At 37.2% G+C, this 72089-nt stretch overlaps 1 protein-coding gene across 1 annotated transcript; it reads right to left on the reverse strand.

Annotated features, from left to right (window-relative positions):
• Nucleotides 1–2744: 2744 nt before the first annotated feature.
• LOC141387532 (uncharacterized) lies at nucleotides 2745–43424 on the reverse strand. Its single transcript, XM_073957392.1, has 3 exons — nucleotides 41167–43424; nucleotides 40886–41098; nucleotides 2745–3602 (listed from the first exon to the last, which is right to left on the reverse strand). Exons 1-3 carry the CDS (start codon nucleotides 43325–43327, stop codon nucleotides 3328–3330), a joined length of 2649 nt encoding a protein of 882 aa, XP_073813493.1. The 5' UTR covers nucleotides 43328–43424; the 3' UTR covers nucleotides 2745–3327.
• Between the last annotated feature and the right edge of the window lie 28665 nt (nucleotides 43425–72089).

The following is a 72089-nucleotide window of genomic DNA, read 5'->3' on the forward strand; positions in this document are numbered from 1 at the left end:
GGAGGAAACCACTGATACAACGGTTTCGATCTCTAACGAGGAAAAGTTTAACTAGACCGCCTGAGAGCCATCTCTATAAAGATAACAGATATCGGTTGTCAAATAAAACGAAAAAATAGTAGGTCTGGTTACTCAAAAGTTTGCAACAATTTGTACACATTTGTTTCAGAAAGTTGTCTGTTAACTCAATTTGTCTCTGTTAACTCTCTGTTCTTCATTGAGAACTTGCAAGGAGAAATTTCTTCCAGCAAGAACTTGCAAGTAATCAGACATACATACATACATATTATTGACCAACGTACGCTTCAGAGAGGGCAGTATATAAATTTTCTTCGAAAGATTTTACGGGCTATATCGACGACATAGTCATAGTTAAACCCATGGTAGAACAATTACTGGCATGGGGGAATAAGAGGGTGTTACACCAAATCATACCAAACGTCAAATTTGGTCACAATAATGTATTATTGTGAATTGCTTGTTTATATTTTGTATGTGTTTCTATTCACAATAATGCATTTTGACAACTGGTATGAAGATCAGCTGTTTTTGCCGCTGTACCTGTATTATTGTGCCATGATTACTGGCCACAGCTTACAGCTGATTAAATTTTTTTTTCTTATTATGGCCTATTCTGTCAAAAACAGGGTTGACATCTTTTTATTGTTGATGACATTATGCAAAAATAAAGATAGATGTATCGGCGGATTGTTCCAACAAAAAGCTTCTGCTGCAACGCTATATATTCAAATTAAAAGCAAGTTAAAACAATTTTTATTCGCGTGGCAAAATTGAATAAACAAATAAAAAGTGAAGTTCTAAATTCCATATGTTTATGCAAAACAGGCTAAATATGCAGTTACATCTACTTTTATTATTGTACCATGTCATTTGACGTTTTAAGCCATGGCTGCATTTGTATTTTTCAGCGATTTTCATACCTGGCCTACCTCTACTTTATTGTACCATGGTTAAACCTATCGTGTTACTACTATTGCGTTGGTTAGACCCTGCAATGAGGCTGAACGTTGGATAGTCCCGGTTCACATGAAATTATTCGTCCCTAGATCGATTTCCATAGTCCCGGTCCACACTATAGTGAATTTCATTAAAAAATTTAATGAAATTAGGCGTTCTTAGTTCGTATTCCACACTACGCCAATTTCATGATTTTACTCTAGTATGGAACTGGATTTAATAAATTCAGTACAAATGATTATTTAAATGGCAGTCAGCTGATTTTTGTTCATACCAGAATTACCAAGGTAGATGCATCAGCCCATCTGATCGAATTTGAAACGTCAAAAGAAGTTGTTGTAAATTGAATTCGTTAAAAAAAACATAGGACAAATTACAAATTTATTGTTTAATATTGAAAATGCTAGGACAATATGCTACTAATGAGCAAATAATTGATCTGTTCCAGTACTGCAAGAATCTACTACTTTTTACTATTTCTTTCGATAACATAAAGGAAAAAATTTTATCGTAGTAAAAAAATAGTAGCTTCTGGAACAGAGCAAATTAATTATTTTATCGTTTAGACATCGTAAATAATAGTCTTGGTTGATTAAAATCAACATTGTACATCAAAGCAAATTTAAGCTCTGTTCCAGAAATAAAAAGTTTTTACAATTTTTACGACTTTTACACATTTTGCGTTCCCGTACACAAAATTTATATGAAAATCGTTTACGACTTTTACCACTTTATAAAGTACGGGAACAGGCCATTAATTTGTTCGCCTTGTTTAGAAATTTCGACATTTTAAATTATTTTTGTTGTAGCACTTCACCGATGCATCTACCTTGTTTCTTGTGCCAGCATGTAACTTTTTGTATTTTTTAGCAACATGTTGCAAAGAACAGAGTTGTATACGAGGATTTATGTCGGATTTAAAACAAATCCACTCAATACGAGGATTTATTTTTGTATGGAAAATCTGGTAGACTATCGCAGGATTTAGCAAATAAATCCTGATAATGCGCTAAATCCGGCTAATGAGGTCATATCTTAATGCCCTATAATATACCTGAATATATTTATAGCTATGTTAGAGAAATTAACATTACTGAGCTTCATGCAGAAGGATGTATGACCGACGGAGTCCAAAGCCTTAAGCCGAAACACGTTTAAAGTGTTAGAAAAGTTGGGTGTCAATTCTGATAAAATAATAAAAGAACAAGGGCAACATAAACAGAATTTTTCTTTATTCTTTTATCAGAAATGACGTCCAACTTTGCTGAAACGTTGGACGTATTTATCATTGATTTTGCTTCTTATTGATTCCGCAAGTTCCAAACAACACATTAATTCAACGCACGGAAGACAGAATGACTATCGGAAATAATAAGAAATATTAAATATTCCAATTGTTTCTATAATTCAAAATGAAAAAAGTGTGGTACATTTTTAGGACAAATGTTGCATACTTTCCGGCGGTTTAATATTTAACAACATAAATGTGTGAAATATTTATAGAATTTACTTGCACTTTTCAAAATGATTGCCTATCTTGACTTAGCAGCGGTATTAACAGTCCATTAACATTTCTTTTTGTAACTGATGTTTATTAGGTGGGGTAGAGATTTGAGCGTAAGTTGGCATAATTTAAACTTAAAACGATTGCTTTCTAAAATGCTAGGTATATGCTTACAAAAACAAAAATTCATTGGCGTTCAAACATTACACTTATTGTTGTTGTAGCTGTTACTACTATTTCTTTCAGTTAACTTAGTTTCCTATTTTCCTCAGGCTGGTCACATTCTCTTGTTTCAACATGCCACTTGTTAGGACCAATAATTAGCCATTTTGCATGGTATGGAATAGAGATAGTACACGTTTCTGTGATGTTCTTGTAGTCATTTGAAATAGATTGTTATTGTATTTCATCTTCTATGTATGTATATTACGTTGGTGGTGGTGGTATGGCAGCTTTAGGGCTCATGTCAATGTTGTTGCTGTGTTAATTTTTCTCAACATAACTTTGCCTTTTGAGGAATATCATAAAGGCAAGATGGCAGGCATCAACCTGGTTAACGTCGTTGTTGTTGTTGCTACTGCTACTATTACTGTTCACCATGGATTGCCTTTCACCACTGTCATTGTGATCACCATTATCGTCGTAGTAATTTGAGTTTGGTTTTTGTGCAATGTCAACATTTATATCCATTAAACAAATTAATTTCATTATATCATCTCTCTTTTGTTGCTGTTATTCTTGTTTGTCATTAAGAATTACTGTTGTTGTCACTGGTGGTGGTGGTGTTGCTTTAAGGCGCTGGCATTGATGATGGTCGGTCACGATGTCCACAATTGTTTCATTTGTTATGGAATTTGTTGCAAATGAGGCATATGGTGTTGTTGTTGGTGTTGAGGAGGTGGTGGCAGCATTAACGCTGGACCGGCGATCTGCTCCTGTATCAAAGGCTGGGCATAGGCCTCATCATGGTGTACGGCTGCTTCGCCAGCTGCCCCCGCCACCGCGGAGACCAATGATGAGGTAGTTGCCGCCAGCAATGAAGAAGCAGCCTCTGTATAATTCTTACCAAAACGAGCCCGTTCCATGCTTTCCTTCATTAAACGTTCATTTTCTTGACGAACTGTGTACAAGGAAGCATCGATTAATAACCATAAAGGAAGACATTGAGGAGCATGTAGAAAAGAAAGAGAATACAAAAAGAGAAAGAAGAAAACATTCAATTAGTATTGTTTGTTTGTTAATGAATGCAATTAAAAAAAGTTTTTTTAAGCATTGGCATAAAATTATTGAAAAATATTAAAGAAAAAAAAGAATTTGACAAAATTATTAGAAAAATTAAAAATTGTCACAAAAATGGAACATTTTATATTTGTTATTTTTTCCAGTATTTGAAATTATTTTTCGTTTTTTGGTACTGATGATCTTTGCCAAAGAAACTATAGTCAAAGTAAATGCCTGTTGATGAACTTTTTTTAGAGCAAATTTGCAATTCATCAATCCAGACTATTTACTTTAAATACAATTCGGCAGTTCTGTTTTGTTTGGACCTGTATGTTGTTTCTTTGTAGTTTCTTTTTTTCATTTCACAATGGCTATATATTTAATTTTATGGGGAGAAAAAGATCATAATTTTGTTTAATTTATTTATACTTACGAATTTGTCTGTTTATTATTCAAGAAATATGTTCAATATTATGTTTTTGTCGAAGCCTAAAAGTATGCACTATAGAACTATTATTAATATTAGTTGAAAGTTCAAATGTACTAATTTTTCCCAAGCCTTTACGTTATACGCCACAGACTTTTGTATATAGACTACCCGTCATTTACCTACCTTTAAACCCCTAATCTGATCAGCTGTTTCGCATGTGATGCTGAAAACACATCCAACGTTTGAGTAAAGTTTTGTCTCATTTCTGGTAGATGAACAAAAGACAAAGTGCTGCCAAGTTTCAATTTTTCTTTATTCTTCTACCAGAAATTACACAAAACTTTACTCAAACGTTGGATGTGTTTTCAGCTTTAACCCACTTAAAGCCAATGACCGTTTTAACGCCACAAAAATGGTTGCAAAAATTGACGTAAAACTCGATTATTTTCGCATATTTTTGTGTTTTTTGCATTTTCTTATAGTTTTGTCTGCTATCTGTCATTCTACACTTATAAAGTTCGATTTGGTCTATGTATTTCCACGCATTTGACTTAAAACTTAAGCAATTTAAAAAAACGAATTTTTTGTCATTTTCCATTTTTGATGAACTTAAAGAGGGGTACACACGATCAGTAGTGGGATTCTGTATCTCATTTTTGCTTTGCAAAATTATGACTAAAATCATAAAGAAAAGTTGGCATCACTGTTTGTGTCGGTAGAGGCTAGCGACTACTTTTTATTCATCGTTAACTTACCGAAAAATTTCGTTAATTATCGAAATTATAAGCATTTTAATTTTACCGACAATTATCGATAACAGCAAAAATGAGTTACAGAATCAGTTTTGCTCAAATAATCGGTTGCTTGCCAGTGTGGCCACTAATTTTTGTCAGTCATCAGGCAACCACAAAATATTTTATGGTTGCTGGACAGTTTGACAGTTATCGATATTTCCGAAAAATCGACAGTCAAAACTGATCGTGTGTACTCGGCTTAAGTTCTGTTCGATAACACAATTTGTACAAACTTTTACAAAATGCTGTCCGATAACAAACTTGATCAATATATTGCAGAGATTACATTTTAGAGAAGAAGAAAAATTATTTATTAAAAAATGTTTCAATAATATATTTTTCATAAAAAGTTTTAAGTTTTCTCGTAAAAAAAATATCGGCGCTAAGAGGGTTAAGGCCCCGGCACATAGGATCCGTTGTGTGATGCGTTACGCGTTGAAAACAACAACCATATGGAAAATATGTAGGTGATGCCAAGTTTGTTCTTAAAGTTTTCATGTGGTTTTTGTAACGCGACGCTCAACGCACCGTATGTGCAGAGACCTTAAATCAGTTTCATCCAAAAGACACATGTAGCCGTCTAATTTTTCGTAACGAATGACTCAGCGCTAGCCTTTACGTTGTAATCCATACACTTTTGTAGGTAGCAATGCATGGTAGAACAAGAAAAGGTAACAGCAATACCCAGCTGACTGAACTGGGCTGTAATGTTAGTGTCAAATTCCATACAACATTTTATATATTTATTTCTATGTTCGATGTATATTAGGGATATATATTTTTTGAAGAACAAATTCATTCATTTAAAAAAAACTATTTCCCATAAAGACTCCTTCACATCATTGACATGTGACCTCCTCCAGGTCCGAACGGTATGCCGCACACTAAAACACCGCTTAGTCCCGGGCCACACTACAGTAATTTCACTGAAATTTTGATATGAAATTATGCGTCTCTAGATCGACTTCCATAGTAGAGTAAAATCATAAAATTGCTGTAGTGGGGAGTTCGATTTAAGAACACCTAATTTCATGAAATTTTTAAATGAAATTCACGCTAGTGTGGACCGGGACTTATAGAGTACAATATTTGTTAACATGTGTTGTATTTTGTTAAACTTGAGAAAAATAAAGCCCTAATAAACATGTGCTTTTTTGTTTTTAAAAGCAAACGATTGAAACAGCTTCACTTTTTTCAATGAATTGCCAGCGACCCCAAACATTTTTGCAAGTATTCTACTTTCTGCGAGAAATTATGCATTTAGTGGAATGACATGGAAACATTCAAATTGAAAATCTAACGAGTTTTCATTCGTGTTTTTCAAAATATTCATTCAAATATGAAAAATTATTAGTTTTTTAAATTTATAGACATTTCCTTATTTTGTTTACATGTACTAACGTTTACAAACAAAAACAAATTTCTATGTGGTGGTTGTTGTGTTGTATTTGTTGTAGTATTTACTTTACCTGGTTTGTTCTACCATGGTAGCAATGCATATTTATATAAGGTAAATGCATGAATTACAACAACTAACAAATTTAGAAGAAATGTTCTCAGGAAAACATAAATACATTTTGAAAATGCTCTAAAATAGAACAAAATTGAATCAAAATGTAAATATTAAGAATTCAGAACTGTTATAGGTCATTGTTATTAGATGTTTACGATGAAAAGAAGTATTTTATGGTAGCAAATTTCGATGTATCAAATTTCATAAGTAGACCCTATTACATTTTGAAAACCAACTTTACAAAAAAGTAAAAATACAGCTGATTGTCATTTCCACCTTATATAAATGTGCTTTGGTAGGTAGATTACCCCAGTCATTTATTTACCTTTAAACCCCCTAATCTAATCAGCTGTTTTGCATGTTAATCTTGCTCTGTTCCAGAACCTGCAAGAAGCTACTATTTTTTACTACGATAACAGTTTTTCCTTTATGTTATCGGAAAAAATAGTAAAAATTAGTAGATTCTTGCAGTTCTGGAACAGAGCATCTGTTTCACCCAAATGACACATGTAGCCGTCTTCATCGTTTTACTCCCGGTCCACACTAAAACGGCGTTTGCATTAGAGCTTTTTGCCGTTTAAGACCGCATAATTTCATGAAATTTTGTCAATGTAATCACGCTAGTGTGGACCGGGACTTATTTCATATTTATTTACTAAGTCCTTGGGTACACTAGATTGGTTTCATTGAAATAATGTTATGAAACCATGCGTCCTTAGATCCAGTTTCATACCGCAGATAATGAAATTGCTGCAGTAGGGAACTCCATCTAAGTCCCTGTCCAGACTAGAGTAATGTCAAAAACGAAATTTCATTGAAATATGCGTTCTTAGATCAAGTTCCCCACTTTTATACAATTACTCTAGTATTGAACTCGATCTAAGAACGCATTATGAATTAAATGTCTTTCATTTCATGAAAAGCCTGGTGTGAACTTGGACAAAAGCGGAAAACACATCAAACTTATCACTAAAGTTGGACGTCATTTCTGATAAAAGAATATAAGAGCAAGGGCAACATAGATCGAATTTTTTATCAGAAATGACGCGCAACATTACTGAAACGTTGGATGGTTTAAAAATTCCTAAAGTTTCAACGAAACTACTTTAGTTTGGCCTTCGATTTCGTATTGTTTTATTTGAAGGCCTAAAGGCCCCACAAAAGGTAACCAGACAGAGAAATCTGCGAACAATGATACAAAGAAGAATTTTATAGAAAAGTACGGTTAAGGCAAATAAACTTAGATCTAAACGGGAATATAGATAACTTATGCACTATTTTTAAATCCATATTGATAGAACTAGCAAAGGAAGTATGCGACGAAGCGAAGTCGTTTAAACGGCCACATGGTGGAACGACACTATTAAATACGAAGTCAGAGGAAAGAAAACAAGATGGGAGTCAAGGAAATTGTTCGCCAATCAAAATCCGAATCGTGGTAGGAAAATATATGAAGGAAAACTATAATCAGAAGCAAAAACTCTTTATAGGTCATTTAGATATGACCTCATTAGCCAGATCTAGCGCATTATCAGGATTTATTTGCTAAATCCCGCGATAATCTAACAGATTTCCCATACAAAAATAAATCCCCGTATTGAGTGGATTTGTTTTAAATCTGGCATAAATCCTCGTATACAACTCTGTTTCTTGCAATATATTGCTAGAAGATACAAAAAGTTGCAAGCTGGCACAAGAAACAAGGTAGATGCATCGTTAAGTTAATCATGGGCACTCACAACTAAAAACCAGAACAGAAAAATCGGTACCTTACCGACAAGGTAGAGAAAAACATTCTAATGCACGTAATTTCTGCGCGTAGTTATCTATGAGTTCATAGATATCTCCCGTGTAAGCAAAATTTTATAATTTCAATCCATTGGTAACGTTACCGGGTCGAAAACACCCGTGTTACTTACACCAAGGATTTTGTCTGGACGATCGTTGCCAATGTGTTAAAAATTGTAAAACACGTATATGTGGCAATGTTTTTGGGAAATCATGAATGAAAACCACCAATGTTACCACATATTTTCAAAAATTACACGCCTCGGTAAATAGCACGTAGAAATTATCAAACTCGTAGGTAAAGATGACTAATAGGTAGCTACCCACCAGTTTACCTAGGCGTTGAAATTACGGGCATAAGATGGTTTGGCCATGTTGCAAAAATTTCAGATACTTGGTTACCAAAACGAGCTTTAGAAGCAATACCTACTGGGACAAGAGGCAAAGGATGATGAAGAAAACTCTGGATTAACACAGTTACATCACCACATCAGCCGAAGCTGCGGCTCAATACAGAGTAAACTGGAGAAATCCTAGCAAAAATCTCTATACTGCAAGGTAAAAGAGGTTCGGAATATGTAAGTAAAGGCCTGGGTACATACGCAGCCTCGCCTGCGCTTTGCTTTCCTGCTTCATTTCTGACATAATCAAAAAACAAAAAAAAAGAAAAAAGAAGGCCGAGCCATTTTCGAACTAGGTTGCCCTTTTCCTCTTTACTAGGCGTTTACACACGACAGTCTGTCTGCAAATACAACTCTGATTTACTAACACATACATACATTTGTCGTTTGTCTCCAAGCTGTCCATCATATTTTGAAAGACAGTCGGATTAACAATTTTTCGACATTTTTGTGAAAAAGAAGTGAGATGATAATTCAAATGTGCTGAAAACAAAAGAATATGTACAAAAACAAAATAAGTGAACGGAAAACGAAAAGAAATCGATGATTTTCATTCATAATTTTACAACTGTTTTTGCAGTTGTCTGGACGCCTACGTCATACAGGCAAATTTTGGGTTTTTGACAATCAATACATGAACTCAACTGTCCTGTCATTTGTAAACGCAGGGTTACTAAGAATAAGAAAATTATTTTAACGGAACCAGTGATGCAAAGGATACTGAAAAAATTCTCGATATAGTCGTGAAAGTGAAACACGCACCTGAAAATCGGTAAAATAAAATTTCGGTGATTAACAATATTTTTTGATACTAGTACATTTACGTGTATACGTCAAATGAAATCTCATATAAAATTCACTGGACCCACAAAAAATAAGCTTTTCAATGATACAAGTCTCAAAAGAGCAAACTGTCGAAAATGAGTTCCACATACACATTTTTCAAAATGTACGGGAACGGAAAAATGACAGAAAAGTAAAAAAATTTGGAACAAGTGTCAAAGTCGGCATGTCAGCCAATCAGAAGCCGGCAAACATGTTGCACATTTTTGCTCGCCCAAATTAGTAGTGTAAAAAGTTTCAAAGAGAAAGCCATTCAGTTCAATTTTTGTTCAAAGAGAAGTGAACATTTTACAACTTTTTTGGTGTACGGGAACGCATTTGTCCCCAAATGTGCAAAATGTGTTAAATGTGTAAAAACTTTTTAGTCCTGGAACGAAGCTATAGTCGTAAAAATCTGCAGATAGCAAGAGAGCTTTTCATTCATAATTTTGCGTTTCAATTTTACCGATTTTTGTCGGTAACTCAAAAATTAGTTAGAGAATCGCACTACAGGAGCTGGAAAAATCTGAGCGAACGTTGTCAAAAGGTAACTCCATGGAGTTTAGAATAGTAATAGCATAAGAACATAATCTTAGTCTTGATTCCCAGATGGTTAAATTTGTGGGTAAGCGGTTTTGCCTTATTTTACGTTGGGCGCCACCCAACCAACTAATTTGTCATTTATGCATATCACACGCTTGTATTTATTCTCCTTTCAGCTCACTGATTTTCATATTTGACTATATCTTCGTTGTGTCACAGCCAGCAAATGATAATGACAATCATTGTAAATATGTATTACAGAATGTTGACGACACATTGGAATGCACTTTAGAAAGAAGCCACTTGTTTTTCATATTTTTTTTTGCTTGTCCTGCTCAAATCACACAAAATATGTATACTGAGCATATCATATCGTCTGCAGACAAAGTGAACATAAGGAAGAAGAAGAAGATGAAGAGCAAAACAAACGAACCCCATATACAAATATAGTATTTCACAAAAATTCCTAAGTGTAGTACATTCAAGATTTAAGTGGCACAGTGAAATGGCCACAATGACAAGTGCCACAAGCACTACAACGCCGCGGCTCAGCATTGTAGCGCTGATGCTTTAGCGAAAAGAAAAATGCAAAGCAACAATAAAAGTGATGATTATGGGTATGGTGATGATGCTGCTGATGACAGCAATGACGACGTTAGCAACATTTAAATTAAACAAAATACACATATAAATATTTTATTAGATAAAATTAAAATTTTAGATAAAAATACTGTTAAATTTTATTAGATAAAATTAAAATGACTTGAAACGAATCAATCGAATTTGTCCCGGTCCACACTAGAGTTACTTCAATGACATAATTTCATGAAATTAGGCGTTATTATAATTATTAAATTACTTTAGTATGGAACTCGATCTAATAGTTTGTTTACATTTACGAAATCCACTCGATTTCAACTGTCAATTCCTTTGCTTATACGTCAAATGAAAACTCATCTGAAATCGATTGGATTTCATTTGACGTTTGAGCAATGGAATTGACAGTTGAAATCGAGTGGATTTCGTTAATGTAAACCAAGCATAAAGGTAGAAACAGAATAAAGGCCTGCGTACATAAGCTGCCTTGCCTGCTTACCTTGCTTACTTCTGATAAAAGAATAAAAAAGAAAAGGGCAACCCAGTTCGAAATTTCCTCGGCCTTCTTTATTTTTTTATTTTTATTGCGTCAAAAATGAAGCAGGAAAGCAAGGCAATCAGGCAGAGCAGCTTATGTACGCAGGCCTTCAATCGTTGCTTGCTTCCCAAATGTCAAATTATAAAGGAATGCCAGAGCCTCTTTGAATTCCGCCGGCGTTACTCCATATAATTTGACATTTGAAAACAAGCAAAGAAAGCTACGAAGTGATTCTTTCACGGCCTTAAGTCGAAGGTCACACTAGAGAGTTTCATTGAAACAATTTCATGAAAACAAGGGTTCCTAGGTCGAGTTTCACAGTGGAGTGATATCATAAAGTTGCTGTAGTGGGGAACTCGATCTATAAATACCTAACAGTTTCAATGAAACCACTCTTGTGTGACCTTCGACTAAGAACGCATAATTTCATTAATTTTTTCAATGAAATCGCTTTAGTGTGGACCGGGACTTAATACCTGCAGCCTAAGAAAATCAATAACAGGAGTTGTGCAGCTAAATGAGCCATTGATAGATCCCTAAATTTACAAAAACAAAAAAGGAGTCTTCCGCTTAAATTTTTAGGCGTTTGAGGAATAGGCATCACAAAAAGGGGACCGAATTGTTCCTTGACAGATCCAATCAGAGTGTTTACTTGCCACATGTGAGATAACTAAGATATGACCTCTCTCTCCGTTTTAGAGTAAGTCATAATATCATATGAACTATAATGAAGACTTTGACCTAGTTCAGTACCTCATTTCAATGAAGCGTTCAACTGAACTAGTTCGTTCGTGGCCTGTAAATCCCTGTTTCATTAACTATGATATGAACGGCTGACTTCCGAGACGTCAGTTGCTTTGCAGTCGTCATGGCACAATAAGTCCCAATTTACATTAGGCGAGTTTACTTGCGGCAATTGTCAGTTTGTAGGTGAGAGAGGGGGTTGAGGGGCAAAGGGTTACCATATGCCTCACCTCTCTCTCCATCAAACTGACAATTGCCGCAAGTAAACTCGCCTAATGTAAATTGGGACTAATATAGGTACAGCGGCAAAAACAGCTGATCTTCATACCTGTTGTCAAAATGCATTATTGTGAATAAAATCACATACAAAATGTAAACAAGCACATAGTAATGCATTATTGTGAGCAAATTTGACGTTTGGTATGTAATTACTGTAATTTTATGAAATTTAAAAAAAATTAATGTTAATTTTAATTAATTTTTCTCGTTGGAGTTGAGCTGAATGATCGAAGAGTTTTTGCAGTTGAAAAAGAAGATTTTACATTATTGTGATTTGAGTTTTTTTTTGTGTTTTAACAACAAACATAACATTGGTCGATCTTGTATAGGCTTTCCTATCACCGTATAAGCATTTCCAATGGTTTAAATATTGATCATAGTAATCCAAAGTGAACGATATTTTTATAAATTTAAATTTAAAGCTCTTCTTCTTCTATACTTTTATGCCACTTTCAATTTCTAAAGTGTTTACACCCAAATACCAATTCAAGTAGTCACTTTCATCTCTTCCTCAGCCGTAACATCCGTAACTCTTCAAATGTGTAATGACTTCACTCAAATTCAGTTGGCAATTAATTTCGACTGAAAACCGAAAAAGAAGTCAACTTTTCATTTCACTTTTTAAGTTTTATTGTCGGTCATTTGTTGGGGCATTTGAAAAAAGCAGAAAAGATTCAAGTGACACTTTTCTTCTAACAGAGAAAGAGAGGATATTCTTTTGTTGTGGAAAAAAATACCATTTATCCATGTTTGTTTTTTTTTGTTTATTTCTTGTTGTTTTTGTCAACTATGTAACCATTTGTTATGGAGCTTATTTTGCTCTGGCTCCATTGTTTTGTTAGTTTTATTTTCCGATTTTTTGTTCATTTTTTGCAATGACAAAACTATTACATACATTTTTTTTTGCAACTTTCCTTTTTTGCAAATGGCCATCCGGCTGGGGCTGAAACAAGATTTTCAATGGAAATAAATTGCATTTTTTCCACCCGTTCTATGTTGTCACAAAGGACTATTTGTAACTGTTTACTGGATAACTATTTGTGTGTTTTAAGGAAAATAGATTCATTTGAATAGAAAAAAAATTGGGTTAATGGAAACTTTTTTAATATTTTTTGGTCCGAAAGCAACTTGCAAGATAACTGTTGAAGCCCACTTGTTTATCAACGTTGGGTACCACATTTCAATCGAGCTCAGAAAAAGGCGTAAGATTTGATAATTTATGCTCTGTTCCAGAACCTGCAAGAAGCTACTATTTTTTACTACGATAACAATTTTTCCTTTATGTTATTTTAGCAGTTCTGGAACAGAACGTGGTGTGATTAACGTGGGTACCTGCCTTTCAGCCTAACCCCACGGTGTCCTCACAACACTGGACTGGTTACAAGCGACCAATCAGCGCCCCTTGCACCGTAGTGAGGTACCAATTGCGTTCAGGTGTTTGGCCCTGTTCACCACCTTGGTTTGGCGCGGAGCACCATCTAAAACTCCTGTCTTTTTATGGCGCAGACAGCCGGTAGAGAATGCTACCCCATTCGAGTTCTACGAACTTTTCCCGCGATTTTGGGCAACCACAGCCACCACGATACTCCCCGAACGGCCGCACCAACTACCGGCCCCAGTCCGAGACCCTCGAAAACACAGGCGTGGATTTTTTAAGAAGATTTTTGGAAGGACCCTCGAAAACACAAGCGTGGATTTTTTAAGAATATTTTTGGAAGGACCCTCGAAAACACAGGCGTGGATTTTTTAAGAATATTTTTGGAAGGACCCTCGAAAACACAGGCGTGGATTTTTTAAGAATATTTTTGGAAGGGCCCTCGAAAACACAGGCGTGGATTTTTTAAGAATATTTTTGGAAGGACCCTCGAAAACACAGGCGTGGATTTTTTAAGAATATTTTTGGAAGGACCCTCGAAAACACAGGCGTGGATTTTTTATGAATATTTTTGGAAGGACCCTCGAAAACACAGGCGTGGATTTTTTAAGAATATTTTTGGAAGGACCCTCGAAAACACAGGCGTGAATTTTTCGAGAATATTTTTGGAAGGACCCTCGAAAACACAGGCGTGAATTTTTCGAGAATATTTTTGGAAGGACCCTCGAAAACACAGGCGTGAATTTTTTAAGAATATTTTTGAAAGGATCCTCGCAACTATAGGCGTGATTTTTTAAGAATATTTTTGAAAGGATCCTCGAAAACACAGGCGTGATTTTTTTAAGAATATTTTTGAAAGAATCCTCGCAACTATAGGCGTGGATTTTTTAAGAATATTTTTGGAAGGACCCTCGAAAACACAGGCGTGGATTTTTTAAAAATATTTTTGGAAGGACCCTCGAAAACACAGGCGTGAAGTTTTTAAGAATATTTTTGGAAGGACCCCCGAAAACACAGGCGTGAATTTTTTAAGAATATTTTTGGAAGGAACCTCGAAAACACAGGCGTGAATTTTTTGAGAATATTTTTGGAAGGACCCTCGAAAACACAGGCGAGAACTTTTTAAGAATACTTTTGGAAGGAAACTCGAAAACACAGGCGTGAATTTTTTAAGAATATTTTTGGAAGGACCCTCGAAAGCATAGGCGTGTATTTTTTAAGAATATTTTTGGAAGGACCCTCGAAAACACAGGCGTGAATTTTTTAAGAATATTTTTGGAAGGAAACTCAGGCGTGGATTTTTTAAGAATATTTTTGAAAGGACCCTCACACCTATAGGCGTGGATTTTTATACCCTCAGCCTTTAGGCTAAAGAGGGTATTTACACTTTGATACGACCAAAAATGTGCCTCATCGAAATAATGGTTTTAGACCCCAAGTATGTTTGTACGATATCTGTTTCAGACAATTTTGAGTAGATCTAGCAATGTCCGTCCGTCTGTCTGTCTGTCTGGCTGGCTGGTGCGCACTATAACTCTCGAACGGATCAATCGATTCGGTTCAAATTTTGGGTATCGAAATATTTTGTCCAGATTCGATTTAAGTTCGAAGATGGGCCATATAGGTCCACTCCTTCAGGTACCTCCCCCACAAATGTTCAAAAATTGTCGCAAAACTTGTGCGCACGATAACTCTTGAAGAGAGGAACCGATTTGATCCAATCTTTGCACATCGTGAAATTTCTACCAGACTTAGATGAGGTTCCAATATGGACTCAATCGCTCCACTCCTTCGGGTACCTCCCACACTAAATTTCGGAGAAGTTCAGTTTAGGAGCAGCTCTCGAATCGCTTTGGTTTTTGTTGTAACAACTTGTACTTTCTGCCCCCTACACGACGGTTCAAGTTTCATCAGCGGCAAATCCATACTTCCTGAGAAAATAGATTGAAAGTTGCAAAAAGCCCCTTTGACACCGTGTGTAGTGGTTGGAGCGCAAGATAACTCTCGAACGGATCTGCCGATTCGGTCCACAATTTGGCTTTCGAAATATTTTGTCCAAACATAGTTTATTTTCGAAGATAAGCCATATCGGTCCACTCCTTCAGGTACCTCCCCCACAAAAGATCAATAATGTTCGGAAAAATTGTACGCACGATAACTCTTGAAGGGAGTGACCGATGTAATCCATACTTTGCACATTCTAATATATCTACCAGATATAGATCAGGTTCGAATATATAGTATATTTGTCTGCTCCTTCTGGTACCTCTCACACAAAATGTTCGATAAGTTCACTTTAAGACCTGCTCTCAAATCACTTTGATTTTTGTTGAAGCGATTTGCATTCGCTACCTCCATATTTCTTGGGAAAACAAACCGGAAGGTGTAAAAACCGCCTACGTCACCATATGTGGCGGTCGGAGATCACGATATCTCTCGAACTGTTCAACCGATTTGGTCCAACATTTGGTCTTCATTATATTATATCCAAACTTAGTTTCATGGGGCAATACCGGTCCACAACTTCCGGTACTTCTCCCCAATGTTTAAAAATGTCACTAAAATGCTAGGACGATATCACTTGAATGGGGCAACCAATTTGGTCCAAATTTTGGATCTCCTAATATTTTGTCAAAATTTAGTTTAACTTCTAAAATGGCCCATATCGGTCCTCCCTAAGGGTACCTCCCTCACAAAAGTTCAACATTTGTGTCTTAGTGCAGTTAATTCCTAATCCACATTTTTGTCGGCAAGTTCAAATGTCCAAAAACGGCCACAAAAGTCTGAAGAGACCTTAAATACATTCGATCTGTCCGTAGGTGAAAGTTTCACTTCACCTTGGCTGAGGGTATATATCTGTCGGTAAAGCCGACTGACACTTTTTTACTTGTTTAAGAATATTTTTGAAAGGATCCTCGCACCTATATGCGTGTATTTTTTAAGAATATTTTTGGAAGGAAGCGCAGGCGTGGATTTTTTAAGAATATTTTTGGAAGGAAGCGCATGCGTGGATTTTTTAAGAATATTTTTGGAAGGACCCTCGAAAACACAGGCGTGAATATTTTAAGAATATTTTTGAAAGGATCCTCGCACCTATATACTTACTACTTACTTAGCTGGCCTTTTACAGAACATTTGTTCCATAAGCCGAACTAAGAAAAAATCTCCAATCCTCTCTGTTTGCTGCTGTATTTTCCCAATCTGGGATATGTAATTTTCTGATATCTCGTTTCACTTGTTCGCTCCAACGAAGCTTTGGCCTTCCAGATCTGCGAGAACCACCATGCGGCCCGTATTTATACGCCTTTTTTGCGGGTTCATCATCACTCATTCTTATAACATGGCCTAGCCATCGCAATCGTTGTATCTCGATTCGTTCAACTACATTGATGTCATTGTATAGTTGATACAGCTCGTCGTTCATACGACGCCGATATTCGCCGTCAACACAGATTGGCCCGTAGATCTTTCGAAGAATTTTTCTCTCGAACACACCAAGCACTGCCTTATCTGCTTGAGCAAGTACCCATGCTTCGGAACCATACATTAGCACGGGTAGTATCAGTGTTTTGTAAAGTGTTACTTTTGTTTGACGAGAGGTGGCTTTATTCCTAAACTGCTTACTCAGCCCAAAGTAGCATCTGTTAGCCAACACTATTCTTCTTCGTATTTCACAACTGATGTTATTTGTTGTGTTTATGGCGGTGCCGAGGTAGACGAAGTCCTTTACTACCTCAAAATTGTAGGTACCAACATTCACAGATGGTGCGGGGTTTGTGGACATATTACGCGTTGATACCATCAACTTGGTTTTTTCGCCGTTTACTGCCAGACCAACTTTAGCAGATTCTCTTTCGACTTTTGCAAAGGTGTCAGTTACTTCCTTTACCGATCGACCCATGATGTCAATGTCGTCGGCATAAGCCAGTAACATATGGCTGTTCGTGTATATCGTTCCATTTCTTTTGACCTTCGCGTCTCGTATGACCTTTTCCAGCAGGATATTGAATAGATCACACGACAGGCCGTCTCCTTGTCTGAAACCTCTTTTGGTAATAAACTCTTCGGAGAGGTTCTTTCCTATTTTAACTGAGGATCTCGTCTCAGTTAATGTCATTCTACAAAGCCGAATGAGCTTTGCAGGAATACCAAAACCAGACATGGCTTGGAACACCTTTGAACGTATAGGGCTGTCGAATGCTGCTTTATAATCGACGAAAAGATGGAAGGTGTCGATCTGCATTTCTTGGGTCTTTTCCAGGATTTGTCTCAAGGTAAATATCTGGTCAATGGTGGATTTGCCAGGTCTAAAACCGCACTGGTAGGGTCCAATAATTTCATTGACCATAGGCTTTAGTCTCTCACACAATATGCCAGATACTATCTTATATGCAATAGGGAGCAGACTTATGCCCCTGTAATTGGAGCACACAGTCTTATCACCCTTCTTGTGGACTGGACATAGGATGCTCACGTTCCAATCGTCGGGTACGCGTTCTTCCTGCCAGATGGTGCTAACTAGCTGATGCATACACCTTATCAGCGTGTCGCCTCCGGTTTTGAACAGCTCGGCTGGTAGGCCATCTGCTCCTGCCGCCTTATTATTCTTCAGCCGGTTTATTGCTGTCCTTACCTCATCTTGGCTGGGCGGTATACATTCAATACCATCTTCTGGGATTGGATCTGTGGTATCTTCGCCGTCTTCACTGCTATCGGATACCAACAATTTGGAAAAATGTTCTTTCCATATCCTGAGCACACTATCTGTATCAGTTACCAAATTACCTTGTTGGTCTCTACAGGAGGACATGCCTGTACCAAAGCCATCAGTTTGATGCTTCACTCTTTGGTAGAATTTTCGGACTTCGTTCTGTCTCCTGTACATCTCTATTTGTTCACACTCCCTCTTCTCCATCTCTCTCTTTTTCCTGCGGAAAAGACGTTTCTCCTCTTTCCTTTTCTCCCGATACCTCTCTCGTGCGCTACGCGTTGCTACTGATTGTAAAGTAGCCCTATATGCCGCATTTTTTTCTTCGGTAGCAGCACGGCACTCCTGGTCATACCATGGATTCTTTGGTGGAGGTCTCTGGTATCCAAGTACTGATTTTGCGGCTGTTTGCATGGAGTGGGCAATGTTTTGCCATTGTGCTGATATGTTATCGGGACGAGAAGCGCTTTCATTGGGTGACGTAGGGGATGGAAGATACCAAGCAACGGTCCTGACCGGTTTTAACATGGCAAAGCCCAGGATTTATCTTGGTCCCTCTTTCATCTCAAGTGGACACTGACCTCCCCGTGGTGTCACCTGGGGAACTGCCTTTAACACCCGTTAAAGGTAGTGAGCTAACATGTGCCGCGCGTTCACCCATAAGAACGTTAAAAACTTGGGTTTGGGCGTCGGGTTAGTAACCCTCCCCTAGAAAAAACAGTCTACTATGAAAAAACGAAAGAAAAGAAAAACAAACCCCTCTAAAGTTGACGAACCCCGCAAACGTTTTAAGGACCTCGCACCTATATGCGTGTATTTTTTAAGAATATTTTTGGAAGGACCCTCGACAACACAGGCGTGAATTTTTTAAGAATATTTTTGGAAGGACCCTCAAAAACACAGGCGTGGATTTTTTAAGAATATTTTTGGAAGGACCCTCGAAAACACAGGAGTGAATTTTTTAAGAATATTTTTGGAAGGATCCTCGAAAACACAGGAGTGAATTTTTTAAGATCATGAAAGAACGAGGTTCGAGGCCTTTATGCCTGGATTTTTCAATAATACTTTTAAAAGTACCCTTGCACCTATAGGCTTGGTTTTTTCAGAATATTTTTGAAAGGACCCTCGCACCTAAAGACCTGGATATTTTAAGAAAAAATTTCAAAGTATTTTTTAAGAATACTTTCCAAGGATTTTTTGGAATATTTTTGAAAATACCCCGGCACCTATTGGCGTGGATTTTTAAGAACATTTTTTAAAGGACCATCGCACCTATAGGCGTGGATTTTTTAAGAAAAAATTTCAAAGGATTTTTTAAGAATACTTTCCAAGGATTTTTTGGGATATTTTTGAAAATACCCTGGCACCTATTGGCGTGGATTTTTAAGAATATTTTTGGAAGGATTTTTTGGAATATTTTTGAAAGTACCCTGGCACCTATTGGCGTGGATTTTTAAGAACATTTTTTAAAGAAAAATCGCACCTATATGCCGGGATTTTTAAAAAATTTTCCAAGGATTTTTTAGAAAATTTTTCAAGGATTTTGTAAAATATTTTCCAAAGTATTTTTAAGAATATTTTTCAAAGAACCAACCCACCGATAGGCTCGGATTTCTTAGAACATTTTTCAAGGATTTTGTAAAATAATTTTCAAAGGATTATTAAGAATATTTTTCAAAGGACCATCGACGTATAGACTCGGATTTCTTTGAATATTTTTTAAAGGATTTTTAGAAATATTTTCCAAAGAGATTTTTTAGGAATATTTTTCAATGTACTATCGCTCCCTGCTTGGACTTTTTTAAGACTATGTTTTAAGGAATTTTTAAGAATATTTATCAAAAATTTTTTTATGAATATTTTTGAAAGGACCCTTGCACGTTAAGGCATGGATTTTCAAGAAAAAATTACAAAGGATTTTTTAAAAATACTTTTCAAGGATTTTTTGGAATATTTTGAAAGGATCCTCGCTCCTATAGGCCTGGCTTTTTTATACATTTTTTCAAGGATTTTGTAAAATATTTTCCAAAGTATTTTTAAGAATATTTTAAACGGACAAAATAACGGATTACACTGTGCGACAACAAAAAACATGACAAGGAAAATCGATCAGATTATGAAAGTAGAGCTAAAAATATGAGACACGTGTATCGGCGTTTTTAAAGTTTACGTCGGAAAGTAACCAAAATAGGCGGGGCAAATTCCGCCCATTTTTAAATTCTTCGAAATATTCGAGTTTAGATATCTTGGAATCCTTGCATTTCAGGTATATAGTGTCTTTGGCAACTTTACTATGGAGGGTGTGAGAAATATTTCTGTTAAAAATTTTAACCCTCATGCGGTTCAACAAAGGGGTCTTTTTTGTCCTTTTTACGAAAATCTTTCAAAAACTCATTAAAAATGAGATCGTATAAAATCCGAATATTCTACAAAATTATTCGCCATAAAATTTTACTATATGTTTCAGAATACACCAAATCTGTAACTTTTGTCTAATCGCCAGGAATCTCTAAAAATGAAAAACACGTTTTAGGGTTAAAGTCGGACTTCATCTGAGTTTATTCAAAATTGTCCCACAAAACATAATTTTAGAGAGATGATGTCAGAGACAAAAATATTTTTCGTCAAATTTCAGCATAGATCACCAAAGAAATGAAGTGTCTATTTACATTATATAACATTAAAATATCAGTATCAATTTTGCTGAAAAAGCATGAAAATATTTCCCAATTTTTTTAATGAAAATTTTTTCTTTCTTTTTTCTAGTTGATACATGGAAGTAATATAAAACATGGTTATAGGTGAAAAGTGTCAAAGGATGAAAAATTCTACACAAAATGCCACTATGAGTTTCAAAATAAACCATACATCTATGTACACTATTTCCTTAAAAAAAATTAGATTACAAATTTATATATATTAGGATGAAATTATATGTTTTAATTTTGGACTGATAACTTTACATAATTCCATACTGGATCAAAATCTAGCAAAATCCTTTACTTTTTGGGAATATTGTTAAAGAAAGAAATGTTCCAAATGAAATTTCATTATGAGTCTCTGAATAAAAGAAATCTGTAACCATAACATATAACATTCTTAGCAGCTCTTCTTTTTGATATATAGGTTTTAGGGCCATATTTTCCAATTTTCATACAGATTGTCGTTGTGATTGAAGAATATAAATATCTTACTGATGGGTTTTTGTTATAAATTCATACAGAAGATGTTGTGCGTTCAATTTAAACAGCTTTAAAAGCATTGGTGGTAAATATATATTTTAAAATATAAAAAAACAGCCAAAATTGCGTATTTTTAATACTTTCAACTTAAATTCCGTAGTTAGGATAAGCCACTGGTTACTTATATTGCATGCGAAAATACATTAGAAGTCTACGGCTATGGTCCAGTGAAAATATAGGTGTCATATGGGCTCTCACATGCACAATTTGGTGTGGTCCAAAAAAACTACAATGATATGAGTCACTCCTACTTTGGTGGCATTTACGGAATAAACCTTAGAAATTGACATAAATGACTATATCCTAACTGGGTTCGTTATGGTCATTCATGATACAGCTATTTATGTCAATTGCTAGGGTTAATTCCGTAAATGCCACCAAAGTAGGAGTGAGTCCCATCATTGTAGTTTTTTTGGATCACACCAAATTGTGCATGTGAGAGCCCATATGACACCTATATTTTCACTGGACCATAGCCGTAGACCTCTAATGTATTTTCGCATGCAATATAAGTAACCAGTGGCTTATCCTAACTACGGAATTTAAGTTGAAAGTATTAAAAATACGCAATTTTGGCTGTTTTTTTATATTTTAAAATATATATTTACCACAAATGCTTTTAAAGCTGTTTAAATTGAACGCACAACATCTTCTGTATGAATTTATAACGAAAACCCATCAATAAGATATTTATATTCTTCAATCACAACGACAATCTGTATGAAAATTGGAAAATATGGCCCTAAAACCTATATATCAAAAAGAAGTGCTGCTAAGAATGTTATATGTTATGGCTACAGATTTCTTTTATTCAAAGACTCATAATGAAATTTCATTTGGAACATTTCTTTCTTAAACAAAATTCCCAAAAAGTAAAGGATTTTGCTAGATTTTGATCCAGTATGGAATTATTTAAAATTAACAGTCCAAAATTAAAACATATAATTTCATCCTAATATATATATATATATATATATATATATTAGTAATCTAATTTTTTTAAGGAAATAGTGTACATAGATGTATGGTTTATTTTGAAACTCATAGTGGAATTTTGTGTAGAATTTTTCATCCTTTGACACTTTTCACCTATAACCAAGTTTTATATTACTTCCATGTATGAAGTAGAAAAAAGAAGGAAAAAAATTTCATTAAAAAATTGGGAAATATTTTCATGTTTTTTCAGCAAAATTAATACTGATATTTTAATGCTATAGAATGTAAATAGACACTTCATTTCTTTGGTGACCTACGGTGAAATTTGACGAAAAATATTTTTGTCTCTGACATCATCTCTCTAAAATTATGTTTTGTGGGACAATTTTGAATAAACTCAGATGAAGTCCGACTTTAACCCTACAACGTGTTTTTCATTTTTAGAGAATCCTGGCGATTAGACAAGAGTTACAGATTTGGTGTATTCTGAGACCTATAGTAAAATTTTATGGCGAATAATTTTGTAGAATATTCGGATTTGATACGATCCCATTTTTAATGAGTTTTTGAAAGATTTTTGTAAAAAGGACAAAAAAGACCCCTTTGTTGAACCGCATGAGGGTTAAAATTTTTAACAAAAATATTTCTCACACCCTCCATAGTAAAGTTGCCAAAGACACTATATACCTGAAATGCAAGGATTCCAAGATATCTAAACTCGAATATTTCGAAAAATTTAAAAATGGGCGGAACTTGCCCCGCCTATTTTGGTTACTTTCCGACGTAAACTTTAAAAACGCCGATACACGTGTCTCATATTTTTAACTCTACTTTCATAATGTAATCGGGTTTTCCCATCATTTTGAAAAAAAAATTTAATTTTGTTGCACAGTGTTATTTAAGAATTATGTAAAATATTTTTCAAGGATTATGTAGAATATTTTTCAAAAGATTTTAGGAATATTTTTCAAAGTACCTTCGCTCCTAAGGCTTAAACTTTTTTTTAGTATTTTTGTAATGAATTTTTATGAATATTTCTCATACGATTTTTTAAAAATATTTTTCAAAAGATTTTTAAGGAATATTTTTCAAAGGAAGTCGCATCAATAGGCTTCGATTTTTTAAGAATATTTTTCACCACTGCAACTATATGCCTAGATTTTTTAGAACATTTCTCATAGAACCATCACACCCATAATTTTGTTTATTTACTTCCATTTCAATTAACCTCACATTTTTGTTGAGCAGATAAAAAACTAACTTTATTTTGGCCACAGCATTAGTAAATCTATGGATAATTTCGACAATATGTTAACAAAACTTTTGCTCAATGGCATGGTCTGGCATGCTAACCTACATATCAATAATACCATGTGATGTAAGAAACTTTATCCTTAACTAGGATTATAAAATTTTCAAAAAAAGGAACAACACACACACATACATGCAGTATTTTAAACTTTGCCTTGAGTGCATTTCATTTAGCCACATGAATATCAAAGAGGACTAATAACTCTCTTTCTCTCTCCACCTCTTTGTTTAGTTCGACAAGTTTTGTTCGTGCTAATTGGTTATAATACTTTGGGAATTTTTATAGTCACACCCCATCCATCCATCTATTATTTTTTGTTGTTCATCTTCTTCTGCTGTTCCAGAAACTTCGTCGCAGCCTCCACAATTCATGGTAATTGTTTCAAAAGCATTGTTGAACACGTTTTGTTTTAGTTGGCACTTTGTGGCCAATTACCAGTTCATTTGTAATGCCACAGCATATTGTCGTAGATTTACATTACATAAAAGATATCTGAAGTAACAAGAAGTTATTCATTTTCAGTCAGGCACAAGGACGACAATGGTGGTGCACAGACACACTTGCTCAACAATGGTGGGTTGGTAGCATGTAGGGAGGGAGAATGTTAATTCTATATTGATAACCAATTTGTTTATGCTTCACTGCTTCTGAAAACTGAAAACTTTAAGCTTTGACTTTTGGTCAGTATTTTTTTATAAAATTTGTTGTTGTTGTTTTTTGACATACCAGCATAAAAAGGAATACTTTATAATAATTTTGATGTAAATTAAAAAAATAAAGAAACTTATCGAGGCATAACTTAGTGGATAGAATGAAACTAATTGAAATAAAGCATCTATTTGAATAGTAATGTTTGAAAATAATGTATGAGAGAAAAAATACATAAGAAACTTTGAAAAAGTTTCTCATTGATATGCCAGAAGGATAAAGGGGAAATTTCTCTCATATCGAAGTGCAGCAACAACAGGCGTATAGTAGATAGCCAAACCAAAACAATCTCATAACAAATAAAAATTGAACGGAGGGTAGTCTGGTCAAGGTCCTCAAACAACGTGGAGTGCTTGACAGTATCAACGCTGTCCTCGGCTTGTTTTGGCAAAGAAGTGCTCGACTAACCATTGCCAATAATCCACATATTCCAGTTCTTATATTGCAACTCTTCAGTTCATCTAGCCACTTGTTCCGTCTGCGCTCACCGACAAACCTTTTAATTTGTTCATCAGTCAATTTAGTAATTGCCGTTAGAGTCTTAGCAAGTATGGACTTGCCTACGTAAAATATTATATCAGTGTAACCAGAACCACAAGGACTACCTTCGGAGATAATTTCAAAACGATTCTAGTAGAGCCCTTAGCCAGCAATTAATCAAATATGTTTGTGGGAGAGTTATGCGAAATGTGATTGACCTTTTTTAAGAAGGGTGCTTCTTTTGAATCTTCATGAAAGAAAGGTTGCTTCTTTTGACCCTTCCTGAAAAAGTAGGGTGCTTCTATAGACACTTCCAGAAAATTGGATCCTTTCCTACAGAAGGGTTCTACAAAAACCCTTCTGTAAGAAAGGATACTTCTATAGACCCTTTCTGCAAGCAAGGGTGCTTTTATTAACCCTTCCTGAAAGAAAGGGTTCTTTTATTGGCCCTTCCTGAAAGAAAGGGTGCTTCTATTGACTCTTCCTGAAAGAAAGGGTGCTTCTATTGATCCTTCCTAAAATAAAGGGTGCTTCTATTGACCCTTTCTGAAAGAAAGGGTGCTTCTGTTGACCCTTCCAGAAAGAAAGGGTGCTTCAATTGACGCTTCCTGATAGAAAGGGTGCTTCAATTGACGCTTCCTGATAGAAAGGGTGCTTCAATTGACGCTTCCTGATAGAAAGGGTTCTTCAATTGACGCTTCCTGATAGAAAGGGTGCTCCTTTTGACCCTTCCTGAAAGAAAGGGTGCTTCTGTGGACTCTTCCTCAAAGAAAGGGTGCTTCTACTGACCCTTCCTCAAAGAAAGGGTGCTTCTACTGACCCTTTCTGAATGAAAGGGTGCATCAATTGACTATTCCTGAAAGAAAGGGTGCTTTTATTGACCCTTCCTGAAAGAAAGGGTTCTTTTATTGGCTCTTCCTGAAAAAAAGGGTGCTTCTATTGGCACTTCCTGAAAGAAAGTGCTTTTATTGACCCTTCCTGAAAGAAAGGGTGCTTCTATTGGCACTTCCTGAACGAAAGGGTGCTTCTGTTGACCCTTCCTCAAAGAAAGGGTGCTTCTACTGACCCTTTCTGAAAGAAAGAGTGCTTCAATTGACTATTCCTGAAAGAAAGTGTGCTTCTACGAAAGAACGGCTCCTAAAAGGAAGGCTGCTTCTATTGACTATTCCTGAAGGAAAGGGTGCTTCAGTTGACGCTTCCTGATAGAAGGGGTGCTTCAATTGACGCTTCCTGATAGAAAGGGCGATCCTTTCGACCTTCCTGAAAGAAAGGGTGCTTCTGTGGACCCTTCCTCAAAGAAAGGGTTCTTTTATTGGCCCTTCCTGAAAGAAAGGGTGCTTCTATTGACCCTTCCTGAAAGAAACGGTTCTTTTATTGGCCCTTCCTGAAAGAAAGGGTGCTTCTATTAAATCTTCCTGAAAAAAAGGGTGCTTCTATTGACCCTTCCTGAACGAAAGGGAGCTTCTGTTGACCCTTCCTCAAAGAAAGGGTGCTTCTACTGACCCTTCCTGAAAGAAAGGGTGCTTCAATTGACTATTCCTGAAAGAAAGTGTGCTTCTATTGACCCTTCCTGAAAGAAGGGGTTCTTCTACGAAATAACCGGCTGTCTCTATTGACCCTTCCTAAAAGGAAGGCTGCTTCTATTGACTATTCCTGAAAGAAAGGGTGCTTCAATTGACTATTCCTGAAAGAAAGTGTGCTTCTATTGACTCTTCCTGGAAGAAAGGGTGCTTTTATTGGCCTTTCCTGAAAGAAAGGGTGCTTCTATTAACCCTTCCTGAAAGAAAGGGTGCTTCTATTAACCCTTCCTGAAAGAAAGGGTGCTTCTATTAACCCTTCCTGAAAGAAAGGGTGCTTCTATTAACCCTTCCTGAAAGAAAGGGTGCTTCTATTAACCCTTCCTGAAAGAAAGGGTGCTTCTATTAACCCTTCCTGAAAGAAAGGGTGCTTCTATTAACCCTTCCTGAAAGAAAGGGTGCTTCTATTGATCCTTCCTGAGAAAAAGGGTGCTTTTTTGACTCTTCCTGCAAGAAAGAGTGCTTCTATTGACCCTTCCTGAAAGAAGGAGTGCATCTATTGACCCTTCCTGAAAGAAAGGGTTCCTCTATTGGCCCTTCCTGAAAGAAAGGGTTCCTCTATTGGCCCTTCCTGAAAGAAAGGGTTCCTCTATCGGCCCTTCCTGAACGAAAGGGTGCTTCTATTGACTCTTCCTGAAACAAAAGGGTGCTTCTATTGACTCTTCCTGAAACAAAGGGTGCTTCTATTGACTCTTCCTGAAACAAAGGGTGCTTCTATTGACTCTTCCTGAAACAAAGGGTGCTTCTGTTAATCCGTTCTGAAAGAAAGGGTCCTTCTTTTGACCGTTCCCGAAAAAAGGTTGCTTCTGGTGACCCGTTCTGAAAGAAAGGGTGCTTCTGTTGACCCGTTCTGAAAGAAAGGGTGCTTCTATTGCCCCTTCCTAATTAAAGGGTGGTTATATTGCCCCTTCCTAAATAAAGGGTGCTTTTATAGACCCTTCCTGGAATATAGGGTGCTTCTATTGACCCTTCCTGAAAGAAAGGGTGTTCCTATTGACCCTTCCTTAAAGAAAGGGTGTTTCTATTGATCCTTCCTGAAAGAAAGGGTGCTTCTATGGACCCTTCCTGAAAGAAAGGGCGCTTCCATGGACCCTTCCTGAAATAAAGCGTGCTTCTATTGACCCTTCCTGAATGAAAGGGTGTTTCTATTGACCCTTCCTGAATGAAAGGGTGTTTCTATTGACCCTTCTTGAAAGAAGGGGTACTTCTATTAACCCTTCCTGAAATAAAGCGTGCTTCTATTGACCCTTCCTGAATGAAAGGGTGTTTCTAATGACCCTTCTTGAAAGAAGGGGTACTTCTATTGACCCTTCCTGAAATAAAGCGTACTTCTATTGACCCTTCCTGGATGAAAGGGTGTTTCTATTGACCCTTCTTGAAAGAAGGGGTACTTCTATTGACCCTTCCTGAAATGAAGGGTGCTACTATAGAACCTTTCTGAAAGAAAGGCTGCTTCTGTTGACCTTCCCTGAATGAGTACGGTGCTTCTACAGACCCTTCCTGAAAGTCTAGGGTGCTTCTGTTGACCCTTCCTGAAAGAAAGGGTGCTTCTATGGACCATTTCTGAAATAAAGGGTGCTTCTATTGACCCTTCCTGAATGAAAGGGTGCTTCTATGGACCATTTCTGAAATAAAGGGTGCTTCTATTGACCCTTCCTGAATGAAAGGGTGTTTCTATTGACCCTTCTTGAAAGAAGGGGTACTTCTATTGACCCTTCCTGAAAGGAAGGGTGCTTCTATAGATCCTTTTTGAAAGAAAGGCTGCTTCTTTTGACCCTTCCTGAAATAAAAGGTGCTTCTATTGACTCTTCCTGAAAGAAAGGGTTCTTCTATTGACCCTTCCTGAAAGAAAGGGTGCTTCTATTGACTCTTCCTGAAAGAAAGGGTGCTTTTTGAACCTTCATTAAAGAAAGGGTTCTTCTATTGGCCCTTCCTAAAAGAAACGGTACTTCTATTGACCCTTCCTGAAAGAAAGGGTGATTCTATTGACACTTCCTGAAAGAAAGGGTGCTTCTATTGACCCTTCCTGAAAGAAAGGGTGCTTCTATTGACTCTTCCTGAAAGAAAGGGTGCTTCTATTGACCCTTCCTGAAAGAAAGGGTGCTTCTATTGACCCTTCCTGAAAGAAAGGGTGCTTCTATTGACCCTTCATGAAAGAAAGGGTGCTGCTATTGGTTCTTTCAGAAAGAAATGGTTCCTCTATTGGTTCTTTCAGAAAGAAATGGTGCCTCTATTGATCTTTACTGAAAGAAAGGGTTGTTCTATTGACCCTTCCCGAAAGATAGGGTGCTGCTATTGACCATTCCTAAAGAAATGGTGCTTCTATTGACCCTTCCTGAAAGAAAGGTTGCTTCTATTGGCCCTTCCTGAAAAAAGGACGCTTCTATTGGCCCTTCCTGAAAAAAGGACGCTTCTATTGACCCTTCCTGAAGGAAAGGGTGCTTCTATTGAACCTTCCTGAAAGAAAAGGTGCTTCTTTTGATCCTTCCTAAAATAAATTGTGCTTCTATTGACCCTTTCTGAAAGAAAGGGCGTTTCTATGGACCCTTCCTGAAAGATAGGGTGTTGCTATTGATCCTTCCTGAAAGAAAGGGTGCTTCTATGGACCTTTCCTGAAAGAAAGGGTGCTTCTATTGATCCTTCCTGAATGAAAAGGTGCTTCTATTGACCTTTTCTGAAAGAAATGGTGCTTCTGTTGACCCTTCCTGATAGAAAGGGTGATTTTATTGACTCTTAATGAAAGGGTGATTTTATTGACTCTTAATGAAAGGGTGCTTCTATGGACCTTTCTGAAAGAAAGCGTGCTTCTTTGAACCTTTTTAAAATAAAGGGTGCTTTCTAAAATAAAGGGTGCTTCTATGGACCCTTTCTGGAGTAAAGGGTGCTTCTTTGGAACCTTTCTAAAATAAAGGGTGCTTCTTTGGAACCTTTCTAAAATAAAGGGTGCTTCTTTGGAACCTTTCTAAAATAAAGGGTGCTTCTTTGGAACCTTTCTAAAATAAAGGGTGCTTCTTTGGAACCTTTCTAAAATAAAGGGTGCTTCTTTGGAACCTTTCTAAAATAAAGGGTGCTTCTATAGACTCTTTCTGAAATATAATTTTTTTTTTATGTGGAATTTGAAATCTATGCCCTGTGTTTCTAACATTTTGAAGGGTGTTTTAAGCCAATAAAAAGTCCTTGTATACCTAATCATCTCCATTACAAGCAATGTGCGTACTTTCAACATCAAAACTCCAACTTTTTTGATTCCCAAACAACAAATTTCCTATGTTTACACTCAATCTCATTTCAAATCACATTTCACATCCAATTATCACAAACCAAAAAAATTATGAACAGCAAACACCGACAACTTGCGAAATAATTGCATTCGGCAGCAAACAAATCTCATTTCACTTGAAATCTTTCCTTCATTAATTTCCATGTGGAATTAGGTAATCAAAAGTGGATAATCATTTATAATGTGTCGAAAACTCCGGATATATCACAGTACAAACATACATACATACATAAATACATACATATGTTTGTCAATGTACTTGTGAGCATATGAGAAAAGTGCGACTTGAAGCATATTTAAAGGTTTTACAGGTAGCTGAAAGTAGCATACTTTTAGGAGGAAATGTCAAAAAAGTGAACGGAGAGTCATTTGTAATTTGGGGGGAACATTTGTTTCGTTTCTTATTTAAATTGTAATATATTTGTATGACATACTCTAGGGAGTGAGATGAAGTTATAAAATCAAATTTCTTACTTTAGGGAGTGAGATTTGCTATGGATTTTAAATTGGAAAAAAAAAACAAGTAAGCCAAGGCTATAGTCGGACGGGGCCGACCATGTGATACCCTACACCTTTACCCCTGGGAATTAGCTTTCCACACATCAAAATTTCTTTCTGGAACAAATAAACTTATTGTAACAGTGTGGATTGTGGTACCGTATCGCACCAACCTTAAATAATAACATAATAATTGTTTCACAAACATCCCAGAAGGGACAAGGGAGACTGCTCTCATATAAATGCGTGAGTGTACCCCGATTCATATTCGCTCAATCACATGGGACCCATAGCTTATCTCCGAGTACAAACGGCGTGTACTAAGACACCACTTGTAGAGAAGTTTTACATGGCTGAAATACTCAGAAAATGTCGCAAACCTTACTGAAAGATATTTTGCCACCGTTGAAAATTTGATTTTGCCTGGCTGGGAAATCGTTTAGAAAAAAGGTGACAAAGAGACACGGTGCTCTTGAATCAAATTTAAATGGAAGGTGCTTACACCTGGGAAGTTTTTGCGGATTCTGAAACTACAATGTTCATAGATGAGAAAAATCAAAAAACAAAAAAAAAAAAATCGCCGGAGCGCTTTTTAAATAAATCGCGATACAAGATGACATTTTTAGGGGTTGTTTAGGTTTTTGCAATTTTGCTTGGAAACCGCAAGTCCTATCAAAATGGGAGCAAAGAAAATGTTGTAGCTATCAAAATTCTCTACAAGGTTGACCTTAATGATATTTTTATAGGTTTTACAACTTTTGAAATAAAGAAGTTGAAATTGGGACAATTTAAATTCAATTTAATTCTGTATCATCTCCTTATAAAACAATGTCATGACTGCAATTTCCCAACTTAAACTTATAAATCTAAAAAAATGGTACAACCTAGCAAAAATTACATAAGCCAGTCTTGTAGAGAATTTTCACAGCTATAAGATTTTCTCAGGTCCCATGCCGATAAGACTTGTCGTATTCAAGCAAAATCGCGAAACCCTAACAAAAATATCTAAAAATGTAAACTGAGCATCTTTATCTCAAAAATGGTACAGCCTGACAACAAATTATAAACATCAATCCTGTAGAGAATTTTCACAGCTACAACATTTTCTTTAGCTCCATTTAGATTGGACTTGCGGTTTCCAAGCAAAATCGAGAAAACCTAAAAAACACCTAAAAATGTGAATTTTTACCGCGATTTATTTAAAAATACCTACAGCGATTTTTTCTTGTTTTTGGATTTTTCTCATCTATGAACATTGCTGTTTCAGAATTCACAAAAACTTCCCCTGTGTAAGCGGTTTTCATTAAAAGCTAGTTAAGGCGCACCCTTCATGACATTGTTTTATAAGGGGGCGATACAGTCAGTGCATTGTCCCAATTTGAACTTCAATATCTCAAAAATGGTAAAACCTACGAAAATACCGTAAAGGTCAATCTTGTAGAGAATTTTCACAGCTTCAACATTGTCTTCAGTCTCATTGTGATAGGACTTGCGGTTTGTAAGCAAAATCGTGAAAACCTAAACTACCCCTAAAAATGTCAAGTTGAATCGCGATTTATTTAAAAAGCGCTCCGGCGATTTTTTTTGTTTTTTGATTTTTCTCATCTATGAACATTGTAGTTTCAGAATCCGCAAAAACTTCCCAGGTGTAAGCACCTTCCATTTAAATTTGATTCAAGAGCACCGTGGAGACTCATGCTGCAATGTATGTATAAAAATCCAATTGGACAATTGAAACGTAAGGGCACCATGTAAATTGCAGTAATGCAAAAACTGAGAATTGGAAAATGTGGTTTTCTACACAAAACCCATTATATATTAAGCAGTAGGTCCTTTATTTAGAAAACACGTTTTTGCAATTTGCATCAGTGGGAAAGGTCAGTAGTTCTTTTTCCATATGTAGGCTACTTTGCCGGTATATGTCCTCCAGGAAATAAAATAAAGACCATTTTTTTGTATTTTTCATACAAAAGTAATGGTCCATTTCACCCGCTAAATAATATCAGATCATCATCCAAAATTGTAAGCATATTTTTCCACCTAAACTCTTACCTCGTGCAAAATTTCTTGATTATTGAGCTATAATTGCAGCCTCTAGCGTGTTTATGATTACACTACAAACAAATTACTGGGTATATTAGGCTGTAACTCTGTTATCTTATCATGTACACCAACACAATTGACATCAATAGAAAGGTCAAGCGTTCCCCTTCCAAGTATAGCCTACTTACCCGGAATGTCTCTTCCAGGAATAAAGATATAAGCTGTATATTAAAAATTTTCACAATTTTCACACAAAATAGTGGTTCATTTAACCCTCTATATATTATCTGATCGCCATCTCAAATTGCAAGCTTCTTCTTTGTCATATACTCTTACCTTATTTAAAATTTCGAGGCGATCGGACTATTATTGCGACCTACAGAGCAGCAACAAAATCGGATAAAAATTATGTTTTTGGTCCATTTCACCTGCTAAATATTTCACGATCATCACCAATTAAAATAGCGATCTATTCTAATGTGAAACCGACCTCCATACCAAATTTCGTGACGATCGGTCCATAATTACGGCCTGGAGTTTGATTACAATTTATAATGGACAGACGGACACACGGACGGACAGACGGACTGACGGACGGACACACATCTCAAAATCGCTTTATCTCGTCGAGATATGAAGATTGGTATACCACATTGGGGGTCTCCGACGAATAGTTCGCGGTGTTACATGAATTTTTACCAAAACAAACTTATAATACCCTTTCCACATTGTGGTGTAGGGTATAATTAACTATATTGCAGTAGGAGAAGAAGAAACAAATTGTGAAATTTTAAAATTGCTAAAATTAGGGTAATAAGTTATGCATTAAAATATTAATTAATAATTATGAAAATTGCATAGTTTTAGGTGTTGCTTTCATTGTGTGTGTATTAAAATGTGAGTAATCGTAATTATATTTATGTAGAAAGAAAAATAAATGTTTTTTATTGTTGTTATATAGTTAAAGTATATAAAATCAACAACATTAGTTCTACCCTTATGTTTGAAAATAATTTTATAAAATTGCATACTTTCAGGTGGGAGAATGTAAATTGCCTGAATACAAAATAAATTTTAATTGAATTCAAAGTGTTCATATTCATATGATTATGCCCGTTTTTTATATTTTTTTGGGCCTTATTTATACATGCACACAGTTCTATTGTTAAACAATTATGCTCAATTAGACAAGTGCTAGCAGTGTTCCTGCAGCAATTTAATCGGATGTTAAGAAGGAGGCGAAAAGCCACATGTTTATTTATATTGTTATAACAGTAAGCCAACCTGTTTAGTTGTAAGATTGATTCTCAATAAATTTGGCCATAGGCAAAAGCAAAAAGCATATTCATATTCTTCACAAAGATTTACATACGTTTTTTAGTAAGATCGTTTTTATATATTTTATATATTTTTATTTTTTGTGTGCATACTTTTAGGTGTACATGTATCTTGCGTTAGCTTGCAATACTTTTAGGCTTCCATTATTTATTCTATTTTCATTTATTCGTTTTTTTTTTACGACACAACACATTCACTCATTTTTTAACACTTGGTGTTTTGTTGTTGCACTTTTTTTCATCACTTTATCGCATAGGACACACTTTCTTGTTGCTTTTTTTTGGTTGCTCGATATCCTTTCAACTATTTCTCATTTATCTTCCGTTTTGGATGACTTAACCTCACATTGAGGCTTTTGGGTATTTTTCAAAGTAGCCATTACACGTATCACCAATTGACATACACGAGTGGACGAGTGAGCTTACGAACGAACTAACGAATGAATGAACACACAAGACCATATGGACATTTTACATATTTGAGTGAAAACACACTGAGAGAGAACTCACGTCCGCTTTGATAAACGTTTTTCATAAAACACTTTTCGATCAACATCACAGCACTGAACAAACAAAATGCACACACACACACAATTACGTAAAAGCTTATTGCATGAAATGCATCCTTGCCACTAACTAGAGACGAAACGAAACGAAAGGAAAAGGAAACTAAATAAAAATAAAACGCCCCAACCATTGAAAACAGAAAAATCATATCAGAAATTGACCTGGGAAATAAGATGGCACCTAGGCTGGCTGTTAGTCAGGCATTCAGGCATTCATTTTCCTTGTTGCAGTTTCAGTGGAGAATGTGAAATTTATTATTGAACATAACAGGAATTTAAGAAAGTCATTTTTCAACTGAATTCCCCAGAAGTTGTAAACTAGAGTTAATCGCTGGTATGTCATAAAGTAGGAAGGACAACGGAAAACAGAACGTGGCAATACAACTATGGTTTGGTTTTATTGGCTTGAAAGGAAAGCGTAAAACATCGCCATATGCCACAGTGGCCAAGAGTTGGGTTCAACGATTTACGAAAGCTGGAAAGTGAGAGAAGAAGGGTTCCAAAGTTGGCCTACCTTCACCATATGCCTTTATACGTTACTTTTTACCTAGACATGTCAATTTTGACTACCTGATTGGAAGAGAATAATGTGATCTCCTGTCTTAGTACCCACCCGACCCCAAAATTGGCTCTAAGTAGAATGCTCTATATAGAGAACTCCATAATCAGTAACAACACGTTAGCCTATGACTGTACTAAAAACAGAGCTGCGAATACTCGCTCGAATTTGCTCAAATTGCACTCGCAAGTGAAATTCTTCTCGAATTCGAGCAAAACAAGTAAAAAAGTGTCAGTCGGCATTGCCGACAGAGATATACCCTCAGCCAATGTGAAGTGAAACTTTCATCTACGGGCAGATCGAATGTAGTTAAGGTCTCTGCAGAATTTTGTGACCCTTTTTGAACATTTGAACTTGTCGACAAAAATGTGGATTAGGAATTAACTGCACTTAGACACAAATGTTGAACTTTTGTGGGGGAGGTACCCTTAGGGAGGACCGATATGGGCCATTTTAGAAGTTAAACTAAATCTTGACAAAATATTAAGAAAACCAAAGTTTGGACCAAATTGGTTGACCAATTCAAGTAACATCGTCCTAGCATTTTAGTGACAGTTTATTGGGGGGAGAAGTACCGGAAGTTGCGGTCCGGTATTGCCCCATGAAACTAAGTGGACCAATATAGTTTATCTTCCAACTTAAACTATGTTTAGACAAAATATTACGAAGGCCAAATTTTGGACCGAATTGGCAGATCCGTTCGAGATTCATCTTGCGCTCCAACCACTACACACGATGTCATAGGGGTTGTTTTGCACCTTTCAGGCTATTTGCTCAGGAAGTATGGACTTGCACCTGATGAAACATGTACCGTCGTATGGCGGACAGTGAATACAAGTTGTTACAACAAAAATCGAGAGCAGGTCCTAAACTGAACTTTTTCGAAATTTTGTGTGGGAGGTACCCGAAGGAGTGGACCGATTGAGTCCATATTGGAACCTCATTTAAGTCTGGTAGAAATTTTACGATGTACAAAGTATGGGCCAAATTGGTTACTCCCTTCATGAGTTATCATGCGTACAAATTTTCCGAACATTTTCGACCTTTTGTGGGGGAGGTACCGGAAGGAGTGGACCGATATAGCCCATCTTCGAACTAAGTTTGGACAGCATATTACGAAAGCCAAATTTTGGACCGAATCGGTTGATCGTCTATCAATAGATGACCAGTTCACAGTATCTTCTATACATAAATGACCCGACCAAAGGGTCTTCTATCTATAGATGAGCCGTTCATATGCTATTCCATCTATTGATTACCGCTTCAAAGGGTTTTCTTTTTATACCTGACCCGTTCAAAGGGCCTTCTATGTATAGAAGCGGTCTTCCAGTCATAGATAACCTCTTCTAAGGGTCTTGAATTTATAGATGTCATATAAAACAACCCATATTTGGATAGATTACCCTTTTAAAGGGTCATCTATGGATAGAATACCGTTCCATAGGGTCACCTCTTGATAGAAGACCCTTTTAGAGGGTCGTCTATGGATAGAATAGACTTTCAGAGGGTCTGCTAGAATATGCTTGCAGAGGCTCATCTATGGATAGAAGTTCCTTTCGTTGGGTCAGCTTTCTATAGGAGATCCTTTCGTAGGGTCTGCTTTGGATGACAGATTCGTTCAGAGGGTCTGCTTTAAATAGATGGTCCTTGTAGAGGATCTCTTTCGGACGGTCCCTCACGGCGATAACATCAAAGCAGCTTCATCGGCAATGTCTTATTGTGGTCGGTAAAAAGTTTACCTCCTTATGTAGATGGACCAATAGTGTCATGAGAAGGCACCCCCTTGCAGCTCTCAGCGCGGCATTTCCATACCACACTGGCGCCGCTATGCTCATCACGGACAGGTCTATTGCTTTGTAAGAAGTCAACAAAGTTTCTTTGCTAGAACTCCAAGGGCAGCCGACAAGGGACTTGAGAACGTTGTTGCAACTTCCGATCATCTAGCAACTAGCTGTGGCCTGCGCGGACTACATAAAAATGCTATCGAATATTACACCCAATATTTTGGGGTAATTTTTTGGTCGGAATTAGGACGGCATCGACCAATCAGTTCTGGGGTGTCTCATTTCAGCTGTCCAGTTGGTGAATAGTGTGGCAACGACATTTTCATATTCCTGAGATGGAAAAACTGTATTAAGTCAGCTATGTATGTATATATAGAACCTATCAAATAGGAATTTCAGAACGGTAGATGTTAGATAAGGGGGAGCCACCGTGTTGCTGTCGTAAGCACGTCCGCTTTGCACTCAGAAGATCTGCGGTTCAATCCCTTAACAGAACATCAACATTTTCGGCGGTGGCAAATCCCCTCAGTGCAATGCTGCCTTGCATTTCCTGAGTATTTCAGCCATGAAAAACTTCTCTCTCTCTTTCTCTCTCTCGTAATGTTTCAAACACGTATGAGGGGAAGTTTTCTCTATGTCATCGAACCTCTTGGTATCGAAGGCCTTCGGTAGATCAAGAGCCACCATGACATAAACGGCCGCATAAAATAACATGCGTACCTCTTCAGATCCGTCACGCTGTTGAAAATAACAGCCGTTCTACCATCCTTCTCTACCGGATTCCATTTATCTAATCCTGTACCCAACTTGTATTGTTTCTGGTGGTCTGGCCACGGTTGACGATATCGAAGGCCTTCGGTACATCCCCTTCACTATGACTGTTTGGTCGCACAGCTTCTCTGGTTCTGTCCTCGTCTGATATGTGGGGATATGGTGTGTTGTGGTACTTTGTATTTTCCGAAATACATTCTGATGTTGGCCAACTGGGAAACTGCTTCTCATAATTGGGATGAATAGTGCCTCTAGAAGCTTCGCTACTGACAACACAAGGGAAATTGGCGGAAATGTACGATTCTCATCTGCTGGCATCCTTGCCTATAGCAGGATCAACCTGCCACCTTTCCAGACTTCTGATACAATATGCGTGGCTAAGGCTATATATTGAGGATACATGTCAAATACTCTGAACTCATCAAAGAACTGGAACTCTTACCATTGTGATAGCGTGATTTTTCGTTTCGGATGACATCTGCAACAACGCTCCTAGGCTGAGAAATCTCTAACATGGCGTAGAACACTCCTCTTTCCAATAGAATTTTTGGAATGCTTTATAAATTGCCGATAAAAAGAACACGCGCACCTTTTCGGATCTGTCACCGTCATACCAGATTCGAGAGTAATTAAACCGTGCCCCACAATTTGTTTAGCCGTGACCAATGTTGCATTGCTTCAGGTGGTCTAGATACTTTTTCCCGCTTATGTTCGCCTACTAGCCCCTTGACTTCAAGAGTATGTTTCCTAACTTTTGGTCCTTTAGGGTTCGTAAGACGAAGCTCATCCCACTCATTTGCTAGTCCTCTCTCCTCTGTACCAATGTTGCATTGCTTCTGGTGGTCTAGCAACATTTTTCCTGCTTACGCACGCCTACAAGAGTGAGTTTCCTAACTTTTGATTCTAACTTAGAGTTCGTGCGACGAAGCTCTTCACACTCCTTTGCTAGTCCAGTCGTCTCTGCTGGGAAATTTTCGGATATTCGACCAGCAGTCATGTAGCTAGCGACTTCAACTGTGATTATGTCCTGGAAAATTCTTTCAGCTTCCCGAGGACCTAAAGGAAATTGGCAGCTATCTGAAGTGTTGATTGGTAAATTCTCTGAAACCTTGCCAATTTGCTTTTCCATGTTTCGGAAGAATACGCGGGTCAGAGTATATAAAAGTCTAATGGAGACGATGATAGGAGATGATTGGAGCCAAGGGAAATAACTGACCGGTTGCCAGAACACAATTGTAATGTGTAGCGAGCTGTGTCAATTTTTTCTTACCCTCGTAGGAGCATCTTCTTATACGGGGTAAAATGTGGAGCTACCATGTTACTCGGCCAGCACTGTACCCCTGTGGTCATTGCCTAAGATGGAATGCCAAAGCTCATGATGAGCTTCCTAGCATCAGACGGTTATTGCCGTCCAAAAATGAACTAATTTCAGGCATATAACGCAGGGCACCACTATTAATCGATAGTGTATGTACATTAAACAACTCTACCTCGGCAACCCCCATACATTCCTTGAATGGGCCACTAGAGTCAAGCTCAAGCGAAATAGTTCTGTACTGGACAGACTGGTGTATAAGGAAGTGCTCCACCTCCTCCGCCTATTTTACGATCCTTCCGGAAAAGGTTGTAACCATCACAACGTTGCAAGCTACAGATTACGGTGAGCATTCCGGAGGAGCTGAACAACAACATAAAACTTTCCACCTGAAATTTGTCAGTATAGGTCCACGTCTTCATGTAGCCCCCATAGAACGGTACCTCCCGATTTTCGGTATTTTGAAGGTTGTGGCCTTAATATCCCAGCGAAAAGACTGAAATTTGGTATTTAGTCTTCGTTGGAGGTTTCAAACCTTCCACCTGAAATTTGTCAGTATAGGTCCACGTCTTCATATAACCCCCATAGAACGGTACCTCCCGATTTTCGGTATTTTGAACGTTGTGGCCTCAAAATCCCACCGAAATGACTGAAGTTTGGCACGTAGTCTTCGTTGGAGGTTTAAAATCTTCCACCTGAAATTTGTCGGTATAGGTCCACGTCTTCATATAGCCCTCATAGAACGGTACCTCCCGATTTTCGGTATTTTGAAGGTTGTGGCCTCAATATCCCACTGAAAAGACTGAAACTTGGTATTTAGTCTTCGTTGAGGATAAAAAACTTTACACCTGAAATTTCTCGGTAAAGCTCCACGTCCTCATACAGCCCCCATAGCACGGTACCTCCCGATTTTGGGTATTTTGAACGTTGTGACCTCAAAATCCCACCGAAATGACTGAAGTTTGGCACGTAGTCTTCGTTGGAGGTTTAAAATCTTCCACCTGAAATTTGTCGGTATAGGTCCACGTCTTCATATAGCCCTCATAGAACGGTACCTCCCGATTTTCGGTATTTTCAACGTTGTGACCTCAAAATCCCACCTAAATGAATAAAATTTGGCATGTAGTCTTCGTTGCAGGTTTAAAACCTTCCACCTGAATTTTTTTGGTATTATTCCACGTCTTCATGTAGCCCCCATAGAACGGTACCTTCCGATTTTTGGTATTTTGAAGGTTGTGGCCCCAAAATCCCACCGAAATGACAGAAATTTGGCATTTAGCCTTCGTTGGGGGTACAAAACTTTCCACCTGAAATTTCTCGGTTTAGGTCCACGTCTTCATATAGCCGGTTTTCGGTATTTTTTGCATATGTCATATGTTTCGATTGCAATTTAATCAGAAGCCAAAAATATGCCCAGTCCCTAAAATTTGACTTGAATCGGACCAAAAATAGGGATTGCTTAAAATTCTGCTGTCTACTCATATCGTAGTAGTCCTTCAGACGTCTAAGGTCAGTGCAGCCTCGGACGTGTACCCATTTCCTATATTCATTACATTTCACCTACTCTTCTTTAATCGAAACTTTTTCCATGTTTCTATGTTATCTCCCGGAGGAGATTATACAAAGTTTGACCCAGTCGTAGTTGCTTTCGTTAAAAGTTCTGGTGGTTCATTAGAATATACGTAATTTAACATGTTAAGCCATCCTCCCTTTCAAGCGTAAGCTTCCCATTGCAATGCTGACAAAGTAATGTCGGCCATGTATTTAATCAACCGGAAAATGACATTCAACATTCAGCTTGTCAAAAGTATCCGAGTGTTTTTTGCTGACCGATTGGTGGCTACATTACAAAAGCTCTTTGTTTTTGTCATTGCATTATTTTCCACCACATTACAAGGACCTTTCAATCAACTTCAATGTTCAACATCATCAATCATGGGCAAGGTGGGCGGACGGATGAGTGGATGGATGGATAGATGGCTTATAGGCATCAACAAAGGCAATAATGTCCTGAAATGGTGGCCCAGGCAAAAAAAGAAAAGAGTGATCAAAGAAAAGTGAAGGGTAATTATTTATGAACTGCACTGCAACTATTTGCCAGATTATTTCCAACAGGACTCTCTTCCGCAAAACAAGTGTCCAAAATTGGACATTTGTTTTGCAAAAGAAAACCCAGGTTAAATATTTCCCACAGGATTACTGAACAAAAAAAAAGTCCCTCCCTCCCGCACACTTATCATACCATTATAATGCACCGGCACATCTCGATTATAGGTGTTGATCTTTTTCGTTGCACCATGATGTCCATGACCATAATGCGATTGACCCGAGGAGTGGGTCAATGTCATGATGACCACAAAGACGGCGGCACATACCAAACACAAAAATACCGTCATAACAATGCACACAATACGTTTACGCTTGCGATCAGCTTCCTCCTCGTCATCGGCTTCATCTGAAAGAAACAAGAAAATGAATTACTTACAAATTCCCATTCTCTTCTCCTCAAAAAGTCTTCATTACGTGTTCCAATGCCTGCAGCCGCCTTGTGATGAAATGGCCTCAACACCTGTTCGAAGGCTGCATCACCCAGCTCATAAGTCATTGATGATTTCCTCTCAAACGAAGGCCTTTTCTCCTCCATAAATGCCGTTGTCACAGTCCCCGCTGGCGAAGTGCTGGCGCCCAACGACACTGGCCTGGGACTTCGTTTAATCTCCTCTAGGGTTGCGGCTCCGCCTGAGGTAGTGGCACTGGCCAGTGCTCGACCACTGTTCCGTCGGTGGGGTGAGGTCAGGGCCACAAATTCATTGGACACACTGACCAACGGTGGTGGGTAGGTACTGTCGCCAATAAAGCTTTTCGATTTTTTCGTGGCACTCAGCGATTCACGATAGGTGCGCAAACGCATGCTGGCACTGTGCATTGCCTTGGCCTGTTTAATGCTGGTCGCAGCACTGGCATTGGTGCCGCCAAAGGCAGCCGCTGCGGCCAGCACCGCTGGACGATGATGGACCTGCACTTCTTCCAAATTGTTGGGAGACAAATACAGGGAACGCCCATGTTCCCGGCCTCGTTTAAAGTGATATGCTGCCGTGGCGGCGGCCGCGGCACTGTGTAAATGCAAAGTTGAGTGAGTGCCACCAGAAACGGCGGCCGCCGCCGCCGCTGCTGCTGCAGCCGATGTAGAGGGTCGTCCATCCAGCTCCAGGCTGTGGGTGCTGTGCTGCCTAGCTGAGTGGGAATGGTCACGTTTCTTGAGGGAACTTGTGGCCACAACGCCGGGCTGTACTGGATGGTGGGCTGTACTGGGATCCTCAAAGGAACCGGAAGTTTTTCGCATTGATACACGTTCGGCCAGGCCAACATCTTCCATTTTTGTGTGACTATTGCTGCGTGATCGTGACTCTATGAAAAGCTCATTTTCCAGTGAAAGATTGGTGGGTGCCAGCAAACCCGCTGAACGGGCATCCATGGGCTCCAACAGATCATCGTTTAGTGAGGGATGTCGTATTTGAGAATCCACCACCGATTCCGGTTTGGCACTGGGCCTCCGTTGAGGATCATGCAGGGAACGATGCGATTTTGCTCCCCTCCTACTGGGCGAGGGCGAACGACTCAGTTCTTTCGAGCCTGCATGGCCTGGCATTAAAAAATTCCCCCTCACCGAACTGGTGCGTCGCGATGACGAGGCCGACGTTGGCTGGGCCGCACTCAGCAACAGGGGATCCATCATTGCCTCCGAGGGATCGTGCGGCGCATGAAACGAATGGGTTTTCTTCATCTGAAAAGTAGAAGCCGGATGTATATCGAGTGTGTCAGAGCGACGAAATTGAGATTTTTTCAAAGGATGTGTGGCATGCTGCTGTTGTTGCTGCTGCTGACGATGTGAGGGTGGCAACATATAGTCATCGATGAACTGTATGGGCGACGCCGAGGAGCCACCCCTGCGCCCTGAGCCAACACCACCCACATCGTCCACCAGACTACTACTGCTAACCAGATAAATGTCGGGCTGATGTTGGGAATGTTGTTGGTGTTGGTAAGCATGCGAAGCGGTGGATGGATAACCGCCGCCACCGCCTCCATCACCACCAACACCACCGCCACCTATCCTACCACTGCTGCCCATCAAAGGGCTAACGGCGCCCCCATGGCCAATTGGCGAGCTGGTCGAACTGGAGTGGGATTGTTGTTGGCTGAATTGTCGCGCCTGGGCAGCCATTTGAGCAAAGCTATACGGATGATGGTGTTTGCGTGAAGACAGTGCTGGTGATACCGCGCCACTGCCACCGCCATGCGTTTGGGCCGATGGCAGGGCCAATGTTTGAGGTGGTGCTGAGCGTAAGGCAACCGGCGATGCCGACCTATGGATAATGGGCTGTTCCACAATCAATGATGAATCGTCAAACATAATGGGTCCCCCGCCACCGCCCGGACCATCATAGTTGTCAATGGCCATGGAAATTGAACGATTGATGGCCTTTAGTTTGGGTGGTTTCTTTTTGGTGGCAGGATTGTCGAAGGAGGACTTGCCTATGTGTTCATCGGAGGCGGCTGTCATAAAGGCGGCGTGTCCGTGCGGGTGGTAGTAGGATTGCTGATAGTGTTGCTGCTGTGGCTGTTGTTGTTGTTGTTGGTACTGCTGATGATGTTGACCACCACCGCCGGTGCCACGCTCCATGCGGTAGTAATAGCGCTGAGGATATCTGTGATAGTAGTTGTGTGCAATTGTGCGGCCGTTTTATGTCCAGGGATGCCAGGGAACAATATAAAGGTGATGTTGGTTGATTGATTGGTTGGTTGGTTGGTAGTGGTGGTGGATTGGTGGTATTCCAGGTGTTTGTGGTGGCCAGTGGCGGCTAGTGGTAATGGTTGTGGTGGTGGCTAAAGGTTATGTTTTGTTTTGATTGGAATTTGTGGTGGAAAGGATTTGTTTGGCTGCCAGCTATTTTGGCCCAGTTTATCAACTACTTTTGCTAGGATTACTTGGTTGGTTGGTGGTGGTGATGGTGGGTTTTGTTGGTGTTGTGGTGAATAAATTCGATATGCTTTAAAAAGTAAAATCTAAACGTTTTTCTTCTTGCCTTGGTGATAATTATGTACAGTACAAACACACACACAGTGACAGAGAGAGAGACAAAGTGACAAACAGAGCCAAAACGATCTGTGCTCTTAACTTGTTTTTGCTTTGTTTTATTGCTTGGTTGTGGTGTTCGGTGCTGGTTCGTTCACTTGTGGTGGAAATAGCTATTTGCTGAGATTTGGTGAAATTCTCTGAAATTGCTCTGTTTTGCGTGATTTGATCCTTTAAAAAGGTGGTGCATTTGGTTATTGGTGCTTGGACATTGGTTTTTTTTTATTGATTTGCTTGGGAGTTGGCGATGGGAAGTGGTGGGATTTGTTTTTTGTTAGTTGGTTGATTGGTTAGTAAGGAATGTTGTTGTTATTAAAAAAATCAAAAAGAAATAATTATTTGTTATTAACAAAATGTTGCAGGTGAGACACAAAGACACACACAAACATCTAAAGACACTGAACTAAGGTGAGGCATTTCATCGATCATAGTTTTTTTGATGGGTGTTGGCAAAAAAATTCGTTTCTTCTTCTTTTTTTCTTTTAGAATTTAGTTGGAATTTTGTGCGTTTGTTGTTGTTGTTGTTCTTGAAAATGTTTCTAGATGAGTTTCAGTTTAGGCTTTTTTGTTGCTGTTGTTAAATTTGTTGTTTGTTTTTCAGTTTTCTTTAAATTTATTGTCACATTTTGTATTTGTTGTTGTTTTTCGTTTTTTTGTTCTTTCTTTCAATTGTTGTTTGGTTTTTTTACAATAACAAATGTTCTTAAAGCTTCCATACAATAATGCCAAAAAAGCACAACAGTTTTTTGTGTTTTTGTTGTTGTTTTTGTTGCTGGTGACTAAACAAATAAGAAGTATAAAGCCCGTGAGGTGAATAAACAAATTTGTGGTGAAAACTAATTGTTGTCACTATGGGTGTGGGTGGGTGGTTGTGTGTGTGTTTAACACCAATATTGACACAAATGCGTTTAGAAAGAAAAGTTTTTTTTTCACGTTGAGTTGATTCATAAAAGCAAACTAAAACAAATTTCTTCTGCAAAGTGATATTTGTTTTGTTATTAATTAATACATTATTGTTAAATAGAGTAATTAAGTTTCTTGATTAATATTTCATTTGAAGAGAAGAAAATCAACAATTTAAAACCAGTAAGGAAAGGATCATAATCGGGCGGGACCGACTATATGATACCATACACCACTGCGAATATGTAAACCATATATAGGAGATATACATGTATCAATTGGAACTGACTTCAATATAATATGGTACACTTATTACTAGACAAATTTCCGTCACACATCCCAAATTTCATTAAAATCGGACCTATATAGTGTGTTTGGTGCAGAAAATACGTCAAATCGGACGAAAATATATATGAGAGCTATATCCAAATCTGCACCGATTTCGATATACTTATTTTTAGACCGAGTTCAGTCACACATTCCAAACTTCATCAAAGTCGGACGTATATAGCAAAAATATGTATATATGAGAGCTATATCCAAATCTGAACCGATTTTCACCTTCCAAAACAAGGAGCTTACAAATAGGAAGTTTTTACGGATTCTGAAACTACAAAGTTCATAGATGAGAAAAATAAAGAAAAATCACCGGAGCGCTTTTTTTTAATAAAACGCGATCAAAGTTCAAATTTTTAGGGTTTTTCAGGTTTTCACGATTTTGCTAGAAAACCGAAGCCCTATCAAAATGAAACTAAAGAAAATGTTGTAATCATATTGATGCTCTTTTGATGTCACAAGTTTTGTACGGCCTCGAGGTGTTTCCTAGGGCCACTGCATTGCATATTGAAAAAAAACTTACGCGTTTTGTATATAATTTCCCACGAGATAGCCACATATCAGGAGAATTCTAGGGTGTTAATTTGATATGTTCATTAAATATCGTTGCTTAACCCTGTTCTATAATGTTATTAAACATAATTCCATATACTCATTAAGAAAGTTTTTTTAAACATTCATCATGGAACCCTCAGATTTTTATTCCCAGAATAAGTAAAAATATTTTTGGTTCGAGTTGCGAGGTGTTGGAATACACTTCCGCTTGAACTCACAGTAACAAGTGAATAAATAAAAAATAATGCGAATAGGAACCTCCAACAATTAGTTGGGGCTCTTATTTCCGATATACGTTCTAGATTTGTTCGCAGAAGAAGTTTTGAAAACAATTTGAAAAGTTATACAGCTCCCAACTCAAACAACACACCCGTCAAAAACCCACTACATATTTCAACCAACAGTGGGTCACATGCTATTAAATCTTATTTTGAATATATTTATTAAAAATATAATTAAAAGTACATATTTAAACCGTATAAAACACTGCATTTTCTACCAGTGTGTCATAAATAATCTTCCATTGGATATGACAACGGTTTCTTGACCAGTGTATAACTTTTCAAACTTTTTTCAAAAGTTCTTCTGTGAACAAGTCTAGGGCGTATATCGGAAATAAGAGCCCGAGCTAATTGTTGGAGGCTCCTATTCGCATTATTTTTAAAGTTTCACCAACGTTTTTAGGCACAATGTGCCGATAGCCGCAAGGGGTTTGTGTTCACCAATATACGGTTGTTTACCTTATTTATTATACGGCAAACATTAGAACGGTTGATACTAATCCACTTTCCGAATGAATATTTTACAATTTAAATTTTTATATAAGGGAAAATTTTTTGATTTGAGGGTATTATTATATTTTCCCCAGACTATGGGAAAAGTGGTAGGAGATGGCAACCATGTTATGTTAACAAATGCAAATTTTTCCCAAAAGGAATCTAAAATGTCCCAAAAATTAAATTTAAGTCAAAAGTAGAGCTAATCAAAACCGATGACACTACAATCTTTAATGATATTCCGTTGTTGCTTTTGTTTTGCACTCCACATTCTGAAGGATCAGTCAATATTGTTGTTGTTGTTATCCCATCCAACTACAAAGTACAGAAACAACTTATTGAAAGCTCTCTCTATATAAAAAAGAACAACTGGACACAAAAAATTACATTAAAAACAGTGTAACGGATGGAAAAATTTAATTTAATCGTAATCCTGTATTTGTTGTTTTCGATATGCACAACACTGTACATATATTTTTATGGCTGGAGAAACTGAATTTTTTGAAGAATTAAAAGTAATCAAGTAATATTTAAATTTAGTGATAATTATGTGTATTGTAAATACAGTAAGCTCAGACTATGTCATTTATTGTTAGTCGATATGAATTAAAAAAAAAAAAAATAAAAATAAGTGAATAATGCAATGCCTTCTTATGGAAAAGCACAAGTTATTCTTATTGAAATCCTTAAGAACATCATAGAAGACTACAAGTTTGTCTTATGAAAACCACAAGGCTTCCTTCAAAAATACCACAAGGTCTTCTTAGAGAAGACCTCAAAATATTCAAGAACACAATTTCTCCTTCTTATAGAAGAAAACTAGTTTTTCTTATAGAAGAACACAAGTTCCCCGTTTAGACGAATACAAGTTCTACTTATAGAAGAAAACAAGTTATTTTTATAGTAGAACACAAGTTATTCTTATAGAAGAACACAAGTTTTTCTAATAGAGAAACACAAGTTCGGTTTATAGAAGAACACACGTTCTTATTATAGAAGGACACACATTCTTCTTATAGAAAAACACAAGTTCTTCTTAGAGAAGAAAACAAGTTCTTCTTAGAGAAGAAAACAAGTTCTTCTTATAGAAGATCACAAGTTTTCCTGATAGAAGAAAACAAGTTCTTCTTATAGAAGAACACAACTTCTTCTTATAGAAGGACACAAGATCTTCTTATAGAAGAACACAACCTCTTCTTATAGAAAAGCACAACCCTTACTTATAGAAGAACACGAGTTCTTCTTATTGAAGTACACAACTTCTTCTTCTTATAGAAAAACACTAGTTTTTCTTATAGAAGAATACAAGTTCTTCTTATAGATGAACACAAGTTCTTCTTATAGAAAAACACTATTTCTTCTTATAGAAGAACACACGTTCTTATTATAGAAGAACACCAATTCTTCTTATAGAAAAACACAAGTTCTTCTTAGAGAAGAAAACAAGTTCTTTATATAGAAGATCATACGTTTTCCTTATAGAAAACACAACTTGTTCTTATAGAAGGACACAAATTCTTCTTATAGAAGAACACAACTTCTTCTTATAGAAAAACACAACTTCTTCTTATAGAAGAACACACGTTCTTATAATAGAAGGACCCAAATTATTCTTATAAATAAAAACACAAGTTCTTCTTAGAGAAGACAAGAAGTTCTTCTTAGTTCTTCTTATACAAGATCACAAGTTCTTCTTATAGAAGATCGCAACTCCTTCTTACACACGTTCTTTTTATAGAAGAACACAAATTCTTGTTATAAAGGAACACAAGCTTTTCCTATAGAAGAACGCACCTTACTTATAGAAGAACGCAATTTCTACTTATAGAAGAGCTCAAGTTCTACTTAAAGAAGAACAGAGGTTCTACTTAAAGAAGGACATAAGTTCTTCTTATAGAAGAACACAAGTTTTTCTTATAAAAGAACGCAACTTCTTCCCAACTTCTTCTTATAGAAGAACACAAGTTCTTCTTTTAGAACTTCGCAACTTCTTCTTATAGAAGAACACACGTTTTTCTTATAGAAGAACACACGTTCTTTTTATAGAAGGGCAGAAATTCTTCTTATAAAGGAACACAATCTTTTCCTAAAGAAGAACGCAAGTTCTACTTATAGAAGAACTCAAGTTCTACTTAAAGAAGGACATAAGTTCTTCTTATATAAGAACACAACATCTTCTTATAGAAGAACGCAAGTTATTCTTATAGAAGAAAACAAGTTCCTTGAATAGAAGAACACAAATATTTCTTATAGACGAACACAACTTTTTCTAAAAACGAAATTTTTTTTCTTATAGAAGAACACACGTTCTTCTTATGGAAGAACACACGTTACTTATTGAAGAACGCGAGCTCTACTTAAAGAAAAACACAAGTTCTTCTTATACAAGAACACAGGTTCCACTTAGGGAACAAACGTTCTTCTTATAGAACACGCAACTTCTAATAGAAAAACAACATTTCTTCTTATAGAAAACAAAATAGTTTCTTATAGAAGAAAAGTTCTTCCTATAGAAAAACACAACTTCTTCAACTACAACTTCTTCTTATAGAAATTTTCTTATAGAAAAATAAATGTTCCTCTTTTGGAAGAACACAAGTTCTTCCTTCAGTAGAACATAAGTTTTTCATATAGAAAAACACAAAGCCTTCTTATAGAAGGCATCAAGGTCTACAAGTTCTTCTTATAGAAGAACACAAGTTACTATTATTGAAAAACATAAGTTCCTCTTAGAGAAGAACACAAATACTTCTTATAAAAGACCACTAGGTCTTCTCATAGAAGACCACAAGGTCTTCTTATAGAAGACCACTAGATCTTCTTATAGAAGTCTTCTAGGTCTGCTTATAAAAGTCCTCTAGATCTTCTTGTAGAGGGTCTCTAGGACTTCCTATTGAAACTTATGTGTCTTCTATAAGAAGACGAATTCATAGTCTTCTTATATGAGACTTCTACGTCTTCCTATAGAAGTCCTCAAGATATTCTCCTCTTGGTCTTCTTATAAAAGACTACTTGGTCTTCTTATCCACAAGGTGTTCTTATAAATGGCCTCTAGATCTTCTTATAGACGACCGCAAGGTTTTCTTATGGAAGAACACATTTTATTCTTATAGAAGACGTCCTGGACTTTTTATAGAATACTTCTAGGTCTTCTTATAGTAGGCTTCTGGATCTTTTTTTAGAAGGACTTAAGATTTTCTTATAGAAGATGTCAAGGCCTTCTTATAGAAGACTTATCTGCAAAGACTTCTTATGGACGACCGCACGGTGTTCTACATTCTATAAAAGAACTCAGTTCTTCTAATAGAATGTCAAAACGCCTTCTCATAGAAGGCCACAAGATCTTATTATAGAAGACTTAGAAAAATTATGGGTCTCCATACAAAATATATATAGGTTTTCTTATAGAAGCCTACCAGTAGTGCGATTCTCTAACTAATTTTTTGAATTACCGACAAAAATCGGTAAAATTAAAACGCAAAATTATAAATGAAAAGTTCAAATAAAAGTTGACAACACTCTTGCTATCGGTAGAACTTTACGACTGATTTTATTCGTCGCTATCTTATCGAAAAACATCGGTAATTACCGAAATTATAAGCATGTTAATTTTACTGACAATTGTCGGTAACTCAAAAAAATGAGTTAGAGAATCGCACTATAGGTGTTCTTATATAAGATCTCTATGTGTTCTTATAGAATATCTCTAGGCCTTCTTATGGAGGACCTCTAGGACTTCCTACTTCTAGATCTTCTTATAGATGACTTCTTGGTCTTCTTATAGAAAATCTCTACGTATTTTAATAGAAGACCTCTATGCCTTCTTATAGGAGACTTTTAGGTCTAATGTTTCTTATAAAAGACTTCTTAGTGTAGGTCCTCTAGCTCTTTTCATAGAAAAGCTCTAGGTCTTTTATTAGAAGACCACTAGGTCTTTCTATAAAAAAACAACTAGGCCTTCTTATAGAACACCTATGGACCTCTGTAGAAGCCTTGGTGTTCTTATAGAAGACATCTTGGACTTCTTTTAGAAAACATTTCTTCTTATATGACATTTCTATGTCATCTTATAGACGACATCTAGGTCTTCTTGTAGGAGGTTTCTAGGACTTCGTATAAAAGGTGTTTTTATAAAAGACCCCTAGATCTTGTCGGTTTTCAAAAAATTAGTATAGATCTTCTATAAGAGGATCTCGCTGCCTTCTATAAGAAGTCCTAGGGGTGTATTAGAAATGTTGGTGGTCTATAACAAGACCTTGAGGCCTTCTATAAGACGACGTTGTGGCCTTCTAGATGACTTAGGTCTTTTCATAGAATACCTCTAGAAGATATCACGGTCTTATTATTGCAGACCTCCATGTCTTGTTTCAGAATACTTCTAGGTCTTCTCATAGAAGCCCTCTGGATCTTTTATGAAATACCATAATGTCATCTTAAAGGAGATTTCTAGGTCTTCTAAGAGACCTCTAGGCCTTCTTATCAAATGCCACAAGGTCTACAAGGTTTTTTATGCACCTCTAGGACTTCCTGTTGAAGGCAGCTAATCTTAATGTAACTTTTTCTTATTGAAGAGGACAATATCTTCTTAATAGGCAATCTCTATATCCTCTTACAAAAGGCCTCTAACTTGACTTATATAAGAGTTATAGGTCTTCTTTTAGAATACCGGTAGGTCTACGTCTTATTACAAACCTCTAAGTCTTCTTATAGAAAACCTTATGGTTTTCTATTCTTCTTATGGTCTTTTTAATAGAGGGTTAAAATGTTTTCTTATAGAAAACTTCATGGTCTTGTTATAGAAGACCATTAGGTAGGTAAAAGACCTCAAGGTCTGCTTATAGCAGACCACAATGTCCAAAATTAACTGTGAGATGAAATGACAAAGAATATAATGGCGTTTTGCCTTTATTCCACAACAAACTTATTTTATTGACCATCGGCGAAACTCTTGAAATATCTACAAAATTTCCGAATTTGAACATTTCAGGAATAGCACACTTCCAATTTCGTCTCAAAATTATTTCATATTAGTTTTCTGTATACATTTCTTGTCAGATTTCGAACCAAACACATACATAAACCAAAGGATAAATGTGGATATCCTTATGCAGGTAAAGAACTCCTGTAATTAGTTCTCAACATAATGGCATATTATTGAAAATAGAGACACAATAGAATATTTTGTATGCTACGTATATATGTGAATGTTTATTGTAAGCGGAATAAGCTGATGGAGGGACCCCGCAAAATATATGAGAATGGCAGCATTATCGTCAAACGTAGTTCAAAGAAATCTTTCAGTAATCCACAACTAATTGCCATAGTTATGGAGTATTGGCCTAAATTGTCGTCCAAAGGGAATGTGTCATGAAGATTTGAAGTTATGCCAGATGTCAAAGTATTTTATGAAAAAATGTTTCAGTTAATTGGTAGTAAGGCAGAGGAAATAGTTCCTACATCTCTGCTATCGCCTAGAAACTATAAGAGGCCGAAATTAAACAAAAGTGTTTCTCACTTATATTTTAACTTTTCATTCATTTCACATTTAAATATCTGGGGTTAATTAAAACTGGAGTTACATAACTCCCACTCGAGAAGAACGGAATCTCCATATTACAGATGCTTGCTCTTTATTTCTTTAAATTAAACAAAAAAAAATCTCATTTAAAATCTTGCATTTCCAAATCTCCCGATTGCTTTAAGTTGAATTTAATTTTCTTCATGTGGCGAAATTTATTTTCCACTTTATTCTGGGGTGGTGCTGGGTCAGAGCTAGGTTGGTAATCATATGCTGGTAAACTGGGAGTAGTTTCTTGGGCCAATGTATCCATAATGCCAACGGTTGTTATAAGAAGGCAAATAAAATAGAATAACTTTACGGACTTCATTGTTTTGAAATTCGACAGAGCAAAATGTGTTTTAAAACTTTTACAGTTTGGCTAGCCTTATATAGACGGAAAATAGGTGGTTATTATTTATTCAGATGTTGAAAATGTTGTTAGTTAGTGGGATAAGTGTCGGAATAAATTAATTGTCAATATTTGAATTGGTAGAGCTTTAATTAAAGTTTAATTAAATAGTATTTTTTAGTTGTTAAATTTTAATTTAGCTAATTAATTTGAAGTTTCGCTAATTTGGGAATTTCAAAAGAAATCGAACAAACCCCATAAAAAAGGGTCTATAGGAGCAGCTTTTCTTTCAGAAAGGGTCTATAGAAGCCAGATTTCTTGCAGAATGGGTCTTTAGAAGCAGCCTTTCTTGCAGAAAGGGTCTTTAGAAGCAGCCTTTCTTGCAGAAAGGGTCTATAGAAGCAGCCTTTCTTGTAGAAAGGGTCTATAGAAGCAGCCTTTCTTTAAGATCTACATGTAAAGGTACCAGTATGCCTTGAATCGGCCTCATATGTATGTTATTTGTCATACTTCATTTATTCTCTTCAAAACCTTTCTCCAAATCATTTGTATTTTTCCAAAAAAAAAAAAAAAATAATAAAAATAAAAAACGATTTAAAAAAAAATTGCAAAACAGGAACCAGAAAACCCCAACTCTTCCCTCCCCCACCCACAAAATGCGTTATCAAGCCCAACGTGATGGACGAATTTACAACGAATTGCAACCATTGTGGGATTTTTATCCGGACACCAACTCCCAACGTTCATGGAAGCGACCCAAATTTCAACAACCCCATACCATCAATCATTGGCGTGACATTGAAGGCTGTCGCTTACCCAAAATTGCCCATAAAGATTTAATATTTCCCAATTGGCCACAATCCCGCATACGCCCAACGGCTTGTCTGCCGCTGTACTATTCGACAGGTTATCGTTTTATACGTCTAACCAAAACATTTCCTGCCGGCTTCAAGTGTCCACCTGTACCCATTAATTTGGCAGAGGCAACGGCTGAACGTGCCCATTATCGTCGCCTGGAAAAAGAAGCTGAACGTTTGGCTAAACAAAAAGCCAAGGAGGCGAGTAGGCTGCGAGAGGCAGATAAACGACGAAAAGGAAAAAGGAATTAAAATGTTATAACGAAAAACTTTTTGAAGCAGATGAGATCTATGACTGTCTTAAGGTTTTCCCGTTATCTTTTTAATTTTTATTTTCTTTTGGTGGATATTTTAAGTGTAGTTGTGTTAGATGGGGGGAGAAAAGAAATAAAAAAAGGTACTATTTTTAAAACAAAAAAAAAAGTCTAAATTTTAACAGATTTTTTTGAAAGAAGACGTTATTGCGTTCTTGTAGAAGGCCTTGCGGCGTTCTACAAGAACACCTTATGGTCTTTTATGGGAAGGCCTGCGTACTTCTTTATGTAGACCTTTTGTTCTTCTATAAGAAGGCCATGTGGTCTTCCATAAGAAGTCCCTGTGGTCTTCCATATCTATGAGACGGCCTAGAGACATTGTGGCCTTCTTATGAAAGGTCTAGAAGCTTATTGTCCTTCTATAAGAAGACCTTGCGGTCCTCTGTAATAAGACTTTGCAGTCTTCTATAAGAAGCTTTTTGGTCTTCTATGAGAAGACCATGTGGATGTCAGCATGAAGACTTAGAGATCTTCTATAAGAAGTCTAGAGGTCTTCTATAAGAAGACTAGAGGTCTTCTATAGGAAGACCTAGAGCTCTTTTATAAGAAGACCTAGAGGTCTTCTACAAGAAGAAGATAGAGGTCTTCTATAAGAAGGCCTAGAGGTCTTCCGTAAGAAGACCTAGTGGTCTTCTATAAGAACTCTAGAGGTCTTCCATAACAAGACCTAGAGGTTTTCTTCTTCTATAAGAAGACCTAGAGCTCTTCTATAAGATCTAGGGGTCTTCTATAAGAAGACCTAGAGGTCTTCTATAAGAAGACCTAGAGGACTTCTATAAGAAGACCTAGAGGTCTTCTATAAGAACCCGAGAGGTCTTCTTATAGAAGAACTTGAAGTCTTCTATAAGAAGAGCAACAGGTCTTCTCTAAGAAGACCTACAGGTCTTCTCTAATAAGACCTACAGGTTTTTTCTAAGAAGACCTAGAAGTCTTCTAAAAGAAGAAGACGTAGAGGTCTTCTATAAAAAGACCTGGTAGTGACTAGACTAGAGGTCTTCTATAAGAAGACCTAGAGGTCTTCTTTAAGAAGATTTAGAGGTCTTCTATAAGAAGACCTAGAGGTCTTCTATAAGTCTTCTTATAGAAGACTTCTATAAGAAGACCTAAAGGTCTTCTATAAGAAGATTTATAGGTCTTCTATAAGAAGATTTAGAGGTCTTCTATAAGAAGACCTAGAGGTCTTCTATAAGTCTTCTTATAGAAGACTTCTATAATAAGACCTAGAGGTCTTCTATAAGAAGATTTAGAGGTCTTCTATAAGAAGACCTAGAGGTCTTCTATAAGTCTTCTTATAGAAGACTTCTATAAGAAGACCTAGAGGTCTTCTATAAGAAGATTTAGAGGTCTTCTATAAGAAGACCTAGAGGACGTCAATAAGAAGACTTAGATGTCTTTTATATGAAGACCTAAATGTCTTCTATAAGAAGACCTAGAAGTCTTCTACAAGAAGACCTAGAAGTCTTCTATAAGAAGCCCTAGAGGTCTTCTATAAGAAGATTTAGAGGTCTTCTATAAGAAGACCTAGAGGTCTTCTATAAGTCTTCTTATAGAAGACTTCTATAAGAAGACCTAGAAGTCTTCTATAAGTCTTCTTATAGAAGACTTCTAAGTCTTCTTATAGAAGACTTCTAAGTCTTCTTATAGAAGACCCCTAAGTCTTCTTATAGAAGACTTCTAGGTCTTCTTATAGAAGACAGTTAGGTCTTCATATAAAAGACATCTAAGTCTTCTTATTGACGTCCTCTAGGTCTTCTTATAGAAGACCTCTAGGTCTTTTTATAGAAGACCTCTAGGTCCTCTTATAGAAGACCTCTAGGCTTCTTATGGAAGACCTCTAGGTCCTCTTATAGAAGACCTCTAGGTCGTCTTATAGAATACCTCTAGGTCTTCTTATAGAATACCTCTAGGTCTTCTTATAGAAGACCTCTAGGTCTTCTTATAGATGACTTTTTAAAGAAGAGCTCTATGTCTTCTTATAGAAGAAGAAAACCTCTAGGTCTTCTTATGGAAGACCTCTAGGTCGTCTTATAGAAGAAGAAAACCCCTAGGCTTCTTATAGAAGACCTCTAGGTCCTCTTATAGAAGACCTCTAAGTCTTCTTATAGAAGACATCTTGGTCCTCTTATAGAAGACATCTAGGTCTTCTTATATAAGACCTTTAGGTCCTCTTATAGAAGACCTCTAGGCCTTCTTATAGAAGAAAAAAAACCTCTAGGTCTTCTTATGGAAGACCTTTAGGTCTTCTTACGGAAGACCTCTAGGTCTTCTTACGGAAGACCTTTAGGTCTACTTACGGAAGACCTTTTGGTCTTCTTACGGAAGACTTCTAGGTCTTCTTATAGAAGACCTCTAGGTCTTCTTATAGAAGACTTCTTGGTCCTCTTATAGAAGACATCTAGGTCCTCTTATAGAAGACCTCTAGGTCTTCTTATAGAAGAGCTCTAGGTCTTCTAATAGAGGAAGAAAACCTCTATCTAGGTCTTCTTATGGAATACCTCTAGGGTTCTTTTAGAAGACCTCTAGGGTTCTTATAGAAGACCTCTAGGTCCTCTTATAGAAGACCTCTAGGCTTCTTATGGAAGACCTCTAGGCTTCTTATGGAAGACCTCTAGGTCTTCTTATAGATGACCTCTAGGTATTCTTATAGAAGACCTCTAGGTCCTCGTATAGAAGAAGAAAACCTCTAGGTCTTCTAATGGAAGACCTCTAGGGTTCTTATCGAAGACCTCTAGGTCTTCTTACGGAAGACCTTTAGGTCTAATTACGGAAGACCTTTAGGTCTTCTTACGGAAGACCTTTAGGTCTTCTTATGGAGGACCTTTAGGTCTTCTTACGGAGGACCTCTTGGTCTAGGTCGTCTTATAGAAGACCTCTAGGTCGTCTTATAGAAGCTTCTAGGTCGTCTTATAGAAGACCTCTAGGTCTTCTTATAGAAGACTTCTAGGTCCTCTTATAGAAGACCACTAGGTCTTCTTATAGAAGACCTCTAGGTCCTCTTATAGAAGACCTCTAGGTCCTCTTATAGAAGACCTCTAGGTCTTCTTATAGAAGACCTCTAGGTCCTCTTATAGAAGACCTCTAGGCCTTTTTATAGAAGACCTCTAGGACTTTTTATAGAAGACCTCTAGGTCTTCTTATAGAAGACCGCTAGGTGTTTTCATAGAAGACCTCTAGGCTTCTTATAGAAGACCACTAGGTCTTCTGATAGAAGACCTCTAGGTCGTCTTATAGAAGACCTCTAGGTCGTCTTATAGAAGACCTCTAGGTCTTCTTATGTATGACCTCTAGGTCTTCTTATAGAAGACCTCTAGGTCCTCTTATAGGAGACCTCTAGGTCTTCTTATAGAAGACCTCTAGGCCTTCTTATACAAAACCTCTAGGTCTTCTTGTAGAAGACCTCTAGGTCTTCTCACGGAAGACCTCTAGAGGTCTTCTTCTTCTAGGTCTTCCGTAAGAAGGCCTAGAGGTCTTCTATAAGAAGGCCTAGAGGTCTTCTATAAGAAGGCCTAGAGGTCTTCTATAAGAAGACCTAGAGGTCTTCTATAAGAAGACCTAGAGGTCTTCTATAAGAAGACCTAGAGGTCTTCTATAAGAAGAAGAGCTAGAGGTCTTCTATAAGAAGACCAATAGGTCTTCTATAAGAAGGCCTAGAGGTCTTTTATAAGAAGTCCTAGTAGTCTTCTATAAGAAGACCTGCAAGACTTCTATAAGAAGACCTAGAGGTCTTCCATAAGAAGACCTAGAGGTTTTCTATAAGAATACCTAGAGGTCTTCTATAAGAAGACCTAGAAGTCTTCTATAAGAAAACGATGAGGTCTTCCATAAGAAGACTGTTTTTAGGAAGGCCGAATGGACTTCTATATGAAGAAGACCTGGAGGTGTTGTTTATGAAGGCTCAGAGGTCTTCTATAAGAAGATTTAAAGTTTTCTCTAAGAAGACATAGATGTCTTATGTAAGATGTCCTAGAGGTCTTTTGGAAACTGTCCTTGTGGTCTTCTTTGGGAAGACCTTGGGTCTAGTGGTCTCATATAAGAAGATCTTGTCGTCTTCTGTGAGAAGATGACTTTATTTTCTTATACAAGAAGACTTTGCAGTCAGTTTTAATAAGGCCTTTTGGTCTCTTATCTTTTATCTTCATATCTCGTGGTCTTCTATACGAAGACCAGCTGGTTTTCAATACATTGTAAACATTGTAGAGAGATTCTTATGTTATCTCATGGGCATATTTTCTAGTTTTAAATAAACAAAATTCAATCAGTTGCTGTAGATTGAAAAATATTTCACCCAATCATAAGAGGAACCAAAAAAATGAAAATAAAAAATACGTTTTCAAATCATATACCCAAATACAAATCTCTCGAAGAGCAAGCAATGACAAGTGATAGACAAACACACTTAAGTGGCAGGTATCCAACAAAGGAAAGTAGCGAACACTGATACTGTTACTAACACACGGCCACATGGCAACATGTTGTACATGTTTCAAAATATCCATGTAATGCTCGTTTAAGCTTTTAACTAGTTCCAAACAAAGCTCTTGAGGAATAGGATTATCAAACAGCAAAAAAAAAAAACAAAAACACGTTTCATGGGATTTTGAATGAGATTTGGTGATGCTACTCGAACAGTTGCTTTCATTCAACTGTTTTTTTGCCTTTACCTTTAGTAAGAGAGTTGGCAAACAAATATACGGACTATACGGTTACGGTAGGTACCATGAATTGCACATAAACACATTTATGTGACTTTGTTTTGCAAAACGAATTTTGAGTTGGTTTTTTATGTTGAAGAAATTGAATTTTGAAAAGTTAATCAATTAACAGCCCATTGCACAATGTCAAAGGGAAAGTGTGTGAAAAAGGAAAAGCCCACAAACTTTTCGAAATGTTATGCAGTTTGATATTGTTTTTTATAGAAGAGCATAAGTTCGACATATAGAAGACCAAATGACTTCTTATAAAGGACTACAAGGTCTTCTGAGATGATGACAGAAAGTCTTCTCGCAGAGATTCAACACGTTTTTGAAGAAAACCACAAAATCTTGCAGAAGGCTGAAGGTCTTTTTAACAATAGAATTCCACAAGTATTTCAAATTTCCTCAAGGAAGTAATATTTCTTTTCTTCCTCTATCTTACATTATCAAAACTTTATTATATCCTTTACATCTTCTTCTTTTTCTTCGTGTTCATTAAATGTGTCCACAAGTAATCTGCTTAAAATTTTACACCATAGTTTTTTTGTAACCAACCATCTACTCCAAGTGTCAATATTTGTTAAAATATTCGAAATTTAAATAGGCTTTATCATCGGATGGAAGCCTGTTTTTGCATTAATTACGCTATCCAAAAAGACATTTCATCAGAAATACATTAATTTGGTGGTCTATGTGCGAGTGTTTGTGTGAATGGGTGATTATAAAAGATTGATGTAAATATCATTAAATTAAGTAGAGCTTTTTATGTCAAACCTTCAGCATGATTTCCTGACGAAGCATCCTTTTCATAGATAATGCTTTTTATAATTTTTTGCCTTGTTTTTGTTTTTTTTCGCTAATGGAATTTCCTTTATTTATGATGGAAACCCTTAAAAAATTTCCTTTGACTTCCTTAAAGTAGGTGGTGCCATGGCCTTGGGTGGTACCGTAAAAAAAACTTGTGTCACTTGTGTTGCTTTTCTTCTTTAAGCGGTAGAGAATGATAAAGAATTGACAAAAAGAAAATTGCAAGCAACCGAACTTGTTGTTGATAAATGATGAATTGCCAAGAGATAAGAGGTGGTGAGAAACCGTAAACCTTTGCAACATGTCAACTGATGAAGGGTATACATATACTAAAATAGAAAATGTGGGTGGTTTCCTTGTGGTCTTTGGGGTGTGTACCACCGGAGCAAAGAAAATCCCATTTTGGAAAATTAATGGATTTCTGTGAAGTTTCTCTCTTAGTTTAGTTGTCATTGTGTAAGAAATTTATGAGATTTATGTCAATGTTTTTTTTTTTTTTGCTGGCTTAATGACACTTTTGGATTAATCGGAGAAATAGATTTTGTTATTTATTTGAATGATGGTGGGCTAAGAGCGAGAGCTGTTTAATCCTCTTTTAAGCTTTTGCGACATAATTACCTCTTTTTGTTTTATTTCATTTAAGTGAAGGTATCTCATTTTGAATCGATTTTTTGAAGAAGACAAATTAGTGACAGACAACAAAGACATAAATACAACAAGATAGGACATTTTGTTGCTGTCGTTCTTCAGTGAATGGCTTTTGAATTTAACATAATGTAATTTTACGATATGGTAAAATTAGACAAAACCTTGTATGGTTCTTGTATAGATAGAAGGCCCTTTAAAGAGGTATTTGAGGCAAGACAGAAGTCTCTTTAAAGGCGTGTACTATGGAAAGTAGTACCTCAAAAGAGGTCTTCTATGGATGGAAATCCCATCAAAGCGCACTTTTAAAGATATAAGTGCCTTAAAATGGGTCTTCTTATGATAGAAGCCCTTAAAAAGGGTCCTGTACAGATAGAAGCCTCTTCAAGGGGTCTTTTATAAATAAAAACCCATTTCTAAGTGTGTCTTCTATAGAAAGAAACCCATATAAAATGGTTTTCTATAGATAAAAGCCCCTTTCTAAGTGTGTCTTCTTTCGAAAGAAGCCCATATAAAATGCTATTCTATAGATAGAAGTTCATTTAAAACTCCTTATTCTACAGATAAAATGCCTCACAAAGGGGTCTTTTATCACTACAGTTAGAAAACCTCCTCAAAGGGTTTCTCATATATAAAAGAGCTCCTAAAGAAGTTCTTTATTGGTGAAAGAAGTCCTTAAGAGGCCTTCTTTAGGTAGAATAAATTGGAACGATGTTTTTTATAGCCAGAATACCATTTTCAGTAGTATTCTTTAAGGAAAATACCTCCTAAAGGGGTCTTCTATAGATCGACGGCCTCCTAGAAGGGTCTTCTATAGATAGATCTCCTAACGAGGTATTCTATAGGTAGAAGATCTCCTAACAAAGTATTCTATAGGTAGCATATTTCAAAAAATTTATCTTTTATATGTAGAAGACCACTGAAGGGGGACTTCGACAGGTAGAAGACTTCGTGAAAAGGGTCGTATATTAGAAGAATACTTCCTAGAAGGGAAGTCTATAGGCAAAATACTTCCTAAAAGGATTTTCTAAGACCTCCTTAAGGTATCCTCATAAATTAGTCTTCCTTAGTTAGAAAACAACATAAAGGGGTCTTCTATAAATACACCTTTTTCAGATGTAATTCGAAACATTCTGCATAGTTGTAATTCGTAACATTTCATTTGAACTTCGAATCATTCCATTTGTATTTCGAATTATTTTATTTGAAATTCGAAAGTATTTGTATTGATTTTATATATAGTTTTTTTTTAAATACAAATAAAATGATTCGAATTACAAATGGAATAATTCGAATTTCAAATGTAATAATTCGAATTTCAAATGGAATAATTCGAATTACAAATGGAATAATTCAAATTACAAATGGAATAATTCGAATTTCAAATGGAATAATTTGAATTACAAATGGAATAATTCGAAATACAAACAGAATTCTCGAATTACAAATAAAATGTTACGAATTACAAATATAATTTTCCAATTACAATTAAAATAATTCGAATTACATCTGAAAAAGGTGTAGAGAGCCTTATAAATGGGCCTTCTGTCATCAGAGGATTACCCAAAGATGTCTTTTATAGGTAGTTAACCCCCTAAAAGAGTCTTCAATGAATAAAAGACCTTGAAAAGCGATAGAAGTCCTCATAATAGGCAACTTAAATAGATATAAGTGTTCCTAAATGAATCTTCCGTACATGTAAGACCTCCTAAAAGGGTCTTCTGCAAATAGCAGACTACCTAAAGGAGTCTTCTGTGGATAGAAGGTCTCTTAAAGGGGTATTCAATAGACAGAAGATCTCCTAAAAGAGTATTCTGTGGATAAAATAACTCTTCAAGGGGTATTCAATAGATAGAAGACCACATATGGAGTCTTCTGTAGATAGAATTCCCCCTATAGCGGTCTTCTGTAAATATTTGATCTCTAAAAGGCTCTTAAAAGCGGTCTTCTGTAGATAGAAGACCTCTTAAAGGGGTCTACTGTCTACAGAAGACCTCCTAAATGGGCCTTCTGTAGATAGAAGTTACCCTACAGGGGTCTTCTGTAAATAGAAAATCTCCTTAGAGGATCTTCTATAGATAGAAGTTCTCATAAAAGGAACTTAGACAAATAGAAGTGTTCCTAAATGGGTCGTCCATAGATATACCACCTCCTAAAGGGGCCTTTAGTAAATAGAAGACCTCTTAAAGGGGTCTTCAATAAATAGAAGACCTACTAAAGGAGTCTTCTGTGGGTAAGAGAACTCCTAAAGGTGTCTTCTGTAGATAGAAGTCCTCTTAAAGGGCTCTTCTATAGATAAAATACCCCCTGCATGGATTTTTATAGACAGAAAATCTCCGAAAGGGCGCTTCTATAGATAGAAGTCCTCCTAAAGGGATCTTCTATAGATAGCAGTCTGCATAAATAGGTCTACAGTAGATATAAGACCTCCTAAAGGGGGTTTTAGTAGATATAAGTCCTCATAAAGGGGCCTTCTGTAGATAAAAGTCCTCCTAAAGTACGTCTACGGATAGAAGACCTCCAGATGAGGTCTATTTGCGAAATAGCTAAAAGGGCTATTCAATAAGTAGAAGACCTCCTAAAGCGGTCTTCTCTATATAGAATACTTCCTAAAGGGGTCTTCTAAAGATAGAAGACTTCATAAGGGGTATTCTATTGTTAGAAGTCCTCCTAAAGGGGCCTGCTAAAGATATAAGCTCTTCAAAGAGCTCCTCTATAGGTAGAAACCTCTTCAAAGCGCATTTCTATAGATGGGCGTGCCTTAAAATGGGTCTTCTAAATATAAAGTCCCCTTAAATTGAAGCCCCTTCAAAGTGGTCTTCTATATAGAAGCCTATTCAAAGGGGTATTCTATAGATAGAAGCCCCTTTATAATTGTCTTTTATAGACAAAAATGACTCTTTTATAGATATAAGCCATTTCAAAGGGTTCTTCTATAGATAGCAGTTCCTTAAAAGTGTCCTTCCATACATAGAAGCCCCTCAAATAAATAGTTCTCCCATAAAAGGTGTATTCTATACATAGAAGCCCCTTTACAGGGGACCTCTAAAGATAAATGTCCCTTCAGAGGGTTTGCTATAGATAGATTTATAGATAGCAGCCTTTTCAATGGAATCTGCTACATATATGTATAAGCCCCTCCAAGGGGGCCTTCTATAGGTAAAAGAGAAGGGATATGTAATTGTTTCCCCTCCACCATAGTATGAAAAGTGTAATAAATCTTTTTGTATATTAGGATAATATTCTGAGTCGATCTAACCATGTTTGTCTGTTGTAATCACTCTAGCGTCCACAATAATTGAGCTTATTCTATTGGAAGGTTAAGTTCGAAGAATGACGGTACCACCCGATATTCGGTATTTTGATTTTATTAGCTACAACTTTAACCGAACTTAATGTAATTTTACATTTGAGGTTTCCAGTGGTAACAAAACTTCTCCACCAAAAATTTTCAACATAGGTCCATGTTTTGGTATAGCCCTTATATAACAGTGCCTCCCGATTTTCGGTACTTTGAAGATTTTAGGTATAATTTTTAAATCAAACTTGCTTTAATTTTACATTTGAGGTTTCCAGAGGTCAAAAAATTTCTCCACCAAAAATTGTCAATATAGGTTAAATTTCGATATAGCGCCCAAATAAAAGCATCACCCGATTGAAGACATTATTATATCTAATTTAGGCATTTGGAGAATCCGTGGTCGAAATACTTCCCCACCTAAAATTGTGGACAGGAAAGGAAACTAAGTGTTCCATTTTAGTTCAAAATATTTTATGGTGGAGGATTCGAACCGGCCGAACTTAACGATTTTTTACTTCTATTGATCGTGGTACGAAACTATTGAACTCTTGGTCTTCGGGTTCTCTTATGGTAGCTACTCCGTTTTTTGCACCCTATTAGGAATGATTTTTTCCGGAAACCACATTTATAAGGGGTCATTATTTAAAGCCCCATTTAAAGTTTAAAGGACTATGGAGCAAAACATCAAACTTATCGAGAACTTATCTGATCAAGCCACTTGTGCAAAACTAACAAAACTTCTAGAAGAGTGCGGGCTATGCAGAAAAGACATCAATTTATGTTTTTTAATGAAACTAATTGTCTGACATCAACCAGATAAAAGGCTAATGGATGAGCAAAGAGGATAAGAATCTTTGCAAAATGCAAATTTAGCAAAGGCCGCATCTATCCAAGAGAAAGAGGACAATACCGATGTCTGATTGTTCCGAAAGTTCTATATCGGTCCATTCCTTCGGAATTTCGGAAAAGTGCAGTTTAAGATCTCCTCCCGAGTTCTTTTGTTGTAGCAACTTGTATTCGCTGCCTCATTACGATGGTGCAAGTTTTTTCAGTGGCAAGTCCATACTTCTTGAGAAAATGACCCGGAAAATGAAAAACCCCTACGGCCAGCATGTGTAGTGGCTGGTGCGCACGCAACTCCCGGCTCGTAATATTTCTTTGGATGTTAGATGAAATTCGAAGATGGTGCTTAAAGGTCCACCCCTGCTGGTACCTCTTCCACAAAAGTTCGAAAATGGTAAGCGCAATATCTCATAAACATAGCAACCGATTTGGTCCAAACTTTGGATCTCGAAATATTTGGTCCATTTGGTTTGTTCAAAAGTGGGCCCCATCGGTAAATTCCTTAGGGTAACACCCACAGACATGATCGATATTTTTGTTTAAGTGCGGTTAAGGGTCCGTGCGAGAATCTTATGGAAATTTTTACCGGAGGTTCTTCTAGTAGCCCTGTGTACAGCGATATGATCTTTTTCATGGGCAAGGGCATGTTCGCTGATATAATGGTCCTATCGAGAGAAATAGCTCCCAAAATAAGACACACTTCCGAAATGGACTATGTCGGTCCATTCCTTTAGGTACCTCACCCGCAAAACTTTTGAGATTTTATCCTAACCAATATCTTTGTCGGCAAGTTAATACGCTCAAAATTCTGAAGACCCCCCTAAATACATACGTTTTTTTGGGAAAAGGTGTTTTAATTCACACAGGCTGAGGGTATGCCTCTGTCGGCAAAGCTGACTGATACTTTTTTTACTTGTATTTCAGCCGGTTTTTCATGCGGCCTTTATTACGACCATACAATTTGTTTTGGGTAATTTGGCATTCCGTCTTACGCCATGTCTTAATGAGTACATTTTGCACGGAGAACGAGGATGCTCCTACGAGGATAAGTGGATATTCCCACAGCTCGCCAGACATCACCATTGTGGCACCCGGTCTGATAATAGATGTGTCCAGCCAACCCGTCATTTCTCTTGGCTCAGAGCACCCTCCTATCATCGTCTATGTTAAGAGATCACCTGACTTCATAGCCTTTGACAGCCGTACTTTTCTAAAAAGCTGAGTGGCAAGAGTTCAGTTAATTTTTCAATCAATTCAGATAATTTATTTGACTCTCGGTAGCTGAGAAAATTTTCTGTGACATCATCACAGCTTTATTCGCTCGCTACATACCTACTGGCCGAATAACCGAAATTAGACAAAATTTCACAGCAGAGGGAAGGGGACTATGGCATGAGGGTCATGAACTTCGCCGTACCAACCCTAAATACCCAAGAGTTATGCAACTTACCCTAAAAGTCAGCGGGCTGGTAAGCGAGCATACGCGGAAAAAGCGGCTAGATCACCTGAATATCCACACATATCAGACGATGACTGAAACTTTCCGGAATTCCACACCCTTCAGATGGCAAAGAGATCTTAATGTATGCGGATGATTGTACGATCTTGGCGTCGAGTCCTATCGTCGATGTCAAATGTGATAGGTTAAATATTCACATGTCTGACTTAGTAAATCGGCTGAAATTAGGCTCTCCCGAACTATTTGTAATTTAACATTGTCAACATAAGTCCACGTTTTGGTATAGCCCGCATATAACGGTACCTCCCGATTTTTGGTACTTTGAGGATTTTAGCTATATTTTTGACCGAACTACCTTTAATTTGACAGTTGAGGTTCCCTGTGTGCATAAGACATCTCCGCCAAAAAATTGTCACCATAGGCCCAAGTTTTGATATAGCCCCCATATAACGGTACCTCCCGTTTTTCAGTATTTTGAGGATTTTAGATACAATTTTTTTATGACCGAACTACCTGTAACTTAACATTTGAGATTCGCTGTGGCCACAAAACATATCCACAAAAAATGTCAGCATAGGTCCACCTTTTTGGCATAGCCGCCATATAACGGTACCTCCCGATTTTCGGTATTTTGAAGATTTTAACTAAATTTTTTGACCGAACTACCTGTAATTTAACGTTTGAGGTTCCCTGTGGTCACAAAACATCTCCACCAAAAATTGTCAATATAGGCCTACGTTTTGGTATAGCCCCCCTATTACGGTACCTCCCGGTTTCCTATATTTTGAGGAAATTAGCTACATTTTTAAACCGAACTTTCTGTTTTTTTGTCATTTGAGGTTCATAGCGGTCACAAAACCTCTCCACTGAGAATTATCAATATAGGTCCATGTTTCTTTATATCCCCCATATAAGGTTACTCCCCGATTTTAGGTCTGTTGAAGTGTTTAGCTACATTTGTTGCCCGAACTATATGTAATTCGACATTTAAGGTTCCCAGTGATCACAAAACTTTTCCACCAAAATTTGTCAACAAATGTCCACCCTTTTATATGGCACCCGATTGAAGACTTAACTATTTTTTACTTGTTTCTTACATCTTTCTCTGCTTACAAAAGTCATGATGCCCGGTACTTGTAATTATAATCTTTGGTTTAAATTTTGTTTTGAAAGGTAATCCTATTTCCTTTGATCTCTTCATTTGACACACTTTCAATGTGTCACAAATAATGAAAATCACTGTCCAATTTTTTTTCGTTTTTTTTTGTGTTTTTCCTTTGCCATCACTCTGTCATTATTAATTTGTAACAGCATAAACCAATCTATCTGAATTTGATCCCTTCTTTTTTTGTAGCTGCAAATTATGTTCGGGTTTTTACGTACTCCTCTTTGGTTTCCACCTTTTTTGTAGCTTAAAAAGTAATTATTGGAAAAAAACGCAAGCAAAGCCAAGTTAATCCCTTTGGAAATTATGTTATAAATTCTCTATCTCGCTCTCCATCTCCCTCTCTCTGGTCTTCTTTGGGGACTAACGAATATTTAATAAAGTTATTATTTCGTTTTATTTTGGTCTTTGCCGCCACATATTGTGGCCTGTTTTTTGTGTATTTCCTAAGGCCAACAAACAGCAACTGTTGCTGATGGCTGATGACAATGCCGATGATGATGATACCAACGACCGGTGTGATGTTGTTGATGAGTTTTGTCTGTTTTGTTTCGATTCGATAAATACAATACAAATTGCCATGAAAGCTTCCCTTACAAAGAAACGAAGAAAAACAAATAGTTTTTTTCTGTTCGTTGACTGATGATTAAATATTGAACAGATGAAAACAGTTGTATTTTATTTTGTGTGTCGTTTTTCCGCCTTTCCTTCCTTCCGTTTAACGTTTCAGCTTTATGCATTTATTATGAGATTTAAATATTCGTATAGGTTGATGTAGAGGATGAAAGATATAAAGCAACGTTCTTTATCGGCTTTAACATTCATTTCAAGTGGACACTGATGTTCTCGTCGGGAGCTGCCTTTAACACCCGTTAAAGATAGTGAGCTAATATGTGCCTCGCGTTCACCCATAAGTACGTTAAAAACTTAGGATGGGCATTGACTCCAAAAAGCAATATACAATGAAAACAAAAACAAAGGAAAAGAGAAACAAACCCCTCTAAAGTAGACGACCCCCGCAAACGTTTTAGGGACCATGATCGGCGAATCTGCATTTGGAATGTTCGCACTCTTTATAGGGAAGATGCAGTTTACGCATTGATAAATCGCTCATTTACTCAAAGAGTGACACATCTCGAAAAATCAAGTTTCGAGAAAAACGCGTTTTAAGTTGGCGATTGAAATTTGGCTTCCCAATTTAAAAAGATTATTACACTAAAACTAAAATATATACTTGGACCATATTTAGCAACCAGATAGCCAGATATCAGTGCTAAATTTCTGTGCATGATCAAGCATGATTTGATGTGTTTTAGTGCTTCATAAACTCAAAAAACTTTTGTGTTGAAGAATGTGAAACTCATATTAAATGAGCTGTAACTCGTCGAGTCTTAGAGATATCAGCATGAAAACTTGACACAAGATAAAGTAGAAGTCGTAGAAAAAATAGAAATTGGTAACTCAGAAAACACATTTTTTGAGTTATGTCACTCTTTGAGTAAGTAAGTACAAGGCCGATATAACTGCCATACAGGAAATACAATGAATTGGGAAAGGCATCACAACAACACCTAAAGGTCACGCCCTGTATTATAGCTGCCATGACATAAAGCATGAGTTTGGTTGCGGATTTGTAGTTGGTCGAAGGTTAAAACATCTGGTCTCCAGTTCCTCCCAGTGAAAGAAAAACTTGCTACAATTCGAATAAAAGCAAAATTCTTCAACATGAGCTTTATTTGCGCTCATGCTCCCACTGAAGACAAGGACGAACTGACCAAAAGTATATTTTATGAGCGCTTAGAAGAAACATATGACCGTTGTCCTGCCCATGACATTTAAATTATTCTAGGCGATTTTAATGCCAAAATTGGAATGGAAAATATCTTTGGCCCAACAGTCGGAAACTTCAGTCTCCACAGTGAAACATCTGACAATGGTATGAGGCTGATAGACTTCGCAGCGGCAAAAAAACATGGTAGTTAACAGCACCAGATTTCAACATCTCGACATCCATAAGGGCACTTGGCTGTCTCCAGATCAAAGAACAAGTAATCAAATTGATCATGTTGTGATAGATGGTAGACATTCATCGAGCGTGTTGGATGTACATACGATCGTTCCGAGGCGCAAACTTTGATACGGACCACTACCTTGTTGCAGCAAAGGTACGTACCCGTCTAAACGTTGCAAACAAAGTACGAACAGACACAACACTGAAGTTGGACATCGGTAAGCTGCAATCACAACAGATAGCCACAGCATATTCCACTCAACTAGCCCAATTGCTTAATCAAAACACTCCTCATCCCGATAACATAACAACACAATGGCAAAATATTGCCCACTCCATGCAAACAGCCGCAAAATCCATACTTGGATACCAGAGACCTCCACCAAGGAATCCATGGTATGATCAGGAGTGTCGTGCTGCTACCGAAGAGAAAAATGCGGCATATAGGGATACTTTACAATCCGTAGCAACGCATAGCGCACGAGAGAGATATCGGGAGAAAAGGAGGGAGGAGAAACGTCTTTTCCGCAGGAAAAAGAGGGAGATGGTAAAGCGGGAGTGTGAAAAAACTGATGGCTTTGGTACAGGCACATCCTCCTGTAGAGACCAGCAAGGTAATTTGGTAACTGATACAGATAGAGTGCTCAAAATATGGAAAGAACATTTTTCAAAACTGTTGGTATTGAATGTATAGATGGAAGATGGTATTGAATGTATACCGCCCAGCCAATATGAGGTAAAGACAGCAATAAATCGGCTGAAGAATAATAAGGCAGCAGGAGCCGATGGCTTACCAGCCGAGCTGTTCAAAACCGGAGGCGACACGCTGATAAGGTGTATTCATCAGCTAGTTAGTACCATCTGGCAGGAACAACGAGTACCCGACGATTGGAACCTGAGTATCCTGTGCCCCGTCCACAAGAAGGGAGATAAGACTGTATGCTCTAACTATAGGGGCATAAGTCTAATCCCTATTGCCTAGATATTTACCCTGTGCAAATCCTGGAGAAGACCCTAAAGATGCAGATCGACACCTACCACCTTTTTGTCGATTATAAAGCGGCCTTCGACAGCCCGCTACGTTGAAAGGTATTCTAAGCCATGTCTGAATTTGGTATCCCCACAATGCTCATTCGGCTTTGTAAAATGACCCTAACTGACACAAGGTCTTCAGTTAAAATAGGAAAGAACCTCTCCAAAGAGTTTTGTATCAAAAGAGGTTTCAGGCAGGGAGGCAGCCTTTCGTGTGATCTTTTCAACATCCCGCTAGAAAAGGTTATACGAGAGGCAAACGTGAAAAGAAGTGGTACAATCTACACCAATAGCCACCTGTTACTTGCTTATGCTGATGATATAGACATCATGGGCCGATCAGTAAAAGAAGTAACTGATACCTTTAGGAAGGTCGAAGGAGAATCTGCTAAAGTGGGTCTGGCGGTAAACGGTGAGAAGACCAAGTTGATGGTGTCGACGCGCAATGCGTCCATTGAGTTCGGACCGACTGTGGAAGTTGGTTCCTATAATTTTGAGGTAGTAAAAGACTTCGTCTACCTCGGCACCTCCGTAAACACAACAAACGACATCAATTGTGAAATAAAATAAAGAATTGTATTGGCCAACAGATGCTACTTTGGCTTAAGTAAGCAGTTTTAAAACAAAGCCACATCTCGTCAAACAAAAATAACGCTCTACAAAACACTGTTACTACCCGTGCTGATGTAAGGCTCCGAAGCCTGAGTACTTGCGCAAGCAGACATGGCAGTGCTTGGTGTGTTTGAGAGAAAAATTCTTCGAAAGATCTACGTACCAATCTGCGTTGACGGTGAATATCGACGTCGTATGAACCACGAGCTGTATCTGCTATACAACGACATCAATATAGTTAAACGTATCGAGATGCAGCGATTGCGTTGGCTAGGCCATATCATAAGAAAGAGCGATGATGAAGCCGCTAAAAAAGGCGCATAAATACAGACCGCTTAGCGGTGCACGCGGAATTGGCAAGCCAAGGAATAGATGGCGCAAACAAGTGGATGAAGAGATGAAAAGGCGCGGTATTCCAGAGTGCGAAGCAACGAATAGACAGAATTAGAGATCTTTTCTTAGTTCGGCCTATGGAACAAATGTTCTGTAATGGGCCAGCTAAGTAAGTAAGTAGGTCCATGTTTAGATATAGCCCCATATAGCTGTACCTCCCGTTTTTCGGTATTTCGAGGGTTTTAGCTAAAATTTTTAACCGATGTAGCTGTATTTTGACATTTGAGGTTATCTATGGTCACGAAACTTCTCCACCTTAAATCGTCAAAATAAGTAAATGTTTTGATATAGCCCTCCTGTAACGGTACCTTCCGATTTTGAGTATTTTTAGGGTTTTGGTTAGAATTTTTAACCGAATTAGCGGTTATTTGACATTTGAGCTTCTGGTTGGTCACGAAACTTCTCCACTAAAAATAGTCATCATAGGTCCATGTTTTGATATAGCCCTCCTTTAACGGTACCTCCCGATTTTCGGTAGTTTGAGGCTTTTAGCTAAAATTTTTAACCGAACTAGCTGTAGTTTGACATTTAAGGGTCTCAGTGGACACAAAATTTCTTCATTAAAAATCGTCAACATAGGTGAATGTTTCGGTATAGACCCCATATAACCGTACCTTCCGATTTTCGGTATTTTGAGGGGTTTGGCTACAATTTTTAATCGAACTAGCTGTATTTTGATATTTGAGGTTATCTATGGCCACGAAACTTCTCCACCAAAAATATTCAACATAGGTCCATGTTTTGGTATAGGCCCCATATAACCGTACCTCCCGATTTGCGGTATTTTGAGGGGTTTGGCTACAATTTTTAATTGAACTAGCTGTATTTTGATATTTGAGGTTATCTATGGCCACGAAACTTCTCCACCAAAAATATTCAACATAGGTCCATGTTTTGGTATAGGCCCCATATAACCGTACCTCCCGATGTTCGGTATTTTGAGGGGTTTAGCTACAATTTTTAATTGAACTAGCTGTATTTTGATATTTGAGGTTATCTATGGCAACGAAACTTCTCCACCAAAAATATTCAACATAGGTCCATGTTTTGGTATAGGCCCCATATAACCGTACCTCCCGATTTTCGGTATTTTGAGGCGTTTAGCTACAATTTGTAATCAAACTAGTTGTAAATTGACATTTGTGGTTCTCAGTAGTCACAAAACTTCTCCACCACAAATCCTCAACATAGGTCCATGTTTTGGTGTAGGCCCCATATAACGGTACCTCCCGATTTACGGTATTTTGAGGATTTTAACTAAATTTTCAACCGAACTAGCTGTACTTTGACATTTGAGGTTATCTTTGGTCACGAAATTTCTCCACCTTAAATCGTCAACATATGTCCTTGTTTTGATATAGCCCTCATTTGACGGTACCTCCCGATTTCCGGTATAATGAGGGTTTTAGCTAAATTAACATTTGAGGTACTCAGTGGTCACGAAACTTCTCCACCAAAAATTGTCAACATCGATCCATGTTTTGGTATAGCCCCCATATAACGGTACGTCCCGATTTTCGGTATTTGGAAGATTTAAGCTAAAACTCTTAACCGAACTCGCTGTAATTTGACATTTGAGGTTCTCTATGATAACGAAAAATCTACATCATCAACATAGGTACATGTTTTGGTATAGGCCCCATATAACGGTACCTCCCGATCTTCGGCATTTTGATTATTTTAGCTAAAAATTTTAA

Source organism: Musca autumnalis, unplaced genomic scaffold, assembly GCF_047663935.1.
Source record: "Musca autumnalis isolate F117 unplaced genomic scaffold, ASM4766393v1 scaffold_5, whole genome shotgun sequence".
Classification (NCBI taxonomy): Eukaryota; Metazoa; Arthropoda; class Insecta; order Diptera; family Muscidae; genus Musca; species Musca autumnalis.

Excerpts from the sequence above, each read along its gene's own strand:
- LOC141387532 (XM_073957392.1), bottom strand. The coding sequence starts at position 43,327 with ATGGAGCGTGGCACCGGCGGTGGTGGTCAACATCATCAGCAGTACCAA. Across the intron at positions 41,099-41,166 it reads GGCTGCAGGCATTGGAACAC|ATGAAGCCGATGACGAGGAG; the intron begins GTAATGAAGACT and ends TGTTTCTTTCAG. Across the intron at positions 3,603-40,885 it reads TGTGCCGGTGCATTATAATG|TTCGTCAAGAAAATGAACGT; the intron begins GTATGATAAGTG and ends CCTTGTACACAG.